Below are 72089 nucleotides of genomic sequence, written 5' to 3'. Positions count from 1 at the left end.
CTACCGATGGATGTACTGTGATTGGAACAGGGCCCCGACCTACCCATAACCTATCTACATATATACACAATATGTGCACAAATCGTCTAGACCCGGCAACTCTGAAGGATGGGGAGCTTATCGATAAAGCTGAACTCGGGAAAATCTTTTAAAAGATTTTGTAGTTTATCTTGGATCACTTGAGAAGGATCCTTTCTTCCTCTTCATCTGCTGACAGGTGGGTATGATGAATCTTTATTTAGTTTGTGATCATCTCCTCCGGTAGTGTACCTGTCATATTTGAATGCAACCAAACAAAGTAATCTGCGTTAGCTCATAAAAATTCGATTAACTTACCTTTCACTTCTGGGCTTGAATTAGCTTCAATGTAAACTTTTCTGTCTGTCCACTGTATAAATAGCACTACAACTTCGAGTTCTTCAGTAGTTGTCTTAATATATTAATTTTCTTCTGGATCTTGAATAACATCGGGTCTCGAATCAACATCAGTCAGTCCTAGTATGTGTTTCGCCCCCTTTTTCTCGCGAAATCGAGTTTATGACATTTTTGGTTGGGATAACTCTTTCCTTTTGGGAAAGGGTGTTTGCATTTTGCAGAGTCTCCACCTAACGATTTTAAGATGTATTAGGGCACCTATAGGGTTCATTTATAACTACGTTTGGTAACCATAGACAGGGTAAGGTCTTGAAATTATCCCAAGGGAAAGGTGTTAGGTACCCCTCAGGATCCACTAGTGTGGTTCCTGGCCAAACAGATTTTTGTGAATTTGTACAAGTAGCAAATAAACAAGTATGGCTTAAATAGTAGGTGATTTAAGTTTAAGTACACAGATGTTTGGAAAGCAGTTAATGAAAAGCAAGATTTTGAAAAGAATTACAATCTAAACATATTTGGGAATGTAAAGGGGGTGTCCTAGGTTTGTTTATAATATGGATCACATCAATACTATACCTGGTATGACACTCCTCAAAGAGGGGCTACACGTGGTATTAACGCACCGGTCATAATATCTATATCTACCCTTTCCCACCCCGTGAAGGTAATTAAAGTGAGGGTTGGTCTCGACTCCTATTGCATGCTGTTACATGTCCCTTCCTATCAGTCACGGTGGAGTTTAGGACTCCTATACTATAAAAGGGGGTTCTAGGCAGACCCTCAAGTTTAAAGGCAAAATACTAAGGCGACATATTTTAAATAAGTAGGACTTCAATTAAAGGGAGCATGAAAGACCAGTGAAATGCTCATATATACCTCTACATACAGTACATATAAACATCATGACTCATATACAATTAATGTCTAAATTTAGATCCTAAGCATGGTATATAAGTGATAACAATAGAGTCAGATTTATGATATAACTCAAATAGGAAGTCCTAATCAGGCTTGCCTTGTGATTTTAACATGTTGATAGTCAAACAATAATCACAAAGACGGTTTTGATTTTATTTTAGAAAGAGGTTCAGAAAGACTCATTCTGGATTCGGGGAACATGTTGGAATTTCGTCTTTGTTAACCTCTTTCTCAATTCCTATACAAGATGCAGATACAAGAGTATCTTGGACTTCTTAGTTGTCCATTCTCCTCATACCTGATGTTTAAGCAAGTTTGAATCTCCAATCACTACCAGCTCTTGAACATTCATGTCAATGGCCATTTTGAGTCCTAAGATGCAGGCTTCATACTCGGCCATATTATTGGTGTAGGGGAACCTGAGTTTGGAAGACACCGGATAATGCTGACCGGTTTCTGATATCATAACTACACCTATGCCAACTCTTTTAAAGTTTGCTGCTCCAACGAAGAAGATTCTCCAACCGTCATAGGATTCCACAATGTCTTCTCCTATGAATGATACCTCTTTATCAGGAAAGTACGTTTTTAGGGGTTCGTATCCTCCATCCACGGGGTTTTCAGCAAGGTGGTCTGCCAGTACATGTCCCTTGACCGCTTTCTGAGTTATGTAAATAATGATGAACTCACTCAACAGGATTTGCCACTTGGCCAACTTGTCGGTGGGCATGGTCTTCTGAAAGGTATACTTCAAAGGGATCCATTCTTGATATGAGATATGTAGTATAGGCACATAAGTAATATCTCAGCTTCTGAGCTATTCGAGTCAAAGCACAACAAGTGCATTTTAATAGAAAATACCGGGCCTCGTACGGGGTGAACTTCTTACTGAGATAATGAACGGCTTATTCCTTCCTCCCTATTTCATCATGCTGCCCCAGAACGTAGCCGAAAGCTCCATCTAACACTGCAATGTAGAGTAATAAGGGTCTACCTGGCTCGGGAGGGACTAAGACTGGTGGTGTTGACCGGTACTCCTTGATTTTATTGAAGGCCTTTTAGCAGTCATCAGTCCATTTGGTGGCGACATCCTTCTTTAACATCTTAAAGATCGACTCACAGATAACTATAGACAGTGCTATGAATCGGCAGACGTAGTTAAGCCTTCCCAAGAAACTTATCACATCCTTCTTATTCCTTGGAGGTGGTAGTTATTGAATGGTTTTGACTTTCGATGGGTCCAGTTCTATTCCTCGGCGGCTCACAATAAACCCATGCAATTTCCCAGTAAGAACCTCAAATGCGCACTTTGCGGGGTTTAGTTTCAGGTTGTATCTCTGTAGTCTATTGAAGAACTTTCTCAAATATTCTATGTAGTCAGTGACCTTCTTGGATTTAATAATAACATCATCCACATACACCTCTATCTCCTTGTGTATCATATCATGGAAAATCGTAGTCATGGCCCTTATGTAGGTGGCACCTGCATTCTTCTGACCGAATGACATCATTTTGTAACAGTACACTCCCTACGGCGTAATGAAAGCCATTTTCTCAGCATCTTCCTCATCCATCCAGATCTGATGATAGCCAGCAAAGCAATCTATGAATACTATAGCTCATGCTTGGCACAATTGTCAATCAGGATGTGTATATTTGGCAAATGGAAGTCGTCTTTCGGATTGGCCCGATTGATATCCCGGTAGTCGACACAGACTCTGACCTTCCCATCCTTCTTTGGAACTGGCACGATGTTGGCTAACCATGTCGAGTATTCTACTACCCTGAGAACCTTAGCATTGATCTGCTTGGTGACTTCTTCCTTGATTTTCAAACTCATATCAGGCTTGAACTTTTTGAGATTTTGCTTTACCGGTGGACACATTGGATTGATTGGCAGTTTGTGAGCCACAATAGACGTACTCAGACTAGTCATGTCATCATACGACCAGGCGAATATGTCCTCATACTCCTTTAGAAATTTAGTGTATTCTTACTTCTCTGATGGCGATAGGTGAATGCTGATTCGCATTTCCTTGACATTTTCTGCATCTCCCAGGTTGACAATTTCGGTCTTGTCCAGGTTGGACTTAGGTCTGTTCTCAAAGTTCTCAACTTCTTTGACAATCTTGTCAGGTATGTCATCTTTTTCTAAATCCATGTCCGTTTGTTGTGTTGTCTCATTGCATGTCATAGTCATTGGTTCATCAAGACAAGTAATAGTAATGCTGTATTAGTAAAGCAAGAGAGAAAACGATAGCAATAAATATTAATTAATAAGAAAAATTAAAAATGCTTTTGATAAATTGAGCAAAGGTTTTGGACATCGAAGATCTTATTGCGGGAATTTAAAAATATTAAAAGAAAATCATTTAGTAAATAAAATAGTGAATCATGCTTGTTTTAGCCTTGCTACCCCGAGGCTCGTCGGGTTTTGGTTGTCCTGATGGTCCAATTCTTGAGATGTTCCCCTCTGCTCACAGCTTCTATGTTAGGGCCTTCCTCCCTCTCCTCCTCCAAAATAAGGCAACAGACCATATCACTGTCCTCTAGAAACAAGTTCTTCACTACTGCAAGTGCTTCTTCTTTATCTAACCCATAGATAATGTCGGCCTATTGGAAGGTTTGCTCCAGATGCGGTATTGGTTGTTCTAGTGGGTAGTAAGGACCGTGCCATAGTGGCGACCATCTATTGAATTTTTCCCAGGTGTATTCATATCCCAAACCGAAGGTAGTTCCATATTCTTGAGTTTTATGGATTTAAAGATTCCTTGGAGGTTCTTGCCGAGCCCTTTGTCAGGTTTGTACCCACTATAACTCAGTATACTCTCGATTTTGCTATCCCACCATTTGTCTTTGTCGATAGCATTGACCCGCTCAATGTGGTGGTAAGTTTCTCCACCTAGCTTCCTTCTTCCCTCGATCGCCGGAATGGTCTGGCAACTATACATAGGGTTGCTACCGTCACCGTGAAAGATCACTTCCTGCTGATTCCATTTCAACTTTACTGCCTGGTGCAGCGTTGATGCTACGGCCCCAACAGTATGAATCCACGGCCATCCCAGTAGCAAGTTGTAAGATGCAGGTACATCTATTACTTGGAACTCGACTTCGAACCAGGTTGGTCCCATCTACAGGCATAGACTAATATCACCAATAGTGGACCTCTGAGAACCATCGAAGTATTTCACATTGATTGAGCCATCCTTTATCTCATGCATCCTTTTACCCAACTTCTTAAGTGTTACCAGTGGACAAATGTTAAGACTGGAACCTCCATCGATTAGGATTCTGGTGATGAAATAATCTTTCCATTGCACGGTGATGTGTAGTGCTTTGTTGAGCCTTAGCCCTTCAGGTGGTAGCTGGTCTTCATAAAAGGTGATCTTATGGCTTTCCAGCACTTGTCCTACCATATAAGCCACTTCCCCGCTAGTGATGTTATTTGGTACGTACGTTTCATTTAGCACCTTTAACAAAGCATTCTTGTGCATCTCAGAATTTTGCAGCAAAGAGAGAATGGATATTTGTGTTGGCGTCTTGTTTAACTGGTCGATGACCGAATATTCCTTGGCCTGTATTTTTCTCCAAAGGTCGTCCGGACCTGTCTCAATGAGGGGCGGCCGATTAGAGGCATGATTCCTTGATTCAGCTAGATGTTCAGGGGTATAGACTCTACCAGTTATTGTCATACCCTGTGCTGCGACAGTTTCTTCAACCCTGACCTTGCCCTTCCTTCTTGCCTCAGCGGTATAGTCCCATGGTAGAACATTTGTATAGAATAGTGGCATGGTAGACATCGCCACTAGGTATCGGCGCGGCTATCCTCACTCCGAAGGGAACATGTGCCTTGGGTGGCAAGACTACAATCTCACATGGTGCAGGTGCATTTGCCGGAGGCACGAATTCAATCTCAATTGGTGCCGGTGTCTTTACGGATGCCGCTGCTTCAAACTTAAAAGGTATAGACATATTCACCTCACCATCTTCAGAAGGTTACACCTGGACTATGATTGGATTGAGAGTAATTGTTGGTTTTTTCGGGTCATCACCTTCTACGATCAACCCGATTGATCCCTCGAGATCCCAGTCATCTTCTACTTGAATCATGTGGATACCTCCATCCTTATGGTCTGGTAGAGGGTTGTTGCAGACATTTGGAGCGGGTTCCTTTGCCATAACGATCTTGTTATCAATCAAAGACTATATCTTGTATTTCAAGGAGCTGCATTCAATGATGGTGTGCCCTTTCATGTCGGAGTGGTATGCACAGGACTTCTTTGGGTTAACCCAATGAGAAGGATTCTCAGGAGTTGCAGCAGTGATGGGGGTGACATAACCAGCAGCTTTGAGCTTCTTATACAGCTGGTCGATGGGTTCAACGATGGCTGTATATTATTTTGGAGGTCTGCGATCAAAATTATTTCGGGGTCTAGGAAATTTTTGGCGTGTATAGGGTGATTGATAGTGGGATGGTTGAGCATTATAAGTTTGGTAGTCATGAGAGTGTTGGGAGTATCTGGGTGAAGTAGGTTGATATGTAGGAGGTGGAGATGACTGATAAGTTGGTGGTAGAGCTTGGTATGAGGGTGCTTGGTAATTTGGGGTTGGCTAGTATATGAGTGGAGGTGTTAGGTAAGCTTGGTATTTAAGGGGAGAATTGGACATTTGTGCAACCATCATGGCCCCTACGTCCCTTTTATTAGACACACCACCGGACTGTAAAGCCTTATTTGCAGCTTGCAAGGCCTCGAAATTTATAACCATACCACTTTTAATACCTTCCTCAATTCTTTTACCTAATTTGATAATGTCGGAGAACTTGCCGTTCTCAATCATCATCAGTCGTTCATAGTACTGCGGGTCCTGAGCCCGGACAAAGAACTTGTTCATTTGCTCCTTTTTTAAGGCAGGTCTAACCTTAGCAGCTTCGGACAGCCAGCGAGTAGCATACTCGCGAAGCATCTCCGTGGGCTTCTTCTTCAAATTCTAGATATAAAACACGTTTGGTGCATTCTCTGTATTAAACCTGAATCTGTCCATAGAGTCAGATGCCATGCCTACCCAGCTTGACCACTTCTTGGGATCTTGGCTGATGTACCAAGATAATGCATCTCCTTTCAAACTCCTCATAAATAGCTTCATGCAGATTCTTTCATCCTTCCCTACTCCAACCAGCTTGTCGCAATATGTCCTCAGATGGACCCTTGGATCACCCGTACCATCAAACAATTTTGAACTTATGAGGTTTGTACACCTCAGGTAGTTCGACATCTGGCTGTATGCAAAGGTCCTCATAGTTCAGCCCCTCGATTCCTTTGCTTCCCTCAACACCCCGAATCTGGCTAGTCAGTTTCTTAAGTTTCTCAGCCATGTTCTGGGTAAGCAGATCCTTTTCATCAGACTCAGGTGTGCATGAAATAGGTTGGGTGGAATGTGGCATGGTCTCCACGTAGATAAGATTGTTATGGTGGCCTGATGTATAGACGTGGAAATGGTCGTTTGTGGAGTTTTGAGGTTCTGGGATGAGTAGTGGAGTCTTGTTTGGGGTATGGCAGATTTTACATTAGTTCTTTGGTGGAGCAGCATGATGATGAGGCACGAGATTATTATTTTGTTTTGGGATATTTTGAGGAGGTGTAGAGTTTTGAGCGTTGGGGAAGTTGATATTTAGGGTGTTGAGGGAAAATGACAGGTTTTCCAGATTTCGAACGTGATCGAGCTCTTCCTGGAATTTCAACAGTTTCTGTTCAAGCTGTGACACATTCTCTTTAGAAACCCGAGTACCTTGGGCATTAGTGGCCTCTACCCGTTCAGCTGTGTTCTCCTTCCTGATGTTGTTTAAATCTTCCATTTTATTCTTGCCTTTAGAGGGACTAAGAGGAGGAGTGGGTGGAGGGCCCTTGGATCTTGTGAAATAAGATGATGATGCCAGAGTGCACGAACTAACCTTTGGGGAGGGGAATAATAAAAAAAAGAATAAAACAAAAGGTAATCAAGTCAGTGAGGATTATAAAAAGTATTGCAATATTTAAACACATAGTGCGGGAATGTAAAACATGTCCTAATTTGGGAACCTCTTTGTGCCTGAGGTAGGCCTAGCGACAAATGGATTTGAAGAACTTCGAATGCTAAATACCTCATTTCATAATATAAAAATAGACGAATCCCAAAATAATACTAAGATAATAATAAGTTACTACTGACATTTGGCCTTATTACATTTGGAAAGCAAGTAAACCTAATCTATTTGGCTTCAGAAGGACCTTCCTCAGGTTCAATGCTCTCGTTGATCAAATCCTCCAGTTCGTGTAGGTTCAGCAGTAAAAATGCCTTTGCTAGGTGTTCTCCATCGTTTCCCTCAGTGTTTCGGCTGTCGGTGACTCTCTTCCTCATTTTTCCTTCCAATTCCAATAGACTGTATTCTAGATATTCCAACTTTTCGCTACCTTTGGTGGCCCTCTCTTTCCACTCATTGATTTGGTCATTCGATGGAAGACTCCTCCACTAGTCGAGCAAGAGTGGGGGCGTGCTAACCATACCGAAACTGAGGACCTCTCACCTTATTTTCTGCAAAACAAAAGAGTTAGACCCTACCCCCACCGGACTCAACTATTTATGAAAATTCGAGCCTTCGCTCTTGCCTATAATTATAATAAGAGGTCAAGGATCTAGTCGTCTGTTCTTTCACTTTGCTTCTGCCATTCTGTGCTTCATTTATGATCAGCACATCGACATTTAGTTCTCCAAATAAATGCACAGTACGTGATGATGTCTGCTTGGGTTTAGGGAAACCCAGCGGACTTTTGGACAAGGCTATATTAAAGGATCATTATGTGGACAACATAACTGACCCGACTAGGTTTGACCATGATGCATGCGCAATTTAAATAGAGTAAGGTTTCTATGGGGTTTTAGACTTGTACCTTTGAGCGGAGAACTCAAGGGGGAAGGCATGGAACTATCAACTGCACCGCTGATCAACTAGTTTTACTACAATAAGCCTTTCGGAATTTATGGGGGTAATGATATAGGAAAGGCGCAAACACTAATCAAGTGTTGCTATAGTATTTGTTTGGAACGAGTAGAGTATAACGTTGAGCATGATTATGCAATAATTAAAAGCATGTTGAAATGTATTGCACGTTAAGAAAGCAATAAATACAACAATTGTATGATTTAAAGCAGTTATAAAGGAATGAAACAAGAAAGATATGTCAGTTTTGCTATTGAAGAAGAAATAAAATGCTTAAAGGAATTAAACAAATAATTGCACATAGGGGGGGTACAAATTCACAAAAACGGTATGAAATGGTAAAAGCCTGAATATCCCTAGCAGAGTCGCCATGCTGTCGCATCCCCTTTTTCTAGCAAAATCGGGTTTATGACATTTTTGGTTGGCATAACTCTTTCCTTTTGGAAATGGGGCTTGCATTTTTTGAAGAGTCGCACCTAACGATTTTAAGGTGCGTTAGGGCACCTATAGTATTCATTTATAACTACGTTTGGTAACCAGACACAGGGTAAGGGCTTGAAATTATCCCAAGGGGAAGATGTTAGGCACCCCTTAGGATCCACTAGTGTGGTTCCCGGCTGAACAATTTTTTGTGAATTTGTACAAGTAGCAAATAAATAAGTATGGATCAAATAGTAGGGGATTTAAGTTTAAGTACACAGATGTTTGGAAAGCAGTAAATGAAAAGCAAGATTTTGAAAAGAATTACAATCTAAGCATATTTGGGAATGTAAATGGGTGTCCTAAGTTTGTTTATAATATGGACCACATTAATGCAATACCCAGTATGACACTCCTCAATAAGGGGCTAAACATGATATTAACGCACCGGTCATCATATCCATTCTACCCTTTCCCGTCCCGTGAAGGTAATTAAAGTGAGGGTTGGTCTTGAACCCTATTGCATGTTGTTACCCGTCCCTTCTTATCTGTATCGGAGGAGTTTAGGACTCCTATCCTATAAAGGGGGTTCTAGGTAGACCCTCAAGTTTAAAGGCAAAATACTAAGGCGACATATAATAAACAAGTAGGACTTCAATTAAGGGGGGCATGTAAGACCAGTGAAAGGCTCAGATATACCTCCCATATAGTACACATAAACAACATGACTCATACACAATTAAGGTCTAAATTCAGATCCTAAACATGGTATCTAAGAGATAACAATAGAGTCAGATTTATGATATAACTCAGATAGGAAGTCCTAATCAGGCTTTCCTAGTGATTTTAACATGCTGATAGTCAAACAATAATCGCAAAGACGGTTCTGATTTTATTTTAAGTTAATTACCTAAGACTTGCCTAAGCGTAAAATAATATACAGCAGTTACCCGAATTATTAAAATAGTTTGGATGTTATTTGACATAAAACATGTTGTTCTAAATGTTGCAAAGACGTGCATGGATTGCGATCAGTTTCACTTAAACAAGATAATCAAATATGAGATTATTTTATGCCCTTTTTTCATGCATCAGTACTTTTACTAGGTGTGACTGAGGGAGTGTGAACAAGATCCTAAAACAAGGTATCTAATGTACACATATGAAAAAATACAGAATGATTGCAGAATTCCTAAAGCTTGATTTCTAAATGCCCAAAGAGTTACAATATGACTTCAAGACATGCAGAAGCAATAGTTTTATGTTAACGTTGTTATTTAGCATTACACAAGATTTCTAAGTGGTAAAGTGATGCCAAATGAGATGCTGGAATAGTAAACCTAAGAACATGGTATCTAATGCATGACATGCTTTGAATGGGTTGATCTTACACATGGATTGTAATGCACATATAGGAAATGTAAACCTAAGACATGGTTTCTACCCATTGATATTGATAGCATATATAACTACCCTCCCCTTTCACTAGCCAGCCCAAATACTTATTTACAACAGATCATTACAGACCAATACTGAAATGAATTACATAAAAAAATAAAAGTTACACTATAGAGAGCCTGAAGACAGGCCCAGATTCTCAACACCTGATTAGGACTTCCTCTCTGAGTTATGTAATAAGTCACCCCAAATGTCAAGATTGTCCCATAGCCTTTCTCGTATGTGGGTGTGTTAGAGTTCCCTAAGGACCTCAAGGGATCCCGAGCAGTGCTCACACCCAAATTTCTTAGCCAAGGCAAAGTAAGTGTAGTGTGGAAAGGCTCACACAAAAGCGGCGAAACTTAGTAGTCTAAGAGTAGAGTGAGAGTGCTTGTCATAGTGTTGAAAAGATTTAAGTAAGAAAACAGTTTTGAAAAAGGGTAAGTAAGAAATAGTTTTGAAAAGAGAGACTTAATTGGAATACTTTTATGATAAAGTTTAACTGATGAAAATAATTTGAAGGAGCATGCATACCAATCTTAGAACCAAAACAAAGTCAGTATCATAACAAGGACCAAGAATAGTCCAGCAAACACAAGCAATGGAATGCGATTGGAGGGACAACTAAGACCATGTACCAATCATGGGCTTTCATATAAGAAACATGTACTAAGTATACAGAAACATGTTGGTTATTGACAAGTAAAGCATAACTTAACATGTAGAGGGAGTTTAGGATCTTAATTACATGCTGAACAACAAAGATAGTAAATAAAAGCATATCAGAAATACAAGGAATTGTAATAGTAATAGAAACATGTTGATTTAAGGACTGAAATCTTAATTAGAACATACCATTGAAGTGAAGAAAGCAAAAACAGAAAGCAAAAATAGGAGAGGTGCAGTAGTTATCCTTGGCTTGCAGCCGACTAGCTTAGGATAGTAGCAAGTAGCACAGAAGAGAGAATAGAGAGTTTTAGTTGTGTGAGAGAGAGTTGGATAGATTTTTGTTCGTCTGTGTATGCTAGAAGTGAGAATAGAGGAGAGTATATATAGTAGTTGTGAGCAGAGTAAAATAAGGTAAAAGAAAATTTGTCTTCAACAATTAAGGAAGCCACAAAATCAGTTAGGCACCAAATCAGCAAGCCTTCCCTTAATTAAGGGGTAATTAACCAACGGTAAAGAGAAAGGACATATTTGAGGAAAGAAAATCAAGTAAGACTTAGGTATAGAGTAGATAATTAGGGGTAAATACACAAGAGTTCAATTAAGGAAATAATTAGTGAAGAATCAGTAAATAACATGGTTAATTAAATAAGGTAAGAAAACTAAACAAGGTTGCAAAATATGGAAGTAATCGAGAATCAACATATAGGTATTACTATAGCAAATAAGTAAATCAAGGACTTGAAACACCACTGATTTAAGGAAAATAGCATAGGTTTTCATAAAAAAGCAAATAAGTCAAGTATAAACAGAAAAATGGAATCCAAAACTCTAATAGAGGCATACTAAGGTAAAATCACAAGATATTCTAATAAAATGAATAAGTAATTATGTAAATCAAAGCACAGAACATAGGTATGTATCAAATAACGTGGACAAGCGCAGAATCCAAACTAAGTGTCAAAAATTGGGGGGGGGGGTTAGCATAGGCTAGTTAAGGTCAAGGAAGAACTCAACAAAATCAGTCAAAATACATAGACACAGAGGATTAAGCACTTAAAACTAGAAAGCGTTTTGAAGAAAAGGATTTTCAGAAACCTTAGTTTAGGAAGATGACAAGCCACTCAAAAATCAGGAGATTTTCCATAAAAACAAGTAAAAAATAAGTTCGATCCTTCTCATATCTGTACAGATCTAAGAAGTTTAAGAGACGAAATTAGGGTTTTCAACAAAATAACTCGAATGGAGAAGAAAGCTTGAACAAATGTTTTAAACATAGAGACTCGCAGATTAATACAAAAATAAGAAGAAAGAAGCATTTTGAGAACTCTAGTTCGAAGATGAAGAGTTACTCTAGAAAAATCGAAAAAAACTTTGAGGAAAACAACAAAAGCTCATAATTTACACTGATCTAAGACAAATCTAAAAGAAATCGGAAAATCTTAAGAGTTAGGGTTTCAAAGAACCCAGAGAAGATGAGAAAACCTTATGATGTCACCAGTTTTAGCCGGAAAAGTCATAGATCTTACTCAAACGACCATGGATAGCTGGAAAACGGCATGAGAAACCATGGGTAGGAGTTGAACCGCTCCAGGTTCACCAGAGGACCTCAGGGTAGTGTCAAACCGGCATGGGGCGAAGCAGAGTCCAGGAGATGATGAGAGGCCACGGTTTCCAGCGAGGGAGGTGGCCAGAGAAGGTAGACAGGGTCCATCAGAGAGGAGGGGAGAAGAGAACGTTCTAGAGATAACCAGAGATAGAGAGAGGGAGATAGAGAGACCGATTGAGAGAGAATGAGAGGGGGGATGGGGGGGTAGTCTATTAGGTTTAATAATGGTATGGGGGCTCTTGACCATTGATCAAAAATGATCAATGGCCAGGATTCAACAAGATTGGGTCGGGTTAGGTAGGGGTTTGGGCCTGGGTTTTATTGGGTTGGTTTATAAGGATTTGGGTTGAATTAATTGGGCTATAATTTAAAAAAAATAAGGCCATTTGTTAAATACCCCAAATAAATAAATTAAAATAATTTGTAAAATAATTACTAATTATAAAAAAATCATGCATATAAATATTTTAAAAATGGTTATTCAGTAAAAAATATAAATTCCTGATAAAAAATAACACAAAAATTATATGCATGGGCTATAATTGCAGAGTTATTGCAATTATAGCCAAAAGGTACCAAATTTGCTATTTATGGAATAATTTGGACTTAATAAGACCATAAATAGTAATATTAAATCAAGAAATATTTTGAAATCATTTGTGAAGAAATTTTATAATTATTTATTAGAAATAAAATATTGGGCAAATTAATAAAAATGTAAACATTTGTGGAAAAATACCAATTGATGCTAATGCATGATTTTGAGGATATATATGAAATTATAAAATATTTTGGGGAAAATTGGGTATCAACAGTTTGTCTTCAGTTAATGTCTTTGTAACAACGTCCTCAACCAAATTCTATAGTTTCTATTTTGCGTCTGTATCATTGGTTCCCGTGCTTGCAATCACCACTAAATTGATACTTATTGAAGCTTAATGATCTCCACGAGTTTGATAGATTCCCTACTGTGAAGGAAATTTGATAATTTGATGCAATATGGATAGGACAACAGCCATATCGTGAACCCACGGTCTTCCCAAAATTGGATTATAGGCCATGTCCGCGTCTATCACCTGGAACTTTGTATCCTTGACAACTCCTTTTGCAAACAAAGTGAGTACAACTTCCCCTTTTGTGATAACACTTGAATTATTAAACCCGGATAAGGACCGTGCCTTTGGTATCAACTTGTCATTAGCTAGCATTTCATTCACCACCCTCAATAAAATGATGTTCACTGAACTATCTGGATCAATCAAAACTCGTTTTACGTTAGTATCATGTACAATTAAAGATATTTCCAATGCATCATTGTGAGAAATCATCAAGCCGTCTGCATTTTCATCATCAAATGTTATACTATCACTATCCAAGACCTGGCGAACTCGCTTCCCGTGAGTAACCGTGACTTTTGATATATTTGTTGCAGCTGTATTTGTTACACCATTGACCTAATCTCCCCCAGTTATTATGTTGACTGTTCTTTTTGGTGAATGGAGGTTTTGGTGGCTCTTGTCTGTTCTTCATATAGATTGTCTTCCTTTCTCACTGAATAAATCAGTAAGATAACCTTGCTTCTACAAATGCTCGGCTTCTCCTTGCCAAAGTCTACAATCTGCTTTCTATGGCCATGATCATTATGAATATCACACCAAACATCTGGATTTCTTTTGCATGGATATGATCTCTTTTATTTAGGCCACCACATCTTATCCCCCAGACCTCTTAAAACAACTACTAACTCGGAGCTGCTGAAATTAAAGCTGTAATCTCCTATCCTCGCTTGCATATTGGAATTATTACCTCGGGCATCCTGTTACTTTCTGAACCTAGATGAAGAACTCGTGTTTTTTTGCCTTGGTCTTGAGTCGAATCGTGTGTTTCCTTATTTAGATCGAGATTCACGCCCTGCAGGTCCCATGTTCGGCTCGTACCTATTTTTTCCAGACCTTTTTTCTGATTCTAAACATCTCGATCCTACTCTTTTAGCGGACCTTGTTGTGCGACCGTGTCTTCTTCTATCCGCAACTTCGTACTATACCTGTTGTACATATCGTTCCAAGTTGTTGCTGGAAATTTTCGCAAACTTTTCTTTAGCCTTCTCGTGGCTTCTGATCTTTTCTCGTTCAAGTTGCTCGCGAATGTCATAGCCTCCCTGTTATCAGGTACTCGAGGTAACATCATTCTCTCCCACTGGAATTTGTCTTCGAATTCCCTAAGTAATTTTATATTTCCATGCTTTACCTTAAGGATGTCTTCCTTTCTCAAGCTCAACAAAAGAATCAATAGAATTTTCAGGAAGAGAATACCGTGTTAATGCTTCCTTCGTGAGCGTTTCACCGAACTTTTTGACCAAAATCGAGTCGATTTCTTTTTGGGGTATGTCGTTGCCTTTCACGCCAGTAGTGAACACATTTACACGATCTCGAGGGTCACTTGTTCCATCGTATTTGGGAATATCATGCATTTTAAACTTTTTAGAAATTGGTAAAGGTGTTGCACTTGGCTTCTAGGGTTGTTGTGAATACTTGTCAATATCTACCTCTTTGATTATGGGGGGTACGCCTAGTATCTGCTCTATACGATCGTTCTGGTCCTTCAAATGTTTCTGCAAAGTTAGCACTAAACTTTACAAATTAGAATTATTTGAAGTACATGACCCTCCATCACGGGATTCATTAGGATTTCCTCCACTTCCAAAATTATCAAGCCCCAAACACGGGTTCTCTAGAGTTGTTCTGTTAACTGGTGGAGGAGTTGGCACCGCATTAGGTAATCCACTAACAAAAACTTGTAGTGCATTATTCATGTGCTCTGCAATCAATTGCTTTAGAGTATCCTGCTCCACAGTTTGGTTGTTTCCCTGTTGATCGCAGCATGAGAAGTGGACCTTGCAGACGAACTTCGACGTGACTGTTGAGGGGATCCTGTTGGTGTGTGGTGTGGTGGAGTTTCACCTTGTTGATTCAACTAGTTGTTGTCGTTAATGGTAGACATATTTGATTGTTAGAGATTGGAAAGTTAACAAATTATTAGATTTTCGGTAACAGAACTATTTTGTTTAATCAAAAATAGATTTATCGGCCAAAGCCAATATTTAGAGGAAAGCAGGTTACTGATAACCAAGATTTACTTCACTTTCCCAATAACTTTAGGAAAAATAGACCGAAGAGTGGAAATGATTGGCAAAGAAAAATAAGAAATGAACTAATAACCACTCCGTAAAATCAAGGCTTAAATTTTGAAGAGTAAAGCAAAGAATTGTAGTATGTATTTCAATAATAATCGTAACTCGCCCTTACAAATGAGATTTCTGTCCTTATATAGGAGCATATAATTATAATGATTTTCACACTTAATTTAGGCTCAGTAGTGGTATTAATTATATTGATTGTCCATTACCATATGTAACCGTAACTGATACATTTATGACTAAAGATTCCTTGTAATTGTACCGATTTCGCTTCCTTATTTACTTCTGGTTCGGATACCTTCCCTTTTTTGCAGCCTTTATTCATTTCGTTCATGTTTCTTCTTTAACAGCTTCTAGGTCTGGTTCTTTTCTCTACGTAAACCTGTTGGTATTTTTCCGGTGTCTTTCCTTCATTCATAATCCATCTAATTGAGAATGTCACTTGTTGTTATATCGATGCTCCACGTATCATGTCTCGTCAGCTTGCTGACAGTCCACGTATCATGTCTTTTTTCCACCAATAAAACTTCAAAGATGACAGACTGGAGAGCCATTGCAAATCATTGACCCATTTACTTTCAATAGTATCATAAAGATATATAGGAATATGCATAAAACTCTAAATGATGCGAATTTGATAGATTTCCAAAAAAGGATAAATATCAATAAATGATAAGTGACCGAGGTTAAGCTATTGCAAGTTTTCAAGAAATTGGGAGCCGCAAGTCCTTGGAAATCATTACCACCAAGGTCTAAATACTCCAAATGTTGCAAGTTGAGTAAAACATGACCAATTTTTCCACCCAAGCACGACCAACTGCCAGAAATCAAATATCCCATAATCTTTTACAACAATTGCCTGATGTGTCGGCTAGATGGATCTGTGAGACTTCTTAATGGCATTCCTCTCACTTTTAACATATCTCGCTTTAATTTCAGTAGTGTTTGTGAGACGTAAAGATGCAATTTAAGTGCCTTCAGCTGGTACAATTTGAGAAAGGATTGAAGAAAGTAAACAATTATGATGTATGGGTGGTAAAATAACATTATACGTGGAATATTGGAAAGCTGACATGGTATGGCACTTGGGACAATGATTTAGTGACATGTGGCTTTCTTAATTAGGAAAAGGAAGGCACGGGAAAAAATACACATAGAGATGATACCGGGCCTAAATAGTTGGTAAGAAATAAATGAGGACAACATGAATACATAGTAAAAAGAAGGAAAGATACATGAATCGGAGGAGAATAAGGAAGGAGAATCATAACGGATGCGAGACATTTATAGCAATAAATACATCGGTTATAGATTTGTAAGAATATGGGGTAATCAATATCATTAAGGCATGTAATTAACCCAAAATATGTGGGATAAACCGTTACTATTGTATATTCTTATATTAGGACACAAAATTCTACTTGTAAGGATAGATCAAACTATTTAAATACACTCTTTACTTTTCTGCTTTCTCAAAATTCTCACTATCGATGAAATTGTTCCTCTAGAACTATTCAGTGTGACTAAAATTGGGAAGTCATGTTTCTAATAACATTCCATTCGAATGGGAGCAAGGAGACCAGTTGTAATCAGAGTTGGGTAATGATCAACACGATCAAGGGAAGCAACCATGGAAGAAACTTGTCTCTTCATGGACTCACAATCAGTGACAAAGGAGAGTTCTTGAGGAACAATTTCATCGATAGTGGGCTCACGTAAAGTTTCATTTCAATCTTTATCTCTAGAAGAAGATCTTGTGGTTACAGAAACCCTAGGTCTAGAAGAGGACGAAATGAAAGTATTGCTTTGAGTAGGGGAACCACTGGTAGAAATAAAACCGAGGCTACGTAACCTACCACCTCTTCTACTTCTAATAGGTGCATTTGAAGAAGCAAATTTATCAACAATAATAACTTTGCGAGGATCAGGAGAAGGCATGATTATCTAAAGAAGAACAAGGGAAAAATGCATATAGGAGTAAAACAAGAAAACGGATGGAAGATTTCAGAAAAACAAAGGGGGGAAGGTATTTATAAGAAGACACGACTATTGAAGTCATTATGAAGAATCAATTTGGAACCGTCACTTCGTAACTGGCCTACTGTAGAAAATCCGCAAAAACGCTGAAGTACAAAAGAAGCAATTAGTAAAAGCCACGTGGCATGGTCATTAAATAGAAGAGATATGAGTCGTATCACGAATATTAAATAGAGAATATTCAAGAAAGTGGGGGAACTATCTGTATTGGTGGTTAAAAAGTGTTACACGTTGAATATTGGAAAGCTGATATGGCATGGCACGTTGGACAATGACTCCGCGACATGTGGCTTTCTTAATCAGGAAAAAGAAGACATGCGAAGAAATACCTACGGGATGATACCAGACATAAATAGTTGGCAAGAAATAAATGAGAACAACATGAATACATAGTAAAAAGAAGGAAATATACATGAACCGGAGGAGAATAAGGAAGGAGAATCAGAATGGATGCGAGACATTTATAGCCATAAATATATCGGTTATAGATTTTCATGATTATGGGTAATCAATATCATTAATGCCTATAATTAACCCAAATTATGTGGGATAAACCGTTACTATTGTATATTCCTACATAAAGTCACAAAAGTCTACTTGTAAGGACAGATCAAAATATTAAAATACACTCTTTACTTTTCTGCTTTCTCGAAATTTTCTACCTTAACTTAGCAATCAATCATTTACTTATATATTCTTATTGTTTTCCTTTGATATCATTGAGAAAGCGAAGCAAAACTCAGTTATTAGTAACCCGTTTCTTCTAAAATTAGACTTTGATAATAGAATTTTCTAACATGCCATTCCGGAGAAGTTCAAAGTATTTTACTTTTAGTTGTCTGGTGTCAGTTTATATTGAAAGACAATGATACCCAGAGGATTAGTAATTGCAACAAGTAGTTCATTTTCCATTTGAGAAGGCACTAGTCTAACTTGAATACCAGTCTCAGATGTAAGAAAACATGCTAATATTGACTTTCGTAATCATAATCTAGTGACACTCCATTTAAGTCGTAGAACTAGGTGAGAAGAAAGTCTTACTATGTTTAAAAGGCTCAATGAATGACTTCAGAGCACAGTCTTCAATTTGATTTTCAACAATGGTTGATTTGATTTTTTTTCACAGCAAAATTTGTATATTCTAACACTCAACAAAATACTAGTGGGGCTTAATTTGATGTTTTAAAAGGTATAATATATATTCTCAGAATGGATGCGAGACATTTATATCAATAATATATCGGTTATAGATTTTCAAAATTATGGGTAATCAATATCATTAATGCCTATAATTAACACAAATTATGTGTGATAAACCGTTACTATTGTATATTCCTACGTAAAGGCACAAAAGTCTACTTGTAAGGACAAATCAAAATATTAAAATACACTCTTTACTTTTCTGTTTTCTCGAAATTTTCTACCTTAACTTTGCAATCAATCATTTCCTTATTTATTCTTATTGTTTTCCTTTGATATCGTTGAGAAAGCAAAGCAAAGCTCAGTTATTAGTAACCCGTTTCTTCTAAAATTAGACTTTGTTAATAGAATTTTCTAACATGTCATTCCGGAGAAGTTCAAAGTATTTTACTTTTAGTTGTTTGGTGTCAGTTTATATAGAAAGACAATGATACCCAGAGGATTAGTAATTGCAACAAATAGTTCATTTTCCATTTGAGAAGGCACTAGTCTAACTTGAATACCAGTCTCAGATGCAAGAAAACATGCTAATATTGACTTTCGTAATCATAATCTAGTGACACTCCATTTAAGTCGTAGAACTAGGTGAGAAGAAAGTCTTACTATTGGTTATGTTTAAAAGGCTCAATGAATGACTTCAGAGCACAGTCTTCAATTGGATTTTCAACAATGGTTGATTTGATTTTTTTTTCACAGCAAAACTTGTATATTCTAACACTCAACAAAATACCAGTGGGGCTTAATTTGGTGTTTTAAAAGGTATAATATATATTCTCCATAGAAAACTCTTCATTGTCTTCCTCAAGTTCTTTCCTATTAGTAAAGGACCTTACTAATTCAGTTATATTAGGTACTCCCTTTATCGATGAGCTCATATCTTTTATGGTAACAGAACAAGGAATTCTAATCGAACATATATGAGGTAGAACCTTTCTTCCTTTTGATAGACATCTGATGGCAAAGTTCATGTCTATCTTAAAAAGTAAAGAAGCACATATCAATTTACTCAATGAAGAAGTAGTGTTCCAAAGGTTACAACAACAATTTCGAGATATTTTTTTTCAATCCAATATAAAAACTTTAGAAACCAACATCCAAGAAGAACTTTGTGCTGATTTACCTACAACATTTTGGAATCGCAAGAAACACATTATTAGGCTCCCTTATGAGCCTGACTTTGATGAAAAAATCATCCCTACAAAAGCTCGTCCTATCTAGATGAATCACGAGCTAATCATTCATTGTCAAAAAGAAAATGATGATCTTCTTGAAAAACACATAATCTCTCCAAGAAAATGTAAGGCCCGTGAATTTCCTACTCAAAAACCCAAATCTCGTAGTGCCAAGTAAGGATCATGTGTCATAAATTCATAAAATTCTTCAGCTCGCCGCGGTTCTGACCTTTTGGATTGATCTGTGCGTTAAAAAGTTAAGAAATTGTGTTTTCCAGAAAAGTGCGATTCTGCGGCCCAGAATGCGGTCACATAACAACTATGCGGACCGCATAGCCACCGCAGAAGCAAGCAGTGTGATGGTTAATTTTGAGGTCGACTATGCGGCCAATTATGCGATCCTATACTTGATATTTGGGCTGCATAGTCGTCGCATAATTCCCTTGGGATTTTGCACGGAGCAGTTTTGTGGTGCATTATGCGATCGCAGAACAGGTATGCGGACCACATTTTTGTCGCATACCCGGACATTGTGTTCAGTTATAGGGACCATTTTGCGGTCCATTCTGCAGGCAACATGTTCGTTATGCGATCGCAGATCTGAGTCGGGGCTCTTATTTTTTAATTTTTAAAACCCAACCCCATTCCATTGAAACACTCCATCCGACCTTCCCCTTGTTATTTTTACTGAAAATAGAGTGAGAAGAGGAGTTCTAGAGAGAGAAGGAGTGAACTTCATCTAATCCCCACCACCTCTTACCCTAAAATCTTGAAGATTGTCAAGAGAGTTGCTAGGTCTTCACCCTAAAAATGTAAGAACTTGTTCCATAATCTGTAATTTTGAACTTTCTATTTAAAATAAGTGATTAACAATTGAGTTCTTGGAAAAAATGGCTAATAATCTTGCATGCATAAGAGAAAATGGGGTATGGGGAGGATGAGAACTAAAGAGACAACAATTGAAGTATAACATTGAATAAATCTCTTTCAAAAAGGGACCTAAGATCACCATGCACACTTGGTGCTTGATAGTATACCTGAACGAGCTAAAATCTTAACCATGTCACTGAAACTTGATTCGATTTGTAATTCTTATAATATAGATTGAAGTGCTAAGAGTTCCGAAATTTTATAAGAATTAAGGAATGTCTTAATGAGGTATGTATGGCTAAAACCCCGTCTTTTAGAAATTGAGCTTCATCAGCGTTTATGTGAATATGGTAAGATTAAAGCTGAATTGTTGTTGTAACCGTATATGCGTGAAAGATGTGTCTCAACATGATCAATGTACTATCTTGATAACTTGAAAAGGGCAAGGATATGAATTATGTATTGAAATGCTTGGACTTTAAATTTTGATTGAAGTTGCATTGTTGTGCCACCTACGGGAAGTCTTATCTACACTTACAATTTAAATTGCTCTTGTGTGATACTACTGTCCTAAATGGAAAATCTAATATTGAAATTGGGAACGATGTAAAAATGCGGCCTATTGCCAAGGATAATGTGACAAGTTGTGGCCCCAAGTGCCTGTGAAATGATATATGTGAAACGAATCGATTAATGCAAAGGGAACAATGCCTTGGAATGGCGACCTAGCCGATCGGGCCGGGATCAGACTCCGCTCAAGATAGCGGTGGTATTGTGAATGAATTCCAGAAAAAAAAGAAAATGAGATTGTGATTGAAGTATATGCCTCAAATGAGGCAACTAGCCGATCGGGTCGAGATCAGACTCCGCTTAAGATAGCGGTGGTATTGTGAACAATGATGAATAGTGTGAAATGCCCCAAAGTAAAAGCTATGGAAAAATGATGTGGAAGTTGTATGATTCTTTTATTTGATAATGTGGTGATCATCTAAAGTTTTGAGTTATACTTGTGATTTCTTATTCTTGTATGAAAGTTCTTTCTAATTAGATGGTGTTTAGTTATACATACTAGTACTATTCCATGGTACTAACGTCTCTTTTGCCCGGGGTGCTACATTTTTAAATGAATGTAGGTGGCTCTTTAATGGACAGTGCCGATCGTGCGTAGCTGAGTGTCCACCTCTCGAAGACTTGGTGAGCCCCTTTTTCCTTCAAGGGGTTATGTTGTACATCTTTTGTGGTATACTTCCACTGTTGAGGTATAGTCGGGGCCTTGTTGCCAGCATTGTCATAAGTCATCTTGTGTATCTATAGAGGTTCCATAGACGATGTGTGGGTTATGTATGGGTGTTGGATGGGTTAATGATCTGTGTTATAACTCTATTCTCTAGTTCTTCTAAGCTATGACTATGTAAAATCCTGAATGCTTAGCTATGGTTTACAATTTGTAATATAAAAATGAATTAAAAATGTTGAATGCTTCATTTTGCTATTGTCTATTTAATAGAAAGTCGAATTCCTTAATCATACTGAGTTAGGTAGCAAGTGTGAATAAGGCTTGCTCAGTTGGGTTCACTCGATTGAGCGCTGGTCGCGCCTCCCGAGGTTGGGGCGTGATAGAAAATCCCCTTTAAGTTGTGCTGCCTTTTACGTCAATAAAAACTCTGAAATCGAACGAGGTGTCCCTCGATTAGTCATCAATTATAAACCTTTGAATAAATCACTTCACTGGATTAGATACCCTACTCCAAACAAAAAGGATTTACTTTAAAGGATTTATTCTTCAACTATTTTTTAAAATTTGATTTAAAATCAGAATTTTAGAAAATTGAAATAGATCCCAAGGAAAATGTATACGACCAAAATTGGGGAGTATGAGTTTGGGGCTACTATGACGCTTCACGCCTGTTTATTGTGAAAATGGTAATAACAATTAATTTTGTTGATGGGACTCTAAAAATACGTGATCTATTTTTATGTTAGTTTGTTAGGCAGTTGATGCTAAGCATGTGAGATTTAGAAATGAAATAGAGTTAAGGAGAAAACTATAATCAAACTGATAGGACAGCTATTTGGGGCCTCGGGCTTGCCGATTCTGGCCTCGAGGTCGATCCTGGGGCTCGATTACGAGCTATCAAAGATAGTTGTTGTGTGACTAACAGTTATGATAAAATCAATGGAGGCTCTTTATGGACAATGATAGGCAATAAATGATGAACGACTATGAAGATAATAAGTAAAAACAATAATATCAAGAGAGTGTATGAGCGATCAAAGAGAACGTTTTGTATATTTCTTGTTGAGCAATTGGAGTAATAGACGAATCTTTACAAAGTGTCAAAGACCCCCTTAATATAGAAGGGGAACTCCAACATAGTACAAAAGCATTAATTACAAAAGTAGGGGGATGGGACAACTAGATGACACCAAGCTCTGCCAGTATTAGTTGCATGCCTAGGGAGCTCTCCAATCCCATCATGGCCGCGGCCAACATTGTCGTTAGGATGGGCGTCGACGAATCTTGAGGGAGGGAGATCGGCCAGTGCCTCGCAGCCTCAAGGTTTCGAGATGATCCCCCGAAATGCCTTAATGACAAGAAATTGGACCCTCCGTTTTCACTATATATATATATAGTCTCCGCGTTTCCTAGAACGAAGTGATATGAAACGATTTTGAACCTTCATTCCAAGGACATCACTGCCGTGACGTCAGCCTATCAGGGCATTAAATTCCATGTCCCAAAAAACGTGCAAGGGTCGTCTTCAAATGTGACTATCGAGAGATTCACGAACCGCTATTGGCTCGTCCCTTCCGCTGCCCATGTGGTTCCTATAAATACATCAACCTTTTGATAATCCTTATTTTCCTAACATCTTTAAATTCGCGAATCTAGAACCATCTCCTTCTACATTCTTCCTTTTCACTTTCTTAGAGAAAATCTCACCGTCACAATGGCCAGAACTTTCAAGTAGTCACCTCTTCATCTCGGTTGTCTAAGGAGAAAAAGAAGGTGATACCCACTCCGGGACAATTTACTCCCCCTAGTCTTGGCATGTCAAAATATTATACAATCGATACACACCCTACTACACCGAGCATATATGAACATGTGTCCCGGTGCATCAGCGTCGTGACCGATACGAGGACGGTAAAAAAAGACTGCTGATGGAAGAAGGCGATGGAGGTGGAAATTCCTAGTCTTGATGAGAACATAACAAATCACAAAGACTCTTTCCTCCATGTATATACCTATCCTTTTACTTTGAGTCCGGATGAGCCTTCTGGGTCCCCTCCCCCGAGGATAGATCTGGTCATCCTCGACCTTTGGGACAAATATGAGGTGGAACTCGGTCAAATCTATCCCTCTTTTGGGATGATAGTCTTGATGCTCCACTGTTTCACTGATAAGGTTGAGGGCGAGACCTTTACGCTGAATCATTTGATCAGGATGTACGCCCCCGGTTCTATCGAGCTTTGATTAGGCTTTGTCATTGATCGAAGAAATCATTTTTCTTGAGCATCGATGAGGAGAAAGATCGAGGGGATGGATGAGTAGGTTCGTCTGGGGTAGAACCTCGAACATCATTCCGGCCGAGAGGATGCCTTTCCCGGAGAAGTGGAACATGCAGTGTGAGTATTTTTTCCTTCGGACATGTTTTAAGATCTTCTTTCCTTTTTCCAAAAAGACAACCTCCTTTTGTTTTCTGCAGCTGCCGTTTGGTATCCTGAAGAGGTCTCGGATCTGCTGGGGTGGATTGAGCGATTGGACAAAAAGTTCTGTATCTTACCCGGTCTTGGACCTATCTAGGCAAGACACAATGGGTGGCCAAGAATCATGGTAAAGTTTCTCTCGCCGCCTTCGTCTCAACCCTATGATTTTTCCTATTCCTTCTTGTGCTGACAAGTTGTGGCGGCTATGCTCGTGTAGGCTTTGGCGAGACTATGCTGATGAAACCACCCCCTGGAGGCATAACGGAGGTTTTGGAGCTTGTCGAGGGAAATAAAAGGAAACGCAAAGAGGCTGCCGACCCTTCTGTGGCGAAGAGACCTAAGAGGCATAGGCCTAAAACCACCATTGGGACCTTGGCTTCTGCTTCCGAGTCAAGACTCGGTACAGATGATGAAAACAGTGATGAGAGCGGGTACCGTTTGGAGGTGAGGCCGAGAATGATGCGAAATCCCCGCAGGTACCCCGACTAGAAGTTTACGAATTAGGGACGGCTGACTCAGGTCGGCCCAATAGACCGGAAGTAATCGAGAAGGGCGTCAGTGTGGCCTTGGATCCTATGACCGGGTTCGGCGCAGTTCCCATTGGGGGGACCGTTGCCGCTGGCCCTGAAGGGTCGAGGCCCAGAGCTTTTCAGGAGCAGTAACTGCACTTTGGGGACATTGGAGACATGGGTGATTTCATTCGGTTCCATTTTTCGTCAGGGGAGCTATGGGATGCTCAAGGTATGAACTCCACCAAAATCGGGGGTCCTCTCAAGGGGGCAGGCGCGCTTGGTAATATTTTTGACGATGTTAGTGGGAACGTCGATCTTGAGGCTTCCGGCTCCATCAAGGCAGCTGAGAGGTTCATGCAACAGGTGATAGCTATTTTAAGTTTGTTTCTTTTAGCCTCGGGCATCTTTCTTCATTCTTCTAACTCTTATGTTTTGCTGTAGTGCAACGAGATGTATGATTATGCCCTCTCTAGGCTTAACAGGTAGCTTTCGTGTCGAGAGAAGGAGCTTGAGAAGGATCTTGCTTTACCCTTCTGTGGAGAAAGAGTCAGGCGAGCTCCGGGCTACTTTGGAGGGAGCACTCCGAGAAAAGGCTGCCCTTGTCGAGCAGATATTCTATTATGCATGAGTTTTTCCCTTGTTCCCATAATCTAACACTGACCGGTTCGCTATTTTTTTCGTAGGTCGAGCAAAAATGGCTCGCTGATTGGGCAACTGGATGTGGAGATCCTCGGGCTGAGGAGACAAAATGAGTCAGTGTCCTCGGAGTTGGCAACGGCCCATGATCTTCTCAACGATGCACGAAAAGAGATAGCTGAGCTGGTTGCGGCTAAGTCCAAGATCGAAATAAATGTAGCCACTTACCTAAAGGACGCAACCACAACGCATCAAACGGATCATGACGTATCGATAAAGGCTTAGCAAAAACTAACTCGGGCCATCGAACATGCCAGGGCGGAGGTGAGGAGAAAAATATTGGAAGAGATCGAGGTCGGGGGCGTCGATCTGTCAGTTGGAATCGAGGAGGCCCGGGAGCTAGAAAGAAAGTTGGCGCTTTTGATCGTTCTGGATGAAAATCTCGGAGATTGTTCGGGGTACAGTGGTGATGAAGAGTATGACTTTTCTTGCTTTTGTCCCCCCTTTCTGTCTATGTACCCCCGGGGAGTGAGTCGTGTGAAGACGCCCCTTGTAAATATATATTTTTTGGTAATGAAAAGAAAAGGGTTTTTCTTCTCTCTGTCTTTTCATTCTCTTTACCTCACTGCTCTAGCGGAGTTTACCTTAGACTTTAGGCATTAGCTCTTCGAAAACCGTATCCGGAGCAACTGATACCCCTAAATTGGGTCCTATCCCGAAGTTAGATCGACAACTTCTTTAGGGACGGTGCAAGTGATAGCGAGGAGCCCTTGAGTCCTCGTTGCCTTTCCAATTTCATGGGATAGTAGAATCCGAGCAGTCTGGTAAAGGGACCCCGGGGGTGGTCCCGTCAGTACATTTACCTAAAAAAAGGGTGACGTTAATGTGGCCAGACTTAATTGGCCCTCTGGGCAGGCGAGCAGCCACTGCCCTGCCCTTATATATTCATTCATTCGCCTCTCAAGTGGAGATTCTGCTGCTTTGAGTAACCATAGGACTTGGCGCACTGTGCTCGTTCTCCCGTTGTTCCAACTCAAAATCTTTGCTCAAATTCATATCTACCCCTTCTCAATTTACCATAGCCATGACTGATACGTCGACCTCCGCCCATCAAAGGGAGGGGAGTTCTGCTTACGTTCCACATTCGGTCGGTGGTACGTCGCCGGTGCCCGACGATCGGGCCTCGATATACCTTTTCCCAAGGAAAGACATTATGTTGGGGAACCCCCCCCCCCCCACTGTTCCAGGACATCAGGAGCATGCATCGAGATTTATCTCATCGGTGAGAGAGGAAAACCTTGAGATGATCAGAAAAGATTGCGAATGGGGCGAAGGCGTGGTATTTCAAGTGCCTTCCTCCAATGAGAGCATCATGACCTATGTCGAGGTGTTTTTGAGTATGTACACGCATACTTTTGCATTGGGTCCCCTCGACCGGGTCGTGCTTGAGTTCTGTTGGAGATATCAGGTTACCATGGCACATGCGCACCCATTCCATTAGAAGATTGTGCAGACGATAAGATATTTTGCCAACAAGGTCAGGATTTAGTTTACCCTCATTCATCTTGTGAGGTTATATCGGCCACTGCGCTATTGAGGTTTGATTGTTCTGCAGCGTCGATCCACCCGGTCTACTATCGTTAATAGCCTAGAAGACGAGGATTGTGGATAGATGAATCGGTTCATTCGAATTTGAACGATCGATATCATTCCCGGAGAGTTTCTGCCCTTTCTGTTTCATTTTTGTAGCGACTCCTTGGTTGCCGAACGAGGTCCCTGATTTGGCTGAGTGGTCTCGCAAGCTGGTAGCCTGCTCGACTTATGATAGGGACAGGTGGAGAGACCTGTCCAAAGGGAGCTGGGAGGTAAAGCATCATGGTAGGCGCCTGGTGACTTATTTCCTCAAAATGGTGTTTTTCTTTTCAATGTACTAACTTATCTGCCACAGGTACCGGAGATTTTTCTGAAATGAGACCATGCTCTCTGAGAGAGAAGGAGAGACTTTTGACCTCGGGGTCGAGGGTCTATGACAAGCGAAAAGAATCTCCAGGGTGAGAGGAGGGTCATCTAATCAAGAGAAGCGACCCGATCGATCATTCGATTCCGAGGACTTCTGTTATCGAAAGAACATTCCCCGTATCTGCTGATGGCACTTCGGGGGACACTACGCCATCAAACACTGGGTCGACTTTTAGTGAGTCTTAGCGGCTCAACTTTATTGTGAGTTTGGTAGCCTACATGGTATTACTCCAGCCTCATGCTTTTCCTTTCTTATTGAATTTCCTTTCGCAGGCCTTCGACAGGCTGAAATCCGAGCTATTTCGTTATGAAGCTCGGTTGTGGAGAACTTTAAAATCCCTTAAGCTTCTTTTTGAGAAAAAAGAAATTGTGCTGGTATCCCTACGGTGCGAGGCGAGTTGAAGCCGTGACTATGAGAGCTACCTCGAGAGATAGGTATCTTGTGTTTCATGTTGACATATGCTCCTTCTTTCGTTTTCGAAGGTTAACATTTCGACATTTTAGCTGGAGAGAAAAATAGAGGAGCTGGAGTGGCTCTGGGGTGAAGTTGGGAGGGTCAAGCTTGTGTTCGACGAGGTGCAAGCCCATGCAGATACCCAAGTTGCGGCCAAGGAGAGTGCTTTAGCTAAAGCTTCCACCTTGGAGATGCAAATACGGACCGCTCGTGCGAGTGATTCTGCATGGGCGAACATGATTTCGAGGCTTGAGTCTGAGCTTTTAAAGGCGAAGGCCGAGGTGGTGAATGCTCGGGCCAAGGCTGTCATAAGTAGCACTAGGACGGATCAGAGAGCGGTGGCCTATTTGGAGAGTACTGCCTCTGCCAAAGCTTGCTAAGGAGAATTATTGGTCATGCAACCAGAAGTAAAGAGTACGCAAAGTGCAAATCTCGGAGGGAAACTCTTGAGGAAGTTCACGCTAGAGGTTTCGATCTTTCGGATGAGATGGAGCAAGCCAATGTGGAGGAGTATGCTGCCAATTTCCTTCTGTCTGATGCCGAAGATGGTGAGGACGAGGCTGCCGGGCCATAGTCCCCAAGGGGGACATTTGCTTTCTTCTTGTTCTTGTGCATTAGCTTTCATAGTATGTTGTAAACAGAGCTTGTATTCTGTTGCCTGTGTGTATAAGAGGGGAACCTCGCGGTTTTGTATCTTCTAGGTTTCCATTTTACAAAATTTTAGCCAAATCAATATGATCTCTTGAGTTAGTGGGAGTCTTTAGAGCCGATAATACGGCCCTGGGGCTCATTAGGCTGGCTCGAGGGGCTCTTACGCGCTTGGTCGATGTGACCTTTAGTATACGCTGGCACTTGAGCTTTTATGCTTTTGTTCAACTGGTTTGGGTTCAGTCTTCGAGTCGGGTTTCGACTCGAGTTCATTTGACCCTTAGGCTTTTTTACGTTCGCATGGGCTGGCAATAATGGCTCTTACGCCTTGGATCGAAGTGGCCTTTTAATGTAAACTAGCGACGATGGCTCTTACTCTTTGGGTCAAAGTGATCTTTTAATGTAAGCTAGCGACAATGGCTCTTACGCTTTGCCCTTGGGCATATATAGTTAACTATTTTTGGTCCGATCTCCGAATCAGGTTACGACTCAAGCTCATTTTGACCCTCAAGTATTCAGATTTGAAGCTGGCAACATTGGATCTTATGCTTTCGGTCGATGTGACCTCTTATGTGTGTGGGACTAAGGCTCATTAGGTTGGCGACAATGGCTCTTACGTGCTTGGTTGATGCGACCTTTTATGAATGCTTTATTTTCCTCTCGTTAAGGACTTTGAAGTAATATTTGCCTGGCTTGTCATCGGTTTGGAAAGAACCTCAATTTCATGCAACTTGCGGCGATGTTCGAGCTCATTGGGAGGTTTGGCTCAGAGGCTGAGTAGCTCGAAGTCTGTGATTTGGAGATGCCATGGTCGAAGCTTTTTTGCCTTTGCCGAGGGTAGCTTGTTTAACCGGTTCTTTCCGAAGTAGATTTAGAGTAATTGAAGGCCTGTGTGGGTAGGCGACATTGGCTCTTATGCCTTGTAGAGACGGTCAGGCGTCCCTGAGTCGCATTAGTTTGGCTGGTACAGCCGTGTGACCAGAGTCACTTGTGTTTGGCTGGATCCTTTGACTCCCGAGTGAAGTAGTTTCGGCATCTATATTGAGGGTATGCCTTTTTAGGGTTCTTATAGGTTTGATATATATCCGAAACTTTGGGATCGGGTTTATGTCTTTAGTGAGGTCTTACAAGTTTTACATGCTGTTAAGGTCTTGCAGTTTTACATGCTGTTAAGGTCTTACAGTTTTACATGCCGCTGAGGTCTTAAAGTTTTACATGCTGTTGAGGTGTTACAGATATAGTTGCAGCCTTATGTAGGTCTTACGAGACCAAGTTTTCCCTCTCGGGGTCTTATGGCCTCGGGTTTTGATAAGTCGATAGAGGTGGTGGTTGACAGTAGTCCCTAAGTCGTCGAGGATTTCTTGACTCGGGAGCCATTATTTGCAGACTTTGTATTGCCTCGTCGAGTGCTTATGGTTTGGATATCACTACCTTGGGGTCGTGCGATCTTGGAGATATCGGCACCAATCCCCTAATGTTCGGGGCGCTTTTGGACTTGGAGATGTTTCATGATTTCATGATGCCTCATTGAGGGCTTATAAGTTTGGAGATCCAAACTCTGGGGTCATGCAATTTTGGAGATATCAGCGCCAGTCTCCGAGTTTTTGGGGCGCTTTTGGCCTTGAAGATGTTTCATGATTTTCCTGTTGCATTGTTGAGGGCTTATGAGTTTGGAGTTCCGACCTTAAGGTCATGTGGGTATCAAATTGTTTACACTAGTCTCCGAGTATTCTAGACGTCTTTGATGGAGGAATCTTTTTAGAGAAAATGTTGAGTTTCCTTTTGAGCATGAGATGCTTTGAAAAAAGGCATTCTTTGATTGCTTGACACAAGTATACATAGCTTTGTTGTCAGGGGACCGACTATATTGGCATGGGTCGTTCGACCGTTTGGCCCGGTACATAATTTTACTAATGGGACCATGGGGGGATGCCTTCCAGTATTCGGGGTTGATTGCAAATATAAGCCTAGAATACTTGTCGAGTCTTCCTTAGGTAGCATGTGAACGTTGCCTCATTAAAAACCTTGCCCATAAAAACCCTTATTGGGATAAAAACTCGATAGAAGGAAAAGAGTGCAACAGATGCTTTAAAACCTCAAGGTCTTTGAGCTTGGTCAGTGCTTTGGCTGCTTCGGTTGGGCATCTGCATAAGGGTCAACATGAAATATAATACAAAACAAAAAGTAGATGGTTATACATTAGTGGCGATGGTGCTTTCGAACCTTGGAGATGGTCTCGCGGTTGCTATTTTTTGTCGATTTACCTCTTAGTCCCTCCGGTGGAGGGGACTTTGGCATTTCGGCTAGTGGCGGTCGTCTTAAAAGATCGTGTGGATGACATGTTCTGGCTCGTTTGCCTTGTCCATTTTGGCTGTTTCCTTTTCTCGAGACCGATTTTTGGCTTGGGTGCTGAGGAATTCCCGAAGACGGTCGTTGTCTAGTAACCAGGCCACTTCCTCCCGGAGTTGCCGGCAATCTTCGGTACTATGTCTGTGCGTGTTGTGAAATTCGAATACTAAAATAGTTTCTTTGCGACAGATCCGATTGTACAGGTCTGGGACATCCGACGTCTCTTATTTTACTGATGGCGAATACGATGTCTGATACATCGACATTGAAGTTGTATTCTGATAAGCGAGGGGCCTCTACTGGCCCTGAGGATTCTATCCTCAATCTATCCTTCGATCGTTTCAAGGTGGGTTGCGCCTCGAAGTGCTCCTTCTATTTTCGGTGCATGGTTTGTATCATTCTTTGTTTGACTTTCGCTCCTTCGTCAAGAGCCTTCTTGGATATACTGAGCCCGAGGGGCTCCCATCTGGTCATCCTTGGCCCTGATTTTTGACCGGTATCGGTTATGGACGTCCAACCAGGTCACGGTGGTATATTCGATCAAATTCTATTTCAACTATTTTGAAGCCACCGAGCTTCGTTCATTTAGACCTTGAGTGAAAGCCTACACTGCCCAGTCGTTGGAGAGTAGCGGTAGCTCCATCCGTTCCATTTGGAAGCGGGATACGAACTCTCAATGCATTTCGTTCTCTCTCTGCTTGATTTTGAACACGTCGGATTTCCTCGTGCTACTTTGATGGCACTGGCATGTGCTTTTACGAAGGAGTCTGCTAGCATGGCAAATGATTATATGGAGTTGGGAGCTAGGTTGTGATACCACATCATGGCCCCCTTCAAGAGTGTTTCCCCAAACTTCTTTAGTAATACAGACTCGATCTCGTCGTGCATTATATCATTTCCCTTCACTACACAAGTGTAGGCAGTAATGTGTTCATTGGGGTCTGAGGTCCCATTGTACTTGGGGAGTTCTGGAATTCTGAACTTCTTTGGAATGGGTTTCGGGGCTGCTTCCTCGGGGAATGGACTTTGTATGAACTTCTTCAAATCCACACCTTTCAGGACCGGGGGCGCGCCCGAAATTTGGTCAACCCTAGAGTTGTAGGTCTCGACCTTCTTGTCATTCGCTTCTATCATTTTCTCGCCTAATTCGATCCTTTTGGTGAGGTCCTCAAGAAGTTTTACGATGTTAGGGTCGGCTATCGACCCATTATTGCTCGATCTCTTAGGTACCTGTTCGGCTTGGGGAGCTATCTCCGGTGCTATCGTGATGTGAGTTTTCTGGTGACTTTGCAATAGCTAGCTGCTATTCCTGCAACATTCCAAAAATAACATGAAGTCTAACCTTACATTCCTCCCTAATTGGGGTTTCCCGTGCTTCTTGTTGGTTCCCTTGGTGCACGCTCCTGTCAGTGTAGGAGCTTATGTCGATGCGCTGGGCGTCGCATGAGATCACATCATCAGGGACTGGCTCTAGTGCATTCCCAGGGTTTTGTGGTGGCAGCACAATGCCTAGAACAACCACACCGTTTTCTCCATGGTCCTCAAGATTGTTGTTTTCATCTTCGTTTACTGAGCTAGACATTTCGACTTGAAATCGAAGATCTTGGAAAAGGAAAAGCGTGAAAGATAACTTGTGTTATGCAGTAAAACCAGCAAGAAAATAGTCACTATTATTTTTTGCCCCACGGTGGGCGCCAAACTATTTACCGTGAAAATGGTAATAACAATTAAATTTGTTGATGGGACTCTAAAAATACATGATCTATTTTTATGCTAGTTTGTTAGGCAGTTGGTGCTAAGCATGTGAGATTTAGAAGCGAAATAGAGTTAAGGAGAAAACTATAATCAAACCGATAGGATAGCTATTAGGGGCCTCGGGCTTGCCGATTCTGGGCCTCGAGGTCGATCCCGTGGCTCAATAATGAGCTATTGAAGATATTTGCTGTGTGACTAACAGTTATGATAAAATTAATGGAGGCTCTTTATGGCCAATGATAGGCAATAAATGATGAACGACTATGAAGATAATAAGTAAAAACAATAATATCAATAGAGTGTATGAGAGATCAAAGAGAACGTTTTGTATATTCCTTGTGGAGCAATTGGAGTAATAGTCGAACCCTTACAAACTGTCAAAGACCCCCTTTATATAGGAGGGGAACTCCAACATAGTATAAAAGCATTAATTACAAAAGTAGGGGGATGGGACAACTAGATGACACCAAGCTCAGTCAGTATTAGCTGCATGCCTAGGGAGCTCTCCAGTCCCATCATGACCGGGTCCAACATTGTTGTTAGGCCGGGTATCGACGAATCTCGAGGGAGGGAGATCGACCACAGCCTCGCAGCCTCGAGGTCTTGAGATTATCCCCTGAAATGCCTTAATGATGATAAATTGGACCCTCATATTTCACCGTATACAATGCCCAATCTTGAGGAGCCCGAAGTAGAACGTGAGGTACGAAACCGAGGTGTGCTCCCTCGAGGGAACACATTGAAGGCCCACTACGGTTGATCTCGGGGTAGTACAATCGATGATCCTCATGGAAAGGAGGGAAAGAGCTGACCAGGTCTGCAAGAATAGTACAAATCCGTACTAAGTAATTATACAGCTGCACCAATAGCATTTTATCATTATTATTTGACATGTACTATATTAAGATTACCCCCTCCTATAAAAAGGAGACCTTTGTCATTTTGTATTGGATTCAGATTATTACACAACATATTGAATACAGTACAACATTATGTGCTCTTTACTAATACAACTGTTCTTCACATTTATTTCTTATTCCTTCATCGTTCATTCATTGTTCATTTACTGTTCATCATTTATTGCTCATTATTAACCGTAAAAGGCCAACTTTGAGGCCCTCATTATCATTGATTCTTCATCAACTGTTCATTGCTATTAGCCCCGTCTAGACTTTGAGGCTCTGCTCCAGCCAGCTTGAGTCCCAGCCTTGTGACTCTATTGGTTTTATTTTCTTATTTTCTTCGCTTACACATAGCATCTACTGCCTAACAACTAGTATTGAAACAAATCACATATTTTTAGAACCACAAAATCAAATATAATTATAGTTACCATTTTCAAGGTAAACAGTTTGGCGCCCACCGTGGGGCTAAGAATAATAGTGATTGTTTTGGTGCTTGTATTTTGATAGCACACGTTTTTCTTCACACTTTTTCTTGTCAAAGATTCTTTGATTTCATGCTTAATCATGTCTAACACAAAAAATGCACATCGTCATGACAGTGAAGAACTTGGAGAAAATAGCGGCATAGGGCTGGGTGTACCACCTGTAAACACTGAGGGAGTACCAAACGTGGATCCAGTTGATTTTAGCTCCCACAACGTTCTAAACACAGAAGCAGGTGCAGACCCCGTAAGGAACGGATGCATGGAAAACCGGGCTGGTGGGTAAGAAGCGCAAAGTATGGAAGAAGGATGAGTCAGCTGCCAAGTTAATTTTGAAATGTTGCAAGCAGAACAAGTGGCTATTGCTCAACTACAAAGTCAACAAAAAACTCCAAGCACAGCAGCACCGGAAAAGGCTCCTCGAGTCGAGCAGGCACTAGAGAGATATAGTAACAACAGGCTAGCAACGGACCCTGCTATTGTGAAGATGCTCGAGGACCTTACCAAAAGGATTGAATCAAGAGATAAGAAGATAGAGACTAAATATTAAAAAGTATAGACTTATAACTCGATAGTCGATCAGATCCTTGGGGCACCCCCAATTCTGAAGGTATAAATTCAAAGAAGTTAATGCAGAGACCATTCCCATCAAGTGCGGCTCCGAAGACCATCCCAAAGAAATTTAAAATACCCATTGTCTCGGACATTGTGTCGGCCATAGGTAAAATCAAAGATATCAGGTGGCCAAAACATATACTATCGGACCCTTCACAGAAAAACCATACATTGGTATGTGAATCTCACGTCACTCACGGTCATAGAACCGAGGATTGCAGGAAGCTTCAAGAAGAGGTAGCCCGACTGATCAGCGAAGGGAACCTTCGAGAGTTCCTCAGCAATCGAGTTAAAAACCAATTTCGGGAAAGAGAGGCGAACAAGAAAAGCTAACCTGAAGATCCACAACATGTCATCCACATGATCGTTGGAGGGAATGACGCCCCACTGGGATTAGTTGTCAAGCGAACAAAAATATCCATCACTAGGGAAAAGCGAACTCATAGTCACATACCGGAGGATGCTCTCACATTCAACAAAGAGAACATCGAGACCTTGTCTCAACCTCATAATGACGCACTGGAAATTTCTTTTCTTCTGACTATGTTTCAAATTAAACGTGTGCTCATAGATCCAGGCAGCTTGGCCAAAATAATCTGTTCAAGGGTGGTGGAGCAGCTCAGACTGCTTGACCAGATCATACCCGCCTCTCGAGTCCTCAATGGATTCAATATAGCAAGCGAGACAACAAAATAAGAGGTCATCCTCCTGGTTAATGTGGCCGGTACAATCCAAGATACCAAGTTTCATGTCATCAAAGGTGACATGAGATACAACGCCTTACTTGGAAGGTCGTGGATACACCGTATGAGGGCAGTGCCATCGACCGTTCATCAAATTATGAAGTTCCCAACCAAGGATGGAGTAAAAGCAGTATACGGGGAGCAGCACGAAGCAAGAGAGAAGTTCGCGGTGCATGACATAGCGCCAACATCTATGTCCTCTACATTGAAGAAGCCAAAAGACAAGCTTACAACCAAATATCAACCACAACCTACATTCTCGGTTCCAGCCGAATGAGAATAAAGGACCATGCCGCGTCCTCGAAGAAAGCAATAAAAAACGGATCGAGGCTCCAACGCTATCAATGCTAAGGTACAACCTCCTATTTATTCATTTATGTTTTGTACTAAATTACCGTAGGTGTCTGATTAATAATAATCGAAGCACCCTCCATCTCGAAGACCTTGGCTTTTAAAGCATGTGCTGCGCTCTTTTTCACTTAGACTAGATTTTATCTCGAACGGGTTTTACCGGTGAGGTTTTTAACAAGAAGACACCCATATACTACCTAAGGAGAACTCATCAAGTAATTCAAGGCTTCTCTTTTATCAACCCAAAATACTGGGGGCATCACCCCAGGAGGCCACCACTTGGAAGAAACCAAACTATGCCTAGGAGGACCTCGATAGGAGAATGTTGTATTGGGCCAAACAGTCAAATGAACCGTGTCCATATAGAAAAATCGAGCCTCCAAAAGCAAAAAACATGTATGCATATATCAAGTAATTGAGGAAGCCCCTCTGCTTATCAAAACAGTTTGTGCCTTGAAGAAGTCCACTACTTTCTCATAAGACGGCTCAAGGGCCAAAAAACTCTCGAACACTCGGGGACTGTCGATGACAGTCAGTTCATAAGCCCTCTATGAGGCAACCTCGAGCTCGTAAGCCCTCAGTGAGGCAACCCCAAATCTATAAGACCTCTACGAGGCATGCCAAAAATTATAAGACCTCAAAAAGGCATAACCTTGATATTAATACCAAGGCTATATATAGAACTTATAAGACCCCTAAAAAGGCATACCCTCGATATAGATGCCGAGGTCCTCTCACCCGGGGACTATCGACTATGGTCATGTCAAAAGGCTCCGGCCAAACTAACGCGGCTCGGAGACGGCCGACCGCCTCCATATTATTAAAGGCCTTCAAATACTTCGAAAATACTTCAAAAAGAATCGGTTAATTAGGATACCCCTAGCATAAGCAAAGGAGCTTCGATCACATGAGCTCCAAACAATGACAAGGCTTATAGACAATCAGCCTTCACCAAAAAGGCATAAAAAACCAGCCTTCAAAAGAACCACCCGAGGTACTCAATTATCGTCACATATTGACTCATAATCGAGGTTCTTATTTGAACTATCGAAGAGTCGGACAAACACAATACATGACAAGGCATAATCAGAACTTCAAAGTCTCCAGACAAAACAGGGAAAACTATAGCCATATTAGAGGTCGCATTGACCCAATCTAAAAGAGCTTAAGGGCCAGCCTAAAGAGCCTAAGGTCTAATGTGTAAGAGCCTAAGGGCCAACCTAAAAAGCTTAAGGGCCAATACGTAAGAGCCTAAGGGCCAATATGTTAAAAACCTAAGGGTCAATGAGCCTGAGTCAAAACTTGATTCAAGGACCGAGCCTTGAACGGTCAACTATTATCAATTGATCATCAATCATAACCTAAGGGTTCCTATCTTAAAATTCCAACATACCGGACTAATAATCGACAAACATCAATGATCGAAACATAAACAAAGACACAAGCAAGTGGAAATTCATATGAAGGGAAAATCGAAGGTTTCCTTTTTCTATTGTTATAAATAATGGTACAAAGATACATTTACAACACTACCGTAGGGATCCCTCTACAAAGAACAAGAAAGAAAAACCTAGTCTATCCTCGGGAACTTAGCCTTTCCCCCCTCGGAGACTATGTCACCATCGGCTCCATCAGGACCAGCTCCCTCACCGGTCCCCTCCTTGCTGTCTCCAGCATTAGAAATGAGCAACTAGGCATCGAACTCATCTGCCTTGGCCTGCTCTATCTCCTCTGAGAGATCGAAGCCATTACCATGAATCTCCTCGAGAGTTTCCCTCAAGGATTTGCATCGGGCATATTCGTTGCTTCTCCTCTCTTGATCGAAAGCCCCCTAACTTTGTACGAGCTTTAGAAGCATCTTTCAAATAGATGGACACCTTCTTATCGGCCTTTGCTCGGACCTCCTCGGCTTCGGTTCGAGCATCCACGACTTCAGCTTTCATCTTCAAAATATCTATTTCAAGCTTAGCAATTCTACTCGTCTGTACCGAGTCACCTTCTCGAGCATTATGAAGTTGTATCTTGAGGGTGGAGGCCTTAGCCATAGCATTCCTTTTGCCCTTAACATGAACATCTATCTATGCCTTCAAATTTCTGCATTCAGAATTGACCTGTTTGACTTCGCCTCGAAGGTCTCCAGCGTCTCTATCTTTTTTTGCAACTGGGATACCGAAACATTAGTCTCCAAAAATGGGAGAAGAAGACTATATTCCCTCAAAATATTAGTTACCTATTTCTCGAGGCTGCCTTCATAATCTCGGCTTCGGTCCAACTCTGATCGAAGATGTATCAGCTCTCTAGTCTTTTTATCACAAAGAAGCCTGAGAGATCTCTCCCGATTCAAGGCTATACACAAAATAGTCTCACATCGAAGAAGCTCAGACTTGAGCTTATCGAAGGCCTATGGGAACTTTAGCCAAGGCACCCTTCTCCTCTGAAGCTTTAGCCTGCACCTGAGCTCTTAGTTCGCCACAATCATTTCTAAATCGGTCGGCTTCACCCCTAAGGTGCTCCAGAGCCTCCGTCTTTCTCTACAACTGAAAAGGGCAAAACGATAAACTTAAAGTTTAAAAAAGAAAAACACGTACTATGAGAGGTTACCTGCTCCATCAAATAGCTTTCGTAATTCGAGCTCCGGTACGCCTCATATCGCCAGTGCATCAACTCAACCTCCTTCTCCCTGTAGAGGAGCCTAAGGGACCTACCCCCATCCAGAGCTTTCTAAAGCCTAGCCCCATGACAGAGTAAATCAGACCTGACCTTATCAAAGGCCTGCAGAAGAAAAACTCGATAAGGAAGGGGAGACACGAGCTGCAGAAGGACTGTGCTGAAACTCACCGCGAAGTGAAGCCGGCGGACTTCCTCGAAGGCCGAGCACACTCCTGTTGGTCCAGCCCCCTTCACCTTGGAAGAACAAACCTCGATCGAAGCATAATCACTTGGAGGAACCACCGCTTCGGAACCGAATACTTCAGGAACAACAACTCGGGCGTTGTTTTCTCCTCGAATATACGGACCTGTTTAGCCCCGCTAAAAGCTCCATCGCACTGCGAGTGCATATTCTATTTATCGCCATCGTCCCTTGGCTTAGAAGGTGACCACTACTCCCCCTCTTCGGAGGAGCAAAACCTCGCCCTTGTGGACCTTTTGATACTTACGACGGCAAAGCCAGTACAAAAGAAAGAGGAAAATGTCATCCCAAATATACGAAGACCAATGTAAAAGCAGTGTACGCACATACCTTGGTATTTCTCTTCCCATCTTCCCCGGGACACAGCTCACTACCTACGCTTGTCGCAAGTCGAATGGGTCGCCAACCTCCGAACCCTGCCGGCCAAATTAGGAACTTCGCCCCGCGCCCATGAAGTTGTTGTAGAAAGGGAGGAAACAAAATTACTAAACTGGTTTTCGCTACAAGAGAATCTTAGAAAGCACGAGACACTCCACTCACGCGCATAATTTCATTCCTCGGGAAATGGCATGAGCCCTACAGGGATAATGTCAGTCGTCTAGACCTGGACGAATCGACTGACCCACTTTCGATCCTTATCTTACTCATCATCAACAACAAAGGGCGTGGACGAACGACACCGCAAGGTTAATAGGCCTCGATGATGAAAGGGCTGGTACAACTTGACGAGGTGACTAAGCGTGAATTCAAGCCCAGCCTTCTCCGCAAAGAATATCATCATCAACACTACTTGCCAAAACGATGGATGTATCTACGCCAAAGTAACCCAATATTTCAGGCATAAATAAAGCACTACCCTATCAAGGGGGCCTAGTGCGAAAGGGTATAAGTATACGTTTAGGAATCCATCAGCAGGGTCCGTAATACCCTCATCCGGTGAAAGCGCCTACAACGCTACCCCCTCACCCATCCATAGTCTCTCCTCACTATCTCCAGATGTTCCTCTCTTATCGAAGACATAGTCTTCAGAGTAAACTCCCATGGATCCTGAGCACTGGAATGGAACTCTCCCCTCACTGTTGGGCAGGCCCTGAAGTAGCATTCATGACTATGGTGGAATTGGCAAACTGAAACAGGGTCCTACACCAACACTTTTGTGCTTAAGGTAATGAAGGACTCGATGCCAAGTCAGAAGGGTAGCTATCTAAAACAATAGGATCTTACAAAGAAGCAAGAGCCACCCCAGGTATATGTGGGAAATAACAACAATTCGTCTACCCAAGATAAGCCCCGAAAGGACAATGGCATCAGTACGGATCCCGAGGTTGTACCCGACCTCAAAGTTTTCCCTCAAGAAGAAAAATAGTCCTTTCGAGCTCCGTCCACAAGGGCTCAACCACAGGAAGTCACGTAAGTATTAATATCCCCTCCTCAGAATCCTGCCCACAACACCTTAAAAGGTTACCTACGTCAAGCTCAAAGTAAAAGCTCCGAGTGCCCAAAGTTGACTTTCACTTCGGTGCTCTATATCCACGAGGCTCGAAGGACCCGATGATCCAAGTTTACCGGACTGCTGCAGGCTTGATCCTGGGAACAACAATAAGCTTGGAAAGGAGCCATTTCTATCGATCAAAAGACGGAAAAAGTATTGACAATCGTCAACAGAGGCATACATTAAAAATCTCCGCAAACGCACAAGAGTATACAAGAACAAGGCAAAAATCAAAAGCAGAAGTAAAGAAGATGTCTTCATATTTCATAAATATTGGCTTATAACGACCCTCGGGGGGTCATTACATACAATTACAAAAGCCCTTAAAGGGTCCTTATACAGAAACAAAGAAACAAAGGGTATACACCCACAGTGAATACCTATGAACCAAGTCCATCCTTGAAGGTCTATCTCCGGTATCAACATCCTCGAGCGTCACCTCCTCGAGCTCGTATCCTCAGATGTAGCTCCTTCGACCACCATCTCCCCTAGGTTCCCAGCTCAATCCCGTGGGAAGTCCTCACTGAAGGAAAAGATTAAGAAGAGGAAAAGGAAGGGATGCAGAGGAGGCAGAGAAAGGAGACATAGCCCGCTGAAGCCAAAGGTTGAAGATTCAACGGGCCCCAGCCTCAACGACCGGTGGTGCCATTTTATCCCTCAGGAAATAAAAAAATCCAAGGGATGAAGTACCACACCAGGACAGGGGTAGGAGAGTGAGCAGTGGTACATAGTCCGAATGACTTTCTAAAAAAGGAGAGAATCGATTCCCCGTCTGTCATCATCTCGAGCCAAGAGGGACAGCCGTAGCAGATGTAACAACAACCGCATAAGCAACAGGAGGACATAGTCGCACTCAGCAAAAAGGAGCTTAGGCAAAGGGCCACGACACGGCCTCTTGGAATGATGCCAAACGACCTTGAGGCCGTAGACTACAAATATAGTGATCAACAATAGAGGAATATGGTAAGGAGAAAAGGGTGAATGAGTAGATAAAAGCACTTGGATAGAAAAATAATGCCAGGACGGCCCCATTTATAAGAGATAACAATACGGTCATCGAGGCCTTTGGAAGGCTGATCGGCGGACGCACTTACTGCATTCTTGAAGAACTGAATCGATGACGGTACTTTCACCTTGGAGAACGGGAATCGACAATGGATTAAATAATGTTGAAAACACAAGTCCATGGGATGTCCCGGTTATCTCAAAAACTCGTGCCATAGGTTGCGTCATCGGTATGACGTCATCATGAGAAGCCCGAGGAATCGGGTGTCATAGTTGTTTCCCATGAAATGCCCTAATTTCTTGTTATCAAGTCACTTCATAAGAATGTCTCGAGACCCTGAGGACGTGTAGTTGCGACCGAGTTCCCTCTCTCAAGACTCGTCGAGGTCTGACTCAAAGAAGACGAAGATCGAGGCTAGAGAAAAATGGGGAATTCCCCAGGCACACAGCTAAGTTTGACAGAGCCGGCCTATCTAGAGCCTGTGTCGAGGCGTCGCATCTAGCCATCCCATCACCATGCTTTTACAGTTAATGTAAGTTGTACTATAACAAGATTCCCCTCTTATATGTCACGGCCCCTTTTTCTCGTGAAATCGGGTTTATGACATTTGGTATGGGACAACCTGTTCCTTTTACGATTTGGGTTTTGCATTTTTGAAGAGTCGCCACCTAATGATTTAAGGTGCATTAGGACACCAATGGGGTTCAATTCTAAGTCATTTGAATAACCAGAGATAGGGTAAGGGCTTGAAGTTATCCCAAGGGGAAAATGTTAGGCACACCTCAGGATCCACTAGTGTGGTTCCCGGCCAGACAATTATTGTGAATTTAGAAAATATATAAGTACGGGCTAAAATATTAGGGGATTTAAACACATAAAAAAAAGAACAATTAAAAGAAGAGTTAAAAAAAATAGTTTGCAAATAAAAGGAAAGGGGATCCTAGGTTTATATTTAATATGGATCACGTCAATGCAATACCCGGTAATCACTCCTCAAAAGAGGGGTTACACGTGGCATTAGCGCACCGGTCATCATATCCATATCTACCTGTCATACCCGATTAAGGTATTAAAGTGCGAATTGATCTCGACTAGTATTGCATGCTATTACTCGTCCCACTCACATCAGTCCCGGAGGCACTTAGGACTACTATTCCTAAAGGGTGGGATATTAGGCTGATTGGTTTCAAAGGATCAAAATCTAAGGCGACATACAAAATCACATGCTGCATGTTAGGGAAGCATATAAACAGATAAACACTCAAATATACTTCCTTGAACAAAAGCACATAACTAGCATGACTTGCACATACTTTTTAGGTCTGATTAAAATACTAAAGACGAGGGGTGTTTGATTATTGAAGCAGATTAGTTTATTACATAACTCAGATAAGAAGTCCGAATCAGGCCTGCCTGCTGGTTGTTAAAATTAACAAAGGCGGACTCAATTTTGCAGTCATTACTCTAAGGTTTGCCTAAGTATTTAGACGGGGTCATATAGGCATGATATCTACTTAACTCAGAAGATGGTAAAACAATGATAACTCAAAGAGAATTGTTTGAAATTCTATAGGCATGCTTGCTAAACCTCGTTAAAATAAGAGAATCAGATTATTAAAAAAAGATTCAGAATGGACGAATTTTAAATTAGACTAGTTTCAGGTTTTGCAGATGACAGTATCCACTATCACTGATTTTTACTCCTATGAACATGGTATCTAGGATTACTGATTTTAGACCCATGAAGACATAATTTCCGATTTTAAACCTTTGCGTACATAGTGTCTGAATAATGTCAAACCCCTATAGGCATAATATCTAGTAGACAATGGAAACAGGCGGGTTTTCACTTAGGAATTCCCATAAGCATGATTTCTATTCATTATGCTGATTTTTACAAGCGACTGGGTTATAGCCAATTGGGCCCTAAAAAAACAGGATATCTAAACGGTGACAAACATGTGAGATTTTAGATAATTCATATAGGCAGGTTATCCATATGTGAAGTTGAACAAGTTGGTCCTATAGACATGGTTTCTAAATTTGATGTGAATATGCAGAATTAAAAGCACTCCTATAGGCTTGTTTTCTACCCTTGAGCATGCATAATACCAAACCGTTTTCACTAGCCAGCCCCAAATGTTCATTACAAATTATTACAAACCAGGAATAATTTGTAATGAACTACCTCAAAATGCCATGGATCAGAAGCCTTTCTCAGACTTGAGTGTGTCAGAGCTCCCTAAGGGCCTCAATAGGACCCCGGGCAGTGCTCACACCCAAGTTACATAACAAGAATGGAGATAAGGGCAGTGTGGAAATGTCAGCCCTCATGTGTCCAAGTTTATAGGGAGTTCATGGGTCCCAAGGAAAGGCTCACATGAGGGGGCAAAACTTAAGTCTAAGAAGAGAGTAAAAGTGCAGAAACATAGTTTTAAGAGCTGAGGAAATAAAGGAGAAAGAAAGGGTGATGGGAGACAACCATTAACATTTCAGGGAGTCCATAACTTCACACAAAGGGGGGCAATGGATTGGGAATCTATTGTAAGTAGCTTATACACTTAAGTATGGGTTAACTTTGGGCATGTACAACAGTAGAAAGTGCTGACAAGATTGTAAATCAACCAGAACACACAATATATAAGAGAAACATGGAGGTTATGCTCTTAAGAGGATCAAGTTTGGGTCATGCACAACAATTTCCAATGTTGTCATGCCCCAAACCAACCACAAGAATTAAATAAATTGGGGTAGGAATTAAGAATTCACAAGTCATGATACATTGATTCAGAATAGGAGAAAGGAAATTACAGCATACTAAACAATGGTACTGGGCTAAATACAAACAGTAGGCAGACAAGAATGCAAGAAATAGTAAATAAGTATATCGTTGTTAGTGCAGAAAACTTAATTAGAACATACCAGAAAGAAATGCAAATGCAGAAAATAAGCAAGTTTCGCCACAACCTAGCCTTGGCTTTCAGCCGGCTAGGTAAGGTAGCAATATAATAGTAATAGAGAAAAGAGAGATCTGGTGGAGTGTGTGTTTGAACTCAAGTGTTTTTACCTTGTGTTCTTGTTTTTTGAAAGAAAAGAAGTACATGGTATTTATAGCTTTTTAAAAATGATTAAGAGAGGGTAATAAGCTACAAACATGGAAACAATCATGATTCAGAATCAATTATACAAGTGATTGCCTTTAATTAAGGGATCATTTTGCTTAACGGGTAGCGACAAGTTCAAAAATAAGGAAAGAAATCAATTTATAAGCAGGATGACAATTGCCATAAAAGAAGTAGTAAAACATTAAGTAAGCCATCGAGTCTAGGTACAGAGATACACTAATTTTGGAAAGAATTCTGCAAGGCAAAACATGAAAAGAAAATCAATTAACCCTAACAGTGGAGTGAAATCAGAATTTCACAAAGGAAAAGTTTGAAATCAGTCATAAGTTGAAGGTCAAACAAAGAAGGAAACTTAGAATATAAATAGGGTGCATAAACACTATACATGCGAGGCCGAGCCTGTTGGCAGAAGGAAATAACATACAATAGTAGCACAAATTCAATGGATAGCAACATTCGAAACATGATAGCCCAGTAGGTCAAGTAGTGAAGAAAACCTAGAATATCAAAGCATGTGAAGATCTCACAGTAGCAGGTGAAGAAAACCCCTCTTGAAAATTAGGGTTTCGAGCATAATCGATTTTTAGAAATGATAGAAAACCAGAGTCATAAGAATACCATAGCGAAATAAGAGAGTTTGAGATAAAGAACTTCAAAATCGAGTTATGCACTTAAACGAACAGCCTCAGACCCAAAACCATAGGATTTTCAACAATAGAAGAGTTTTTTTAAAAGAGGATAAACAAATAAATCGGACAGAAACTCAGGCAAACAAACATTCGTCTGATAAACAGTTATAAGAAATTATGGCTTTTAACATGCAATCTCAAGTAGAAGCAAGATATAGGGAAACCCATCAGAACATATCAAAAATCAGAAAAAAGTTTTGAAATAAACTAACAAGAACCCTAATTAGAAAAGATAAGGGGATTTTAAGGCAGAGATTTAAAAGAAACTTCGAGAAAAACGCTTAGCAATTCAGAGCAAACATAGATCTGAAACAGTTCTAAAAAAATCAAAAGAAGCTTAGAGGTTAGGGTTTCAGAAGAACCCAAGTGATGAGAAAGGCTTTGAAAACCATCGATCTATGCAGGAGAGTCAAGTGTATGACTTGAATAGCCATGCCTGACCAGAGAACAATCATGAATTGAAATCGAACAGGGTTTGGACCAAGCTCTTTCAAGATTTAGCCTTGAGACCATAAGAATCGAACACGTAGAAGCCATGGGGGGTTGATATAGGTCTCCGATGACCTTGGAAGCCATAGATTTGGGAGGTATTAGGGTTAGTTTAGGTGGCATCGGTGAGGGTTCATGAGGGATTGCAGAGAGAGTTGAGAGGGAAAGGGATTCAAGGGCGGCGTTTGGTGTGAAATGAGGTGGGGGTAAGGTGTCGTTTGATTGAAAAGGTTAGGTAGGGGATCCGGGTTGGATTATTTATATTGGGTAGGGGTTCGGGTTGAAATTGTAATTGGGTTGGAAAATTGGGGGCCTTTTTTGGGTTATAATTGAAACTCAATTTGGGCTATAATTGCAATGGCCACTTTTCCCTTTTAATTTTATAAAAAATAGTAAATTAATTCCTGAAAATAAATTGAAGGTACTAAAATGATTTGTAATATATAATTATCAATTTAAAAATAGTGGACTTAATCTTTTATAAATATAAAGACAATTAAATCTAAAAGAGGCTAATATTGCAATTATATGCAATTTTGTTTTTAAAATACTAAATAAATTTTTAAAAATATGCAAAAATTATATTAACTATATTTTAGTATAAATATGAGAATCCAATAAATTAACCACCAAGATTGATAACTTTGGGAATTATTATTGGGTTTTTTTATGAATAAAACAAAGGAATAAATTGGTTAAAAAAATTTAAAATTATTAAAATTAGTAAAACATTGGGACATACTTATATAAGCATATATATGCTAATTTGAAAGTATTTTTCATATAAAAAATATACTGGGAAAAATTGGATATCAACAGTTGCCTCTCTATACTTGAGAAGAATGAAGGAGTTATCGGGTAAAGATATGATGGCCAATTTTGACCAAGCAAAATTGTTTGAGAAATTAGGTCGCACCCTGGCTTCTGAGTTGCCTACATATCCCTGGTCATATAGGAATCAGGCCATATGTAGTTCGGAATTTGTTGGCGGGGTATGCCGATGGAGACTTTCGAGAACAGATGCAATATTCAGGACACGGGAATGGTTAAGATTGGACATGGCTGCAGGAACTGGAGCGGGATCGCTCCTACCGAGATGGTCGTTGCTTGCCGATTTACCTTCAAATAAGCAATACAAGCATATATTGTGCATAAATTTAAATATGTTACAATCTCCCGTCGGACCATGAGGATTGTCTTCGGACGGTTAGAATGACGTCCTTAGAACATGATGTCCTAGGCCATGAAGCGTATAATAACGGATTCACATGCCATGAAATGCTGCTCTCGGGCTATGCGGATGATGCCTCCGAACCATGACTCCTTTGAATAATGATATGCAAAAGATTAAAAGGGGTACTTAGGCGATAACATGGCATTCTCGGGCTATGAAAATGGTGCCTCCGAACAATGACTCCTTCGGGTGATTTGGCGATCTTTCAGCCAATGAGATGCAGTATTTGGCGAACTTTCAGCCATGCAAATGTAAATAAGGCGGTAATATTTTAGCCATGCAAATATAGATGAGGTGGTGATCTCTCAACTATGCAAATGTAGATAAGGTGGAGATATATCAGCCATGCAAATGTAGATGAAGTGGCGATCTTTCAGCCATGCAAATGTATATAAGGTAGCGATATTTCAGCCATGCAAATGTAGATGAGGTGGCGATCTTTCAACCACGCAAATGTAGATAAGGTGATGATCTTTCAGCCATGCAAGTGTAGATAGGGTGGTAATATTTCACCCATGCAGATGCAGATGGAGGTTGCGTTTAACCTCGGAAGGTAGATGGTAGCCTTATGCAATGCAAAAATGCAGATGGAGACAACATTTAGTCTCAGAAGGCAGAATGGTAGCCTTATGCAATGCAAAAATTCAGATGGAGACAACATTTAGTCTCGGTAGGCAGAATGATAGCCTTATGCAAGAAATAAAGTAGCAAACGGTAACACAACTTTCTTAGCTGATAGTGGATTGCGATATTGTTACTGCTGGGAACGTGGTGACACATGGAACGTCACCGGTATGCATGGATGGCAAATGTGAGTAAGCGCGACAGTTCTGAGAGTTGTATTCTTGAATGATGTTTGTCTCGTGGGTGTATTGTATGTATGATGCTTTCGTAATCCAAGTGCCTGCATCCAAAGAAAAATCGTGAGTTTTGTAAAGGGGGAAGGTTAGTTCGTATCCCTACTGGCTCCGCTTGACTTGCTCGTCTTCGATCTGGTAATACTATATGTATCATTAGGGTAGCGTTTCTAAATAAGGCAATTTCAATAATAAACATGCATGATTTGTAAAAATATAACACAGGTATATAATTAAGATAGTTTTTAGATGAATCAACGACTGTGACATAGTTCGAGACATTGCAACCTTTCTTGCTATGGAAGTTTGAGGGTCCTCCTCAAAAATTCTGCCCCAGTTTGATGGGTTAACATTTCTGACTGTTGCTCGTGTGGCGATCGGCTGAAATTACTTCGGAATTTTGAGGATCCTCCTCAAAATTCTGCCTAGCTTCCAATTTCAGGGGGAAATGAAACTTTTATTGAGTTGTGACCGAACCCATAGGGTTGCCTATATATCCCCTCTTAAATAGGAATCAGGTCACTTGTAGTTCAATTTTCACCATATAAGGGAAACATAAAGATTACACATAGTAACGCTTGTCTGCATCTGAGTTGATAGGTTTTGGCCAGACTTCTCCGTCCATTTCTGCAAGTGTGAGGGCTCCTCCTGTCTGAACCCGATGAACCATGTATGGACCCTGCTAGTTGGGAGAGAATTTCCCTTTGGCTTCATCTTGATGCGGAAAAACTTTCTTTAACACCAGCTACCCTGGTGTGAACTATCTCGGCTTGACTCTTTTGTTGAAGGCTCTGTACATTTTGTTATGATAGAGTTGACCATGGCAAACTGTGTTCATTCTCTTTCCATCTATAAGAGATAGTTGCTCATAACACCTTTTTACCCATTCTGCATCGTCAAGCTCAGCTTCATGTATGATCCTTAAGGAGGGAATTTCTACTTCGGTGGGAATGACGGCTTCTGTACCATAAACCAGCATATAGGGGGTTGCTCTGGTTGATGTTCGGACTGTGGTGCGATACCCCAATAAAGCAAATGATAACTTCTCGTGCCAATGTTTATGCTTTTCTACCATTTTCCTTAATATCTTCTTGATATTCTTGTTGGCGGCTTCTACATCTCCATTCATCAGAGGCTTATAGGTTGTAGAATTCTTGTGTTTGATCTTGAAAGTTCCACTCATAGCTTTCATCAAGTCACTGTTGAGGTTGGAGACATTATCTGTAATGATTGACTTTGGAATCCCGAATCGAAAAACAATGCGGTCGCGGACAAAGTCTGCCACGACTTTCTTAGTCAGTGCTTTGTAAGATGCTGCTTCGACCCATTTGGTGAAATAGTCAATTGCTACCAGGATAAATTTGTGCCCGTTGGAAGCAGCGGGCTCGATTGGTCCAATAAAATCCATTCCCTAAGCGGCGAACGACCATGGTGAGCTTGTTGCATTAAGCTCGTTTGGTGGTACCTTTATCATGTCAGCATGTATTTGACAGCGGTGGCATTTTCGGACATACTAGATGCAATCCGTTTCCATAGTCATCCAAAAGTAACCATCTCGGAGTATCTTTTTTCCTAAGACAAAGTCGTTCATATGCGGGCCGCAGGTCCCGGTGTGAATTTCCTTTAGTAACCTGGATGCTTCTTTTGAGTCGACACACCTTAGTAATCCCAAATCAGGAGTCCTCCTATACAGGATTGCTCTGCTGTAAAAGAAATTATTGGACAACCTCCGTAGCGTGCATTTCTGAGTAGGATTTGCAAGCTCTGGGTACTCTCATTTTGCCAAATATTCCTTGATATCATGAAACCAAGGTTTTCCGTCTGCTGCTTCTTCAACATGGGCACAATAAGCTGGCTGATCATGGATTTTCACTGGAATGGGATCAATGAAGTTTTTGTCAGGATGTTGTATCTTGGATAATAGGGTAGCCAATGCATCAGTGAACTCATTCTGGACTCTAGGAACATGTTTGAACTCCGTTTTCATGAATCTGTTCCTCAATTCCTGTACATGATGCAGATACGGGAGTATTTTGGAGTTCTTGGTCGCCCATTCTTCTCGGACCTAATGTATGAGTAGGTCTGAATCTCCAATAACTAAGGACTCTTGAATGTTCATATCAATGGCATCTTGAGCCCTAAGATGCAAGCTTCATATTAGGCCATGTTGTTGGTGCACGGGAACCTGAGTTCGGCAGACACCAGATAATGTTGACCGGTTCCCGATACTAGGACTGCTCCTATGCCAACTTCCTTGAAGTTTGCTGCTCCATCGAGAAACATTCTCCAACCATCATAGGATTCTGCAATGTTTTCTCCTATAAATGATACCTCCTCGTCAGGAAAATATGTTTTAGGGGTTCGTATTCTCCATCCACGGGGTTTTCAGCAAGGTGATCTGCTAGTGCATGTCCCTAGATTGCCTTATGAGTTACGTAGACAATGTCAAATTCACGCAACAGGATTTGCCACTTGGCTAGTTTGCTAGTGGGCATGGGCTTCTGAAAGATGTACTTCAAAGGATCCATCCTTGATATGAGATATGTGGCATAGGTACGGAAGTAATGCCTCAGCTTCTGAGCTACCCAAGTCAAAGCACAATAGGTGCGCTCTAATAGGGAATACCGGGCCTCGTACGGGGTGAACTTCTTACTGATGTAATATATGCCCTGCTCCTTCCTCCCTGTTTCATCATGCTGCCCCAGAACACAACCAAAAGCTCCATCTAATACTACGAGGTAGAGTAATAGGGATCTACCAAGCTCGAGCGGGACTAAGACTGGTGGTGTTGATAGGTATTCCTTGATTTTGTCGAAAGCCTTTTGGCAGTCATCAGTCCATTTGGTAATGGCGTCATTCTTCAACATCTTAAAGATTGGCTCACAAATAACTATAGACTGTGCTATGAACCGACTGATATAGTTAAGTCTCCACAAGAAACTCATCACATCGTTCTTGCACTTTGGTGATGGCAATTCTTGAATAGCTTTGACTTTTGACGGATCCAATTCTATTCCTCGGCGACTCATAATAAACCCAAGCAATTTCCCAGCGGGAACCCCAAATGCGCATTTTGCGAGGTTTAGTTTCAGGTTGTACCTTCGCAGTCTATTGAAGAACTTTCTCAAATCTTCCATGTGATCAGTGGCGCGCTTGGACTTGATGATGACATCATCTACATATACCTCAATCTCCTTGTATATCATATCATGGAAAATGGTGGTCATGGCCCTCATGTTGGTGGCCCCTGCATTCTTTAACCTAAACAACATCATCTTGTAACAATACATTCCCAACGGCATAATAAAAGTCGTTTTCTTAGCATCTTCTTCATCTATCCAGATCCGATGATAACCAACGAAACAATCTACAAATGATTGCAACTCATGCTTGGCGCAATTGTCGATTAGGATGTGTATGTTTGGCAAAGGGAAGTCATCTTTTGGACTGGCCCGATTAATATCACGGTAGTCGACACAGACTCTGACCTTCCCATCCTTCTTTGGTATAAGCACGATGTTGGCTAACCACGTCGGGTATTCTACTATCTTGAGAACCTTAGCTTTGACCTGCTTAGTGACTTCTTCCTTGATTTTCAAACTCATATAAGGCTTGAACTTTCTGAGTGTTTGCTTTACCGGAGGACATGTTGGATCGGTTGGCAGTTTGTGAGACACAATAGATGTACTCAGGCCAGTCATATCATCATACGACCAGACGAATATGTCCTTATATCCTCTTAGAAAATCTGTGTATTCCTTCTTTTCTGATGGTGAAAAGTGGACGCTAATTCATGTTTCTTTAACATTTTATGCATCTCCCATGTTAACAACTTCTATCTCGTCCGGGTTGGACTTAGGTCTGTTTTCAAAATTCTCAACTTCTTTAACAATCTCCTCCGGTATGTCATCTTCCTCTGAATCTATGTCCGTTTGTTGCGTTGTCTCATTGCATGTCACAGTCATTGGCTTATCAAGATAAGTAATAGTAATGATGTATAAGTAATGTAATAAGAGAAAAATAATAATGAGCGTTGATTCATAAGAAAAGTCAAAATTCTTTGATAAATTGCATAACTATTTTGGAACATTGGAGATCTTATTGCGGGAATTAAAATGCAAAAATAAAATCATTTAGTAAAATATAGACAGTGCATGATGCTTGTTTTAGCCTTGCTACCCCGAGGCTCGTCGGGCTCTGGTTTCATGATGGTCCAGTTATTGAGGCGTGCTCCTCTACTTACATCCTGTATGGAAGGGCCTTCCTCCCCCTTCTCATCGAGAATAACATAGCAGTCCATATTATTATCTTCTAGGAACAAGTTCTTAACCGCTGCCAGGGCTTCCTACTCATCAGACCCATAGATAATATCGGCCGGTTGGAAAGTCTGCTACAAATATGGTATTGGCTGCTCCAGCAGATAGTAGGGACCGTGCCATGGTGGCTATTTTTTTGTTGAATTCTTCCCAGGTGTACTCGTATCCCAGACCAAAAGTGGTGCCATATTTCTTGAGTTTTATGGGCTTAGTGATTCCTTGGAGGTTCTTGCCGAGCCCCTTGCAAGGTTGGTACCCACTCTAATTCAGTATACTCTCAATCTTGTTATCCCACCATTTATTTTTGTCAATAGCATTTACCCGTTCAATGTTATGGTAAGTCTCTCCATCCAGATTCCTTCTTCCTTCGATTGATGGGATGGTCTAGCGACTTTATATAGGGTTTCTACTGTCTCCATGAATGATCACCTCCTGGTGATTCCATTCAAACTTTACTGCCTGATGTTGTGTTGATTCTACAGCCCCAGCATCATGAATTCACGGCCGTCCCAACAGCAGATTATAATATGCCGGCACGTCCATCACTTGGAAATGAACATCGAACCAAGTTGGCCCCATTTGAAAGCATAGACTAATTTCCCCAATAGTGGACCTTTCAAAGTCGTCGAAGGCTTTCACGTTGATGGCTCTGTCCGTTATCTCGTGTAGTCCTTTTTCCAACTTCTTAAGTGTTACTAGTGGACAAATGTTGAGACCGGAACCTCCATCAATCAAGATTCTAGTGATAAAATTATCCTCGCATTGCACGGTGATGTGCAGTGCCTTGTTGTGACCCAACCATTCATGTGGCAGCTCATCCTCATGAAATGCAATTTATGACTATCCAATACCTGTCCTACCATGTTAGCCATTTCCCCATCAGTGATGTTGCTTGGCACATATGCTTCACTCAGCACCCTTAGCAGGGCATTCTTGTGTGCCTCGGAATTTTGTAGCAAAGAAAGTATGGAGATTTGCGCTCGTGTTTTGTTCAACTGGTCGATGATCGAGTATTCCTTGGCCTGTATATTTATACAAAGATTGTTTGGACCTGTCTCAATAATGGGTGGCCGGTTGGAGGCCTGCTTGCTTGACTCAGCCAGCTGTTTAGGGGTATAAACTCTACCAGTTCTCATCATACCTTGTGCGGCAATAGTTTCTTCGAACCTACCCTTGCCTTTCCTCCTTGCCTCGACTATAGTCCCACAGTATAGCCTTTGTATGGTATGGCGTCATGGTTGACATCTCTACTGGAATCGGCGTGGATATCTTTACTCCGAACGGAGCATGTGCCCTGGGTGGTAAAATTGCAACTTCAAACAGTGTGGGTGCATTTGCTGGAGTCACGAATTCGACCTCAATTGGTGTTGGTGTCTTTGCAGATGACGTTGTTTCAAACTCAAGTGGCACAGACATATTTACCTCGGCATCCCCAGAGGGATGAATCTGCACCACGATCGGATTAAGAGTAACTATTGGCTTCTTTTGGTCATCACCTTCTGTGATCAAACCGATCGATCCCTCGGGATCCCAATCATCCTCTATTTCAATCATGTGAACGCCTCCACTATTGTGGTTTGGTAGCGGGTTATTATGGACATTCGGAGCAGGTTACTTTGCCATGATAATTTTGTTGTTAATTAATGTTTGGATCTTGTCCTTCAAAGAACGACATTCCTCGATGGTGTGTCCCTTCATGCCGGAGTGGTATATACAGGATTTGTTTGTTTTAACCCACTGAGAAGGGTTCTCAGGAGTTGCAGCTGGGATGGGGGTGACATAACTAGTAGCGTTGAGTCTTTCGTACAACTGGTCAATAGGTTCAGCAATGGCTGTATATTGTTTCAGAGGTCTGCGGTCAAAATTTGGTCGAGGTCTAGGGAAGTTCTGGCATGCAGGAGGGGATTGATAGTGGGATGGTTGAGCATTGTAGGCTTGGTAAACATATGCGGATTGGGAATATCTGGGTGAAGTAGGCTGATATATGGGAGGTGGAGGTGATTGATAAGCGGGTGGCGGAGTTTGGTAAGATGGTAAGGGTGCTTGGTAGTTCGGGGTAGGCTGATATGTGAGTAGAGGCATTGGGTAGGTTTGGTATTTGATGGGAGATTTGGTTCTTTGTGCAACCATTATGGCCCCTACGTCCCTTTTCTTTGACACACCACCAGACTATAAGGCCTTATTTGTAGCTTTTAAGGTCTCGAATTTGTAACCATACCACTTTTGATGCCCTCTTCGATCATTTCACCCAGCTTGATAATGTTAGAAAATTTGTGGCTCTCAATCATCATTAGTCGTTCATAATACTGTGGGTCTTGAGATCGGATGAAGAATTTGTTCATTTGTTCCTCTTCTAAGGCAGGACTGACCATAGCAGCTTTGGACTACCAGCGAGTAGCATACTTGCGGAATGTTTCTGTGGGCTTCTTCTTTAGATTGTGAATATAGAACACGTCTGGCGCATTCTCTGTATTGAACATGAAACTGTCCACAAAGTCGGATGCCATGCCTACCCAATTTGACCACTTCTTTGGATCTTGGCTAATGTACCAAGACAAAGCATCTCCCTTCAAACTCCTCAATGAACAACTTTATGCGGATTCTTTCATCTTTCCCTACTGCAACCAGCTTGTCACAGTAAATTCTCAAATGGACCCTTGGATCCCACTGTACCATCAAAGCAGAGCCTACAATAACTTTTCAATCCAAGAAAAACCTAGATTTTCGCCTAGAAACACATTCGAGGCAAGTTCTAGACCATTCGCACGGGTACTTTGACTTGCAACAAAAAATCTCACTTCTGACACAATTGGATTGTTAAAGGGGATAGAGTTGAGGGCCCACAATAATCATATTCAAGACTAAAAATCACTAAGGGTTCAACTAAACCACTCGATGATTGCTCAAGTCAACACAAGAGTCTAAAGATCTCTAATTAGAGCTATTTCTTGCCGAGAACTTATTTTTAACCATAAGGCCATAGTTAAATGTTTTGGTACCAAGTGAAGCATGATTGACCCTTTTTATTTGTTAATACTGCTATTTTTACCTAAACATCAAAAAGGGACTCAAACCATTAATAAGGTTGTCACGCCATCCATCGTTGGGAAGAGCCACTCAGTTCACACAAAACCCACCTTTGGAAAGAACTATGGCTTTAAGAAAACCAAAGGATTATTTCTCACTTAAACATAGAAAGAAGCTACCAAATAAAAAAGAAGCTATTAAAGTAAATAAGAAGTTATACTACTAAGAAAAACAAACTGAAGAAGCTATGAAATAAACTACTGAAAGTAAGACAAATGAATATATAAACCGAGGGGAATAGAATATATACATCAGAAGAAAGGGAGGAATATATACATAATGAAAGAGAGAAAAAAAAAGTACTAAAGTTATACAGGCCAATGTCATATCAAACCAACCAAAATAGACCACCCCCTAAATAAGAATAAGCATTGTCCTTAATGCTTAACAAAAATTAGAATAAGGAAGGGTAGGGAGCGAAGAGAACTCCCTATGTAGTCTCAGTGTGCATGGTATTTGACCTGTGTACCATATGAATGGCTTTTTGGATATCAAATCTCCTCGGGTCCACCTTTGCATCCGTAAGGTATTCTGTGAGGGCGTTGGGATATGGATAAGAGCTTTCACTTTTTCGTACAACCACTGACATGATAGCACCTATATTGATTGGGTACCCGGCCATGATAGATGCCATCAGAACTGCTCGGGGTAGTGGAAGATTGTTCTCATTCCGGCTCGGGTCAATCCGGCTACACACAAAAGTTTGCCACCCTTTTGCTTCAAAATTCAGGGTAGCCCGTGCAATGGAAACCCCCTCTTTGATCCACGGTGGTGGAGGACCTGGAGCTGCCAAGATCTCTGCTAGCCAAGGACGAGCTGCATCACTCATTGAAAGCTTTTCCATGTACTGGATTGCCTCTACCTCCTAAAATCCCATGTAAGTGTTTAGAGTGCATTGATCAAATCGGACCTTCAAATTCCGCACTTTGTTCACTTTGGTACCTTTCTTGGTGTAAGTCACATTGGCATAAAATTCATGTATCAAGTGCTCATTGGCATCTATAACACTCTGGGTGAACCACATCCACCCCTTGTTCTCCCTGAACTACCTAAGGACATTTGGATTGTATTTATCCAAGTCCTTCACTAAGAATTGTCGCTCAAGTGTGAGTGATCTCTGGGGCTACCATTCTTTGAACTTTGTGAAGGCTATAAAGCTCACAAATCTATCTTCCCATATCTTTTTCTTCTTTGACCTCTCTAGGTCGCTGACTCTAGTGTTACCTCCTCTACCATCACCAGGAACATCATCATCTACTAGAATAGGTGTTGCAGGGGCATATAAGGAAGAAGGTTCTGAATCTTGGCTATCCTCTTCCGAACCCTCAGAAGAACTAGCAGAGAAGGAGGGTTCATCTCTCAATTGTAGTCTACCCAGAAACTGTTTTAGTTGAGATTGGGCATCAGATTTTGCTTGCACAGAGTTGCCCTGTAAGGCTTCCCTAGACATGAGATATTCACTAGATTCTGAAGGTTCAGGGACTCTGTTGGCAGTTGCCTTCTTGTTTATTGCTTTCTGTACTGAGAGTGGGAGGTTGCCCCTGCCTCGACCTCAGGAGGGTTCACCCCTCTCTTTAGAAGTATCACCTCTACCTCGTGATCAAACCATTGTCTGCAATACAAAGCACATAGGTCAGTTAAAGTCCAGAAGCAGTTATCAGTTGTAGAAAAGTAAGACAGTTCACAGAAGTGAAAGTGTGGACCGCACAATATTGAGTGCGGCCACAGACTGCCTTGTGCTGACTGTATAATTTTGAGTGCGGCCATAGACTGCCTTATGCCGATCGCACAATTTTGAGTGTGGCCGTATAAAACCAGGCTCAAACTACTGGTTCTCTGAAGTTTCAAAGTACGGTCGATGACATTTTTACGCAGGCCGCACAATTTTCTGTGGACCACACAATTTTGAGTGTGGTCCGCACATTACATGCTCAGTATTATGTCCAACTCAAAATCTAAGAACCACAAAATTTTGTGTGCGGCCGCACAATTATAAATCCTAAGGCACTGACTAAAGATTTTCAACGTTTTGCACAATGTAGACATGGTATTGGAAATTTAAACATGATACATGATTTACCCAGACCCTAATGAGTGCACATGATATTACCCACACAATTTTAATTACACATGAAGTGATGAAGAACATTTGATATTTTAGGCCTAAAAATAACTATACTGCTAAAAAACAAAAACTAAGAAAAATTGAAAAATCTAAGAATGAATTGAATATAGCAATGATTAAGGATGCAAGTAAGAATCTAGACTGATGAAATGAGTGTGGAGTGTGAAACAATTAGTGTGCATTGTGCTTTGATTAGGTCTCAAGATCTCAGAGTGTGTAAAGTTGTGAATAGTGCTATGATGACCTATTTATACGTTGATCGAATTAGGTAAAAAATGCAGCTGAGTGCGACTGCAGAATTTTGAGCACGGTTTGCACTCTTTACCTGACCCTAGTTGAAGCTCTGCGGTCCGCACAAAAGTGAGTATGGACCGCACAATTTCAAGTGTGGCTGTAGAATGGCCATTTTTTTGCTATTCCAAACTTCAGAGAGTTGCATTTTTGGGTCTCCGGTTGTGCGGCCGCAGATTCTTCTTTGTTGTAGCATACAAAATTGTGCAGTCTGCACTTTTTCAACACTTAGCCATTTTTCTGGGCACAGTCCCTACAAAGCACACTCATTCCTGCATACACTTCAAAACTAGTTAGCACAGAACAAAACCTATCTATTTACCGTGAAAATGGTAATAACAATTAAATTTGATTTAGTGGTTCTAAAAATACGAGATTTATTTTTATGCTAGTTGTTAGGCAGTTGTTGCTATGTGAAAGACTTAGAAATGAGATACAAGCTTAAAACGAGATGTTAACCAAACCAAATCGCTGCTAATCGGGGCCTCAAGCTTCCTTGTTCGAGGGCCTCAGGGTCGAGTCCGAAGCTCGGCTGAGGGCTATTGAAGGTGGTTGATGGGGAATAACGGTTATAGACAAATCAAAGGCGGATCTTTATGGAAAATAATAAGCAATAAATGAAGAACAATAGATAGAACACAATAAATACAAGAAATAAATGAGATAACGAGACCAAGATAAAGTGTTACAGAGCAGAAAGATATTCTTGTATATTTAGTATGGAGCAACAGATATTTACAAAAAATGACAAGGATACCCTTTATATAAGAGGGGGAATCCCAACATAGTACAAGTGCATTTATTACAAATATATGGAGATGGGACACCTAGTTAATGCCACGATATGGGCTCAGACTAGCCTGACAGATTTTGTCGGCTCTAGCTTCACGCATTGGGAACTCCCCACTCTCTTTCTGTGACCGTTGATCTCATACTGCCCTGAGGTCGAGCATCGATGGCCCTCGAGGGATGAACTCGACCGTGATTTCGAGCCTTTGAGATGTTATACCGATGGAAAATTGGACCCTCCAATTTTACTGCATACACTATCTAAAGAAGAAGAAAAAGATAAAGAAAAAGATACATGGGTTGCCTCCTAAGAAGCACCTGATTTAACATTGCAGCACGACACAGATTACCAATCATTTGAAATGAAGAACCGCCACCACGTGGCCATCATCAACTTTTCGAAGATTGTGCCTCACCTGGTGCCCATTGACCCTAAACACTTCATCATTATTATTTTTCAAGTCCAATGGTCTGAATGGTATCACACCAACAACTTCAAACGGGCCACTCCATGTTGACTTCAACTTTCCCGGAAACAACCGTAATAGGGAATTGAACAATAACACAAGATCACCTTATTTAAACTCCTTATTCCGAATGTACTTGTCATGGAGGTACTTCATCTTCTCCTTGTATAAGGATGAACTTGTATATGCATGGTACCAGAATTCATCTAGCTCATTCAATTGTGTCACCCTTAATTTGGCGGCAACATCCATTCAAGGTTCAACTTCTTCAAAGCCCACATGGCCTTATGCTCAAGTTCTACCGGAAGATGGCAAGCTTTCCCTAACACCTACCGGTATGGAGACATCCCGATTGGTGTTTTGTAAGTCGTCCTATAAGCCCATAAAGCATCATCAAGTTTTCTTGACCGATCCGTCCCATTGGCATTCACTGTCTTTGACAAAATACTCTTGATCTCCATATTGGATACTTCCACTTGACCACTTGCTTGAGGGTGATAGGGGGTCGAGACTTTGTGAGTGACACCATACTTGGTGAGCAAGGTATCAAAAGCCTCATTGCAGAAATGCGAACCTTCATCACTTATGATAGCCCTTGGAGTACCAACTCTTGTAAAGATGTTTTTTTTTTCAAAAATGTTACCACACTCCTCGCTTCATTGTTGGGCAAATCAATGACCTCAACCCATTTGGACACATAATCAACCATGACTAGAATATAAGTGTTTCCACAAGAGCTCACACAAGGACCCATGAAATCAACACCCCACACATCGAAAATGTTAATCTCCAAGATGGTGGTGAGGGGCATTTCATTTTTCTTTGAGATTCCCCCGGCCCTTTGGCATTCATCACAACGCTTGACAAGCTCACTAGCATCCTTGTAAAGAGTAGGCTAATAGAATCCACAACTCAACACTTTTGTCATTGTTCTAGCTCTGCCATGATGACCACCATATGGTGAAGAGTGGCAAGCCTTGAGAATTTGCACTTGTTCCTCCTCCGGTACACATTTCTGAATCACACCAACAATACAAATCTAGAAGAGGTACGTTTCATCCCATTAATAGTCGAGGCAATCCCATTTGAGCTTCTTCCTTTGGTTTGAAGAGAACTCATTTGGTACAATGTCACTCACAAGATAATTTGCTAAATCAGGGAACCATGGCATCTCGGTCATTGAAATTGCTAGAAGCTGCTCGTTGGGAAAGGAATCATTGATCTCAAGGCCGTCATGTGGCCTCCCCTCCTCCTAAAATTGAGACAAGTGGTCCGCCACTTGATTTTCACTACCTTTGCGGTTTTGGATCTCTCGATCGAACTCTTGCATAAAAGCACCCACCAGATTAACCTCACCTTTGAATCCTTCTTGCTCATTAAGTACCGAAGCACCGCATGATTAGTGTGGACAATCACCTTTGTACCCGTCAATTATAGGCGGAACTTCTCCATAGCAAAGACAATAGCAAGGAGTTCTTTTTCAGTCACCGTGTAATTGACTTGGGCGTCATTCATGGTTTTACTAGCATAGTAGACTTGATAAAAGATTTTGTTGATTTTTTGTCTCAAAACTTCTCCAATCGCCATATCACTTCCATCACACATGAGCTCAAAAGGCAAGCTCAAATCCGGTGAGGTGATAATAGGAGTAGTTGTCAATTTGAACTTAAGCAATTCAAATGCCTTCTGCAATCCTCATTGAAATGGAATTTGGCATCCTTCTCCAAAAGTTTACACAAAGGGGTTCACCATTTTGGAAAAATCCTTGATGAAATGACAATAAAACCCCGCATGACCCAAGAAACTCCTCACTCCCTTCACGGATGTAAGGGCAGAAGTTTAGAAATCACTGCTATTTTGGCCTTGTCGACCTCAATATCATTCTTTGAAATTTTATTGCCAAGGACAATGCCCTCATCGACCATAAAGTGACATTTCTCCCAATTCAATACTAAATTTGTTTCTTCACATCTTGTTAGGACCTTATCCAAATTTTTAAAGCAATCATCAAAAGAATTCCCGACCACGAAAAAGTCATCCATGAAGACCTCAAGAAAAATCCTCCACCATGTCGGTGAAGATAGTCATCATACACCGTTGAAAAGTCGTCGGTGCATTGCATAACCCAAACGGTATCCGTGAGAATGCAAAAGTACCATAGGGACATGTGAAAGTAGTCTTCTCTTGGTCCTCTGGAGCAATAAAAATTTGATTTTAGCCGGAATATCCATCAAGGAAACAATAGAAAGCACGGCCGGTCAACCTATCAAGCATTTGATCAAGGAAGGAAAGTGGAAAATGATCTTTTATTGTGACTTTGTGGAGCTTGCGGTAGTCCATACACACTCTCCATCCAGTCACCGTTCTTGTAGGAATCAACCCATTCTTTTCGTTGGTAACCACAGTCATGCCCCCTTTCTTTGGGACACATTACACTGGAGAAGTCCAAGAACTATTGAAAATGGGGTAAACAACCCCGGCATCCAACCACTTTATGATCTCCTTTTTGACCACCCCTTGCATTGCTTCATTTAGCCTCCTTTGATGTTCAATCGAGGGTTTGGCACCCTCCTCTAAAATAATCTTGTGCATGCAAAAGGCAGGGCTTATGCCCCGAATATCCACCAATGTCCATCCTATAGCTTTCTTCCTCTTTTGTAGCACCGCCAATATGGAGTCTACCTGCAAGTTAGTCAAACAAGAGGAAAGAATAACTGGTAAAGTAGAACAATGGCCAAGGAATTCATACCTAAGATACGGAGGCAATGGCTTTAACTCCAAAGTGGGAGGCTCCTCCATTGAGGGCTTTGTTAGAGGAGTCTTCCGGTTTTGAAAATCCAAGGATAACTTTCAGGGTTCATAAGTGTATGACCCCATTCCTTGCAATGTATTAACACATTCCACATAGCCTTATTTCTCTTTATCATTATCAAGGTTGAGAAAAATGGCTTCCAAAGTATCCTTAACATTCATTGTGGCACTAGCATCATCAATAATCGCATCGGTCACCAAATCCATGAACGAACAAACTTCATTGCTATTCGGTTGCCTCATAGATTTGCACACATGGAAGACCACCTTTTCATCATCCACCCCGAAGGTGAGCTCACCGGCTTCCACATCAACAAGAGCCTTCCCCGTAGTAAGGAAAGGTCTACCCAAGATAATAGTCACCTCACAGTCCACTTCAAAATCAAGAATCACAAAGTCTATCGGGAGGATGAACTTGTCAACACGAACCAACACATTCATCAATAATACTCAAAGGTCTCTTCATTGTATGATCTGCCATTTGTATCCTCATGGATGTGGGTCTTGGTTTCCCAACTTCCAAAGTTTTGAACACCGAATAGCGCATCAAGTTGATACTCCCCCCAAGATCACACAAAGCTTTGGCAAAGTCGGCACTTCCAATTGTACATGGGATTGTGAAAGCGCTCGGATCTTTCAATTTAGGAGCCATTGAGTGCACAATTTCACTCACTTGATGTGTCATCTTTATAGTCTCACAATTCATCGACCTCTTCTTTTTCACCAAGTCCTTTATGACTTTGCATAACCCGGCATTTGTTCCAAAGCCTCAACCAACGGCACATTAATAGAAAAACTCTTCATCATGTCAATGAACTTTTTAAATTGGTTCTCACCATTTTGCTTGTCAAGCCTTTGAGATATGGAGGAGGAGGCCTTGGCATTGGTGATATAGACTTTGGCACTACCGGTTCCGGTATGTCAACAATATGCTCCCTAGACGGGTTCACTTCTTCTTAAATCTCCTCCACATTGTCTTCAATATCAATTCTCACCTCATCATTTGCTTGCACTTTATTGCTTGGCATCTCATCTTCTTGTACCAATTGTTCATCATCCACAATTTTCTTTTGACTTGAGGTGGTTGCATCCCCACATTTTCCACTCTTTGTAGTCACGGCCATGGCATGTCCCGTGTTGTTTCCACCCTTCAGGTTCACCACCGTATCACTTGTAGTGCCCCCTTAGGATGAGTGTTCAAACATTGCGAGATTTGGCCTAATTGAATTTCCAAATTGCAAATTGAAGTGTGAAAGGCTAATTGAGCGTCAGAGTCGGCATTCTTCTCCATCATTTGTTTAAACATGTTCCCAATTCGTCCCATCTCATTGTTGGAAGAGCTTGGACCTTGAGAAGGATAAGGAGGCGGGTTGCTCGGTTGTTGAAACATCGGGGGACTTTGAAAGCCCGACCCCCGGTTGTTGTTGTTGTTCCACCCTCCTTGGTTGTTACCTCCCCAATAGCCTTGATTATTGCCAGTCCAATTGCCTTGGTTATTTTGACCATTCCAATTTCATTGATTGTTTTGATTGTTCCAATTCCCTTGGATGTTTTGATTGTTCCAACTACCTTGATTGCTTGAATTCCAATTTCCTTGATTTCCTTATGGTCGCCATTGTTGTTGATTTAGGACTTGATTGTTGTTTCTTTGTCCTTGTAAGTTGTTCACATATTGTACTTCCTCCTCTTGCTCATTGTGTTGTCCATCTTGAGCAAATCCACTATCATCTTGCACATAATTTTCAACCCGATTTTGCACTTAAGGACCCTTTTGCCTTCTCTTGTTTACCATCATACTAATCCCTTCATTGCATTTACATTCTTGGGACCTTGCACTTGTTGGAGTTGAGCTTTGGCTAGTTGATTCATTGTGGTGGTCAACTTGGCAAGTGTTTGACCATGATCATGTAATTCTTAATGCAAGTGAATCACATTTGGATCGCCTTGAGGAACGTTTTCTCTACTTTGCCATGCCGATGAAGTACCCGCCATTTTATCAAGAATCTCACAATCTTCCGCATACGGTGTTGTCATGAAATTTCCACCGGCAAGTTGGTTGACCATACATTGATTGGTAGTATTGATCCCTCTATAGAAAGTTTGTTGAATCATAGCCTCCGTCATGTAATTGTTCGGGCAATCCTTCACCATATTACGGTATCTTTCCCATATCTAATGCAAAGGCTCATTGTGTTCTTGTTTGAAAGCTAGAATCTCATCCCTAAGCGTTGCCATATGCCCGGGAGAAAAGAACTTGGAAATGCATTTCTCGGCCAATTCATCCCATGTATGGATAGAATGATTTGGCAACCTCTCTAACCAATCCAAAGCCTTCCCCCGTAGAGAGAAAGGGAATAGCCTCAATCTTAAAGCATCCTCGGAGATGTTTGTTTGTTTACTCCCCCATCAAGTTTCAACAAACCCTTTCAAGTGCTTATATGCATTTTGATTCGGAGCCCCGGTGAAGAATACCCGTTGTTCCAACAACGCAAGCATAACATTTGTGATTTGAAAATTTTCTGCCCTAATGCGGGGCGGGACTAGGGCACTTGCGTACCCTTAATTTGGAAACACCTGGTGTGCCAACGCTCTTGGAGGAGGTGGGGGTGGAACGGGAACGTGTCTTGAGGTGGTCGGCCTCGTCTATTTGATTGAGGTTCAAGAGGAACCTCATCAACTTGGTCATCATCCCCGTCATCCCCCAATGACATGTTTCCAAGAGGATCATTGTTGTTGATAGCCATTGTATCACCTACAATTATTTCACAACAAGATTAGTAACTTGGAAGGAAAGGAAGACAAATCACACACAAAACCAAATATATAGCTAAATTCATTTTTACTCCTCGGCAACGACGCCAAAAATTGATGTCGTCCAATTTCACACCTCAAATTGGGATTGTGAATCGGTAGATGCAATTATAATTACCCAACTAGGAGTTGGGATCGATTCCATAGGGAGCGTAGATGTGATTAGTGGTATATATTTTGACTAAGCGCATAAGTTGTCTAAGTTGCACTTCCACAAACTTTGTTTTGATTCTACTTCTAAATTATGCTATGGTTTGCAAATATAAAATGTGAAACTAGAGAATAATATTTTTGTGGTTGTTTTTCAAATATGTAAAAGGTCTAGATCTATGACTTCCACCTAGGTGGTTGCCTAACGGGTTGTGGGATTTGGAGCGAGTTTCGTTGGTCGGGGCGTAATATAGCAATCAACACATAACTACCCACTCAATATCTCTCGGTAATAGAGTGGTTTTACCCAATTTGGCTTTCTCAAGTCCAAATGGGTAATTTACAAAACATTTGATAGATGCTCAAGTCGGCTTTTACTATCTCTAGATTCAACCCTTTAGTTGGGACTATCACTTTCTTGAGTTCGCCCCAGTTTCTTGTTAGCCAAGTTTTCCTAGACTCAATCTCTCTTTCTCAAGTAGAGCCTAAGTCAAATAGGCTTGAATAAATGTTTGGAACCATTAATTATACAATTAAAGCAAGAACTAGGCTAAATATTACACACCCAACCATAAACAAGCCCTAAATCAAACACTCATTAGGTACCCACACTAGGGTAGGGTCAAAACCCTAGCTAGAAATTTAGCTACTCATAGATAAAAATAAAGAAATTAAAAAAAAATGCTAATAAACTCATATTGCAAGATTAAAAGACAATAATCTAATGTTTAATCACTAAGTAAGATAAAGTTACTAAAACCAGTAAAGCAAAAAATAGCTACAAACTTTCAGAGGTTCAAACTTAACCTAAATTTGACAAAAAGAACTAGTTATACCCAGCTGAAATTATCAGACAAAATTGCTCCTGCGGAGGTTCTGCAGCCGCACAATTCTATGTGTGGTCTGCACTTTGAAGCTGGTTTGACATGATGGACTTCTGCGGCCGCACAATTCTGGGTTGCGGCTGCACTTCTTCAGATTCCACGGACCGCACATTTTTTAGTGCGCCGCACTCTTGAACTTGATCTTGACATGAGAGACTTCTGCGGACCGCACATTTCTGAGTGCGGCCGCACAATAATGGTGCGCTCCGCATTCTTCATGGACCCATAATCCCATCTCTCGTAACCTCATCTTCTGCGGCCGCACAATAATTGTGCGGTCTGCGCTTTGCAAAGGAAATCTGTTAGAGGTTTCTTCTTGGTCTGTAGTCTCACTTAATATTGTGCGGTCCGCATTTTACTCTTTTTGCTTTGTTTTAGTCCTTGTCCAAAATTACTCCTTTTTTAGTTGATTTTCATCTCTTTGACTCATTCCAACACTCCTGCAAGTAAGCGCATTTTAGCAGTTTTTGGGAATACCTTGAACTAAAACGAAAGATAAAGAGTGCAAATAAGTAGTCAAAATTCCTACTTATCAGTGATAATCAAAACCGAGTCAAAAATACTTACCTCGATCCAAATCATGAAAATCGCCTCAAGAATTGCCCAAATCCGAGGTCTCAATCTCAAATTCTGATAAAAATAACTCAACCCTCAAATATATAGAATCTACCCAGGGATATCGCATCTGCGACTAAAATATCTACTTTTGCAAAACCGCACATGCGGCCATGACCCCACATCTGTGAGATGCCTCACCTTAGCCCCCTGTCGCTTCTATGACAACAAGTGAGCTTTGTCACACCTCCTTTTTGCGCGCCCTGCCCCGAAGGGTTAAATGCGCGGGTGGAGTTTTTTCCAATTTAAGTGACAATATTCGAAATGGGATTATTTATTTAATTCAGAGTCGCCACTTGGGAAAGGTTTGGCTTTTGGTGTCCCAAGTCACCGGTTTATCTTGAATCCCAAATCGAGGAAATTTTCGACTTTTCCAAATGAAGTCTGCGAACCAGAAATTCTAAGTAAGGAATTCTGTTGACCCGAGGGAAGGTGTTAGGCACCCTCGAATCCCGTGGTTCTAGCACGGTCGCTTAAATTGTTATAATGGCTAGATATCTAATTTAAATATATGTTATGACTTACGTGCTTTTATTAAGTTTAAACCGCTTTTATTATTATCATTTATTTTTATAGAATTGCAACGTCATGAAAATGCATCTCGAACTACGTCACAATCAATGCACCCGTGGTCGTCGACACATTCTGACTCCGTTGAGATTTGGATTTGGGTCACATCAATGCGCACCCGAATTTAAGAATATAATTTACTTAAACCGTGCCTAAAGAGTCTAACGCGTTATTATATGGTGGAAAGCCATGAGATTCACTAAACGGCCTAGCCTGAATTCTAAATATTATGATTATTTATTGAGGGCCCCGCAATTTGCATTTTTATTTGGCGAGGCTCGTCTCTATTTTAGAAAGGATATCCTAAAGTGGCTACATTTCTAATGCATTTGTCCCTAAAACTAAAAGAAAAGGGACATGCTAATTTAACTATATGCTTTTGCCTAATCCGGATTCTTATCAATTTCTGATTAATTATTTACAAAGTGGAGGGATGTCATAACTTGTGAAACATACTTTAATTGGACAAAGAAATTACATTCGAGATTGACCCAATGTTATACTTGCGTCCAAACGTTTCTTGAATTGAATTTAACTAGACTTATTGAGGCTGAATTTAAGGGAATTAACTACTATGTCTCATTACTTGCGGGGATTCGAACGCGCTTCTATATGCTGCCTAGGCGGGTTATGATAAAGGAAAACTAAAAATAAACAAGGAACATTTGTGTAAGGTGGAAATATTCTATTCTATGCATGTCATTAGTTAAACGGGAATCCAGTCAAAAAATCTATACCAATTCTCCATGCCTTCTATATATTGTACCATTACATCTTGTACTGGCAAACAACTATAAACTAAGATGCAAGAGGCTAAAACTTGATTAAGTATTATCTAACTAATCTTTCATTACTGAATCACACTAATCAATTTATACAACAGAAGTCAATATACCACAAGCATTACAAAACAGACATCTAAATTTTCTTCAAGAACTCCTTTCATTTCATGCTTTTGAACTGTTACAGTTAACACCAAAGTGGGATTTGAAATGTGTACCTGGAAACACTGAAAATGCAAAGGAGAAGAGGAAGAAGATGGGGAAATCAGCAGCAGCAGGAAACAGAATTAACAGTAGCAGCAGGACATAGAATAGCAGCAGCAACAGGGACAGAATAGCAGCAGCAACAAACACACGAAATAATTGAAGTGGGATCAAGACCTCAACTGGGAATACTCAACTAGACCAAGTCTTCGAGTAAAACAACAACAATCAAGCATACTCAGCTGGGATTTGGAAGAAATCAATGTTGCACAAACAGGTCAAGACTAGTGAAATCAAGACAGCAATCAAAAGATGTAATTTCTGATCCTGCCTGTCTGTGTCATCAAAGAGAATTCTTTTCCAGTTTTCTGTTTTCCTCACTTTAATTCTCAAAATGTTCTCTCCTCAAATCACTCTGTTCTTGTCAATGTCTGTTTCTATGTGTGTGTGTGCAGAAATTCCTCACAGTCCTCCAGTCTCTGCCTTATCTCTGTATGTCCCCCCCCTTTTATAAGCCTTCCATTACCCCTTTTACAGCCTGATAAGTTAAAAGAAAACCCTTCCCATGTGCCATCTTCTTTTCAGTTCTACTTTAGCTATTTAAGTATTAACCCCCATCAACATTCCCTGGTAGATTTACCCTTTAAAAGGTTTAATACTTCTTAAACTAAAGCAAAGTATGGGCAGTAGAATATATCTGACAAGCATATGCTGTCAAACCATTTTTAAATCAAAAGCCCTTTTATGCAGGAAACAGGCTGTGCACAATGCACATGCTGTGCACAAGTGCACATGCCATCAACTCAGATTTCAATTACAGACCAAGCCTTAGGTTTCTGAAATCATATTAACAACTATAAGTAACTGAACTTGGTTCTTAATTGATTCAGGCAATGTTCAACAGAAGCAAATCGATTTATTTTTGTTCAGACAGTTGAAACTAATTGACGACACATGTCGACTCGACTATATTAGTTATAACACATACAATCGTAGCCAAAAATCCGACATTTAACAGTATCACACAAGGTTCGCATTATATTGACTGAGCAGAATTGTGCTTCGAGGAATCAGTTAATCAGTACAAATTTGGAATTCAACTAATTGCACAACAAATACATACATACACACTATCAGGACAAGTAGAAAAAGACACTCAATCAAACAACAAAGGTTCAGGCAAAGTGGACAGGACACAGTTAATAGAAACTCAAAACAAAACAGACTTCAACAATCATGAACAGCTTTTAAAACAAATCACACGGACTAAAACAAGTAAAGGAAAGAAAACAAACTCACCTTAAAACTCGAAAAATCAAAAGTCTTGAACTCGGATTTGGACAGACCTTTCTTAAGGCTGAACGGGCTTTAATCGAAGTGTTTCTCAGGTGAGAAACACTTCGATTAAGGTCCATTAGACCTTAATCCTTTGGTTTGAACAAAACAACGGACCAGTGACGAGGAACCCTAAGGTTCGAAAACTAGATCCGGGATTCATGCTTCCCTGGTCAGATTCGGACCAAACCAAGTATGGTTTGGTCACGAGGGGGGTCTGGGGAGTGTCTGGTATGAATTTAAGGCAGATCGGTGTAGATTAGGTTCCGACTCGAATCTTCAAATGAAGATTCGAGAAGGTGGGATAGGATTCGAGGTGTGTGGTTGGTAGATTTGGGTTCAGGACGGCACGGGGGTTCTATGGTGTTAAGGGTAGGGTCACCGGCGTCCATGCCGCCGGCTTTCATGATGAAGGATACAGGGGCGGCTCTAGGGTTTGATGGGGAAGATGGTGAAGACGGGAGCTGGGGTATCAGATGGGGGGCAGGGTAAGGTTAAAGGGCTTATATATGGAATGGGTGGGTTGATCTCAGCCGTTGGATCAACTGAAATCAATGGCTTGGATCTAAGGGCTTAGGGGAAACGGTGTCATTTCAACTAAAGGGGGTTTGGGTTGGTCCGGGTGGAACGGGTCGGGTTTTGTTCGTGGGTATGGGAAATGTGATCTTGGCCGTTGATCAATCTGAGATCAACGGCCCAGATCAGGCTGGATTAAAACGGCGTCGTTTGGACACCCTGGGTATCAACTCGGACTGGACCGGGCAGGCCTAGTTTGGGCATTGTTTGTTTGGGCCAATTTTAACAAATTGGCCCAAATCCGGAAAAATGAAAGGCCTCTTTTTTTCTTTTTTTTTATTATAAAAATACAAAACTAAGTAAAAATCAAATTAAAATAAACACTTAATACAATTATTTGCACACACATCAAAATAATTCAAAACAGGTAAAAATCAAACAAAACAAAATCACGGACAAAGATGTCTGTTTATGCTTTTCTATTTAACAACCATGTTACGGTTCAGATTATGCATGACACGTACATTTTTTGTATTTTGTTTTAATAAAGTAAAAATGGGCCAAAGTCATAAACAATTAACGAAGTGCCATGTAAAAATCCCAAAATTGTACAACGGGATCAATTGTTGTTATTTTTATTTCTTTTGGAGCGATTGTCTCGTGAAGCAAAAATCACGTGCTCACAAGCTTCTGAGCTTAGGAACCGCTCCCGCGGACGTGCAGATGTGCCTAGAACTCTGCATATGCGGACAAACCAAACATTCAATATTCTTTGCAAGTACGATCAGACAAGCACTTTTGCAACCCCCCCCCCCCCCGCGCGCATTTGTGCAACACTAGAAATAGACCTGTCAAAACACTTTTAAATGTTCTGAATCCACCTCGAAACTTACCCGATCCCTTCGGGACCCAGTTCGAACATGCCAGCAAGTCCCAAAACATAACACGAACCTATTCGAGGCCTCAAATCCACAAAACAATATCATGATGAATCGCACCTCAATTCAAGCTTAAGGAACTATTTCGAATTTTCAAATTCCAAACTTACTCCGAACAAGTCTAAACAACTCGAAATCACCTTAAATTTTGCACAAAGTTTCAAATGACATAACGAACCTATTCCAACTCCTCGAACAATAATATGAACCCAACAAAATCGAAGTTAACTTCCGATAAAACCTATGAACTTTCCAAACCTTTAAATTGGCAACTTTCGCCAATTAGCGTTGAAACTTTATAGAAACATCCCAAACGAATTCGGGCATATGCCCAAATCCAAAATCACTATCCGAACCTAACGGTACCATCAAAACCCTGATCCAAGGTCAAATACACAAAAGTCAAACTTGGTCAACTCTTCCAACTTAAAGCTTCAAATTGAAATTTGTTCCTCCAAATCAATACTGAACTACTCAAAAATCAAAACCGACCATACACGTAAGTCATAATACATCATATAAAGCTACTCATGAACTCAATCCACCAAATGAAAATGCAGATGCTCAAAACTACTAGTCGGAAGTGAATAACTTTTTATTCTTTAGTACTTTTTTGAATAGGTGTTTTCAGGGTAAATATTCATCCGACTGAATTTCAGAGCTTATTATCGAGGAATCTGGGGTTCTAGTGAGATTGAAGGAGATTGGTTCTTTGTAGAGAGTGGCGATGTTTCCATTACCTAGCAGAGTGTGGGGGGAGGGGGGCTAGTTAGTAAAAATGTAGCGTCACAGACTCTCTATCTCTATATATCTTTCCTTAAGCCACAACGTTTATTGATATTGGGCCGCTATTGAAGTTATACCCACATTACATAAAAAATTACAGAATTTATCCACCGCGATCTGTAGTAGCTTTTTCTCTACAATGCAACTGCAAAAATCAAATCTTAAGTTCTTTTATCTTTCAAATGCAACTTTAGAAAATTCGAATCTTAAGTAGTTCTATCTATTTAATGCAACTTCAGAAAATCATATCTTAAGTTCTTCTATCTTTCAAATGCAACTTCAGAAAATTTGAATATTAAGAAGTTCTATCTCTTTAATGCAACTTCGTAAATTAAATCTTAAGTCTTCTACGAGCATGTTTGGATTGGCTTAAAAGTGGCTTTTTAACAGAAATAGCTTTTAATCGAAAAAGCAATAGTTGGGGTTACCCAGCTTACTTGCTTTTGGCTTGTTTTAAGCAGTTTTTAACTTATTTAAGCATTGTTTAAATTTGTAAAATACTAACAACAACAACATACCCAGTATAATCATATAAGTGAAGTCTGGGGAGGGTAGTGTGTATACAGACCTTACCCCTACATGGCGAGGTAGAGAGGCTATTTCTGATAGACCCTTAGCTCAAGAAAAGGTAAAAAGAGAGAGAAGAGAAGAAGACGAAGAAGAAAGAGAAAGAAGAGAGAAAGAAAAGGGAGACAAAGAACGATAAGGAAGAGGGGAAAACGATGACAACAACAACAATAACAACAACAACAA

General features: G+C 40.9%; 2 protein-coding genes across 2 annotated transcripts; both read right to left on the bottom strand.

Moving 5' to 3' along the window:
* Nucleotides 1-38446: 38446 nt before the first annotated feature.
* Nucleotides 38447-49042, bottom strand: LOC138873501 (uncharacterized). The gene is made up of 2 exons (XM_070151971.1): nucleotides 48689-49042; nucleotides 38447-38587 (listed from the first exon to the last, which is right to left on the bottom strand). The coding sequence occupies exons 1-2, from the start codon at nucleotides 49040-49042 to the stop codon at nucleotides 38447-38449; spliced, it is 495 nt and encodes a 164-aa protein (XP_070008072.1).
* Nucleotides 49043-61844: 12802 nt separating this feature from the next.
* On the bottom strand, nucleotides 61845-62430 carry LOC138873500 (uncharacterized). Its single transcript, XM_070151970.1, has 2 exons — nucleotides 62175-62430; nucleotides 61845-62119 (listed from the first exon to the last, which is right to left on the bottom strand). The coding sequence occupies exons 1-2, from the start codon at nucleotides 62428-62430 to the stop codon at nucleotides 61845-61847; spliced, it is 531 nt and encodes a 176-aa protein (XP_070008071.1).
* Nucleotides 62431-72089: the final 9659 nt, after the last annotated feature.

The sequence above is a fragment of the Nicotiana sylvestris genome, chromosome 7 (genome assembly GCF_000393655.2).
Source record: "Nicotiana sylvestris chromosome 7, ASM39365v2, whole genome shotgun sequence".
In the NCBI taxonomy this organism is placed as follows: Eukaryota; Viridiplantae; Streptophyta; class Magnoliopsida; order Solanales; family Solanaceae; genus Nicotiana; species Nicotiana sylvestris.
The sequence above is the reverse complement of the archived record's forward strand: the minus strand, read 5'-3'. Positions and strand labels throughout refer to the sequence as shown.

Bases quoted from the DNA above. Each gene is read 5' to 3' on its own strand.
- LOC138873501 (XM_070151971.1), bottom strand. From the start codon at position 49,042: ATGAGTGGAACTTTCAAGATCAAACACAAGAATTCTACAACCTATAAG. The intron at 38,588-48,688 runs GTTTGCCATGGT...TTTCAGTTGTAG, and splicing joins ATGGAAAGAGAATGAACACA to AGAAAGACGGAGGCTCTGGA.
- LOC138873500 (XM_070151970.1), bottom strand. From the start codon at position 62,430: ATGACACATCAAGTGAGTGAAATTGTGCACTCAATGGCTCCTAAATTG. The intron at 62,120-62,174 runs GTTCGTGTTGAC...TTGATTTTGAAG, and splicing joins TATTATTGATGAATGTGTTG to TGGACTGTGAGGTGACTATT.